Source organism: Choloepus didactylus, chromosome 14 (genome assembly GCF_015220235.1).
Source record: "Choloepus didactylus isolate mChoDid1 chromosome 14, mChoDid1.pri, whole genome shotgun sequence".
Taxonomy (NCBI): domain Eukaryota; kingdom Metazoa; phylum Chordata; class Mammalia; order Pilosa; family Megalonychidae; genus Choloepus; species Choloepus didactylus.
The window spans coordinates 58725772-58784501 of record NC_051320.1 but is presented as its reverse complement, the minus strand read 5'-3'; the positions used below and the strand labels follow the sequence as shown (position 1 = coordinate 58784501).

The 58730-nt window shown below is 41.7% G+C and overlaps 1 pseudogene; it reads right to left on the bottom strand.

Moving 5' to 3' along the window:
* Positions 1-23236: 23236 nt before the first annotated feature.
* Positions 23237-57742, bottom strand: LOC119508855 (annotated as a pseudogene).
* Between the last annotated feature and the right edge of the window lie 988 nt (positions 57743-58730).

The window sequence follows — 58730 nt, the reverse complement described above, 5'->3', positions numbered from 1 at the left end:
TGTCATAGTTGCCCTTTGAAAGTAAATGCATTTTATATTAATAAAATGCAAATAGAATGAATCGATGTAACAATGGTACAGATGTATTTAAGTTTATAAAAGTAAACTGATTTAAATAAAAATATTATGTAAATATTCTATATCTATGTACAGAAGGTATGTATCACAAACGGTGATGTGGGAATAGTTGGTGCACGGGGACATAATCCTGGGGAAGGAGGAGCAGGCAGCTACTGCAGCCCCAGGTTAAAGAGCAGAAAAAACCTGGGGAGCACAGAGAACCTTTCAAGGGAAGTAGGAGGAGGATGTGGAGGAAGAAAAGGGTTGGCAGAGCAGGGGTGAGAGGTGATAGTAACAGTCTCTTCTTTCCAACCCAATTGGAAGGCCAGCAAAATTTAACTCTTTAATTGTCCACAAAAAGTATTCAGCTGGTAGTTGCTGTTACAAAATAGAAAAGTATATAGTAAAGAAAAATATCTTTTAGTCGCTTTTCAAATCAGTAAAAGGAAAGTGATATATGTTCAAGGAAGAAACTATATTTGAATGTGGAATTAAAATTAAAACTTGTATTTTTATAATCAATAATTAAATATATAAGCTATCAATAGCTATTAATATTAACCAACATTTAAATAGCATTTGTCAGTTTACAAAAAGCTTTTAACATACATTCTCTAAGTTCACTCTCGTAATTGTGAGGTAGGAATAATTGTTAGAGGTTCTCTCTCTCTCTTTTTTTCCCCCCTCAATGTTACAGATTAAGCAAATGTGACTCTGAAAGCTTATGTTTATTTCCCAATATCAAACAGCTGCAGGTTGAATTCTGGTCTTCTGGTTCCAAACTCCATCATTTTGCTCTGCATGCAACACAACATCTACTACAGGACCCAAAGGTGAAATTTTAGAAGTGTTTTGAGAAGAGAAAGAGATGTGTTTTTATCATTTTTAACCATCAGCAAATATTTCTTGAATGCTTACTATGTTCCCATTGCTTTGAAGAATATACACAAAGAAGTATGATGCAGTCTCATAACTACAACAAAAATTAAAAAGCAATAGGGAGTTTACAGGGCCACCATGAGTGGTTGTCCAGGCTCTGCCCCCTATGTCATACAATGCAGAGTTGGCACACCATCCGCAGTAGCCCAGTGCTAGGAAGGAAAAGGGCATTCTCAGATGTGAACTATGCTGTCTTTTAGAAAACAATCTAGCAATTCTATTACAGTTTAAAATATATAGATCCTTTGGACATGAGGGGAGCTTCCAGAATGTTGAGAATGTTCTGTTTCTTGATTCAAGTATTTTTTACTCAGGGGTGTTCAGTTTGTAAAATTTCATCAAGCTGTACACTTAAGTATAATCTATTTTAAGGTGTATTATTTTTGTATGTGTATCATGTTTAAATAAAAGTTAAACAATAAATATATACCCTTTTACCCAGCAGTCCTCTTCCAAGGAATATATTCCATAGATATGGGATGTTTATTGCATTTTTCATAGTGACAAAAATTTGGCAACAATGTGAATGCCCATCAATACAGTAACTACGGTAACTTCATCAATACAAGGAATAGTATTCATGAATTAAAAAGAATGAATTATATTGACTTGGAGAGATTTCCATGTTTTATTTATTTATGTTTGTTAAGTGAAATCCAGAGAAGTTTATATAATTTCATTAAACAATAACATAGGCAATTCCCCAGCACAAATATATTAAATGTCTATATCAGATTTTATGGGCATTGAGAAATGAGTGACAGATACACCTAGGGCTAATATTGATTTATGGGGAAAGAGGGAGGGGAAGAAGTAATCAAGGAAAATCATGGAGAAAAAAGAAAAGAGCTTTTAATGAAAACAGTCTGTATAACATGATCCCACTATGTAAATTGTGTGTGTCTGTGTGTGTATTTGATTAGGAGAGATGAAAGAAGCAAGGGATCACTAGAATGTCAGTGGTGGTTATACCTTCTACGTGTATTTCGTGAAATTTTTATGTTCTTTATACTCTTCTGTATTGTTTGAATCATTTACAGTAAGCATTAATCATTTTTATAATTAAAAAAGGGCAAGTCCATGTTTGGGAGTTTTGAGAAGCCCTTGATAAATAGCATCCCTCTTCTCTGCCCAAGTTCTGAAAAATTTTAGAGAAAAAAAAAAAGAGTAGATATGGAGGTCAAATATTATCTCTTTTCTGATAGAGGCCAGGTCAGAAGGTGTGGCTTATATCTACCGGCAAGTGCGCCCACTAATACTGAACCCCAGAATCAGGCAGACTCACCCAGCTTGTCACCATCCATGCTGAATGGGGTGAGAAAACCTCCCCACATGGCATGGAGAGGGACAGGGTCAACTTGCTCTTTGCAGGGAGACAAAATCCAGAAAGGACAGGCAGAGGGAACATGGCCAGGTAATCTCCCCAAGCCTACCAATCAGATAGTTCACTCCACCTCCACCAGGGCCGAGGAAGGCGAGGGCAGAGAGAGACCAAAGAGTCACATCAGTGGAAGGAAGAGGAAGAAAGCGGTATAACATTATCATCTAAAAGGAAATGGCATATTAAATCAATAAAGCCTGCAGAGAAACAAGACACCCAGAAGATGTGGAGTAGCATGAGAAAGGTTCATGGAGTTGCTAGAACCTGAGATGGGGTATGATGTATGATTTAGCTGACCACTGAGAACAGAGAGAGCATGTCAGTTTGGGCAAATTAATAGGTAAAAGCACAGAGATGTGAAAGCAAAAAGTATTCAGGGCAGCATTTCTCAAATTTGTGTTAAACAACAATAAAAGTTGATTGTTGGGCTTAAATTATTTTTTATGATGCTACTGTATGATGCCGTAAAGCTAGGTATGAACTGCTTGACTGAAGCAAGGGATTTGGGTGGAGGGCAGGGGGAGGTAACACTGGTGATAAAGATGGATCCTCATATTAAAGAATCTCTTGAAGACCAGAGCAAGGGAAAACTGCTATATATTTCTGAGCTTGGGTGTATATTACGAGAGATCTTTAGGGAATTCCCCCATGAGGCCCTCTCCTCCCAGTGTCCAAAATCGAATGAGTTTTCCTTTTTAAGAGACACAAGTTATTAATAATGTGGTTATTGTTACTACTAAATCTATTTCCTCTTTCTTTGTAAGACTTCTGCAGTGACAGTGACTGAATAACATAAATTCCTTGTGGCAGATCCCTTGTATTAGAACTTTGTTTGTTTGAAATATGTCTCTCTCTAAATAAATTGGGGCAAACTTGATCTTTGTATTTAAAGTGAAGCAAGAGTCTTATGGAATTTTAACAACAGACTACTTTTTAGAATAGTTTTAAATTTACAGAAAAATTCAGCAGATGATACAGGGAGTTCCCATACCCCCTGCCCTCCTATACCCAGTTTCCCCTATTATTAACATCTCACATTAGTATGCTACATTTGTAAAATTAATGAACCAATATTGATATGTTATTATTAACTTAAGTCCATGGTTTGTTCAGACTTTCTTCATTTTACCTAATGTCCTTTCTCTGTTCCAGGATCCCATCCAGGATATTACACTGCATTTAGTTGTGTCTCCTTAGGCTCCTCTTGGCTGTGACAATTTCTCAGACTTTCCTCATTTTTGATGACCTTACCAGTGTGGCGGAGATATACTGGTCAGATTTATTGTAGGATGCCTTTCTATTAGAATTTGTCTGATGTTTCCTTGTGATTAGACTGTAGTTGTGGGTTTGAGGGAGGAAGATCACAGAGATAAACTACCATTTTCATCATATCATTCCAGGATAGACACCATCAACATGACTCATCACTGTTGATATTGAACTTGATCATCTTGCTGAGATCGTCAGTTTTCTCTGCTGTAAATTTTCTTTTCCCCCCTTTCCATCTGTACTCATTGGAAGGAAATCATTATGCAATTTACACTTAAGAAGTGAGGAGTTATGCTCCCCCTTCCTTAGGGCAAAGAATCTACATGGATTATCCTGAATTCTTCTGTACAGGAGATTTATAATGGACTTTCAAGTGTGGAGATAGTATCTGCATTAGGCAAAGTTTGTAATTAAATTTCTCAGGGGCCCAAACCTTTTGCTCCAGGGAAAGAAATAAAAGGGTCAAAATACCTCTTTCCCTTTATGAAGGATTAGCCAGAAATTTTGCTTCAGGGACTGCTGAGACCAGCCACTTAATGCAAATCACAAGGAAATAATGCCTGCTCAGAACCCAGGGCTGCTCGACTGTGGGAGTTTCCTACCTCCTGGCAGAGCACTGAGAACCATGCGGGCAAAATCTGAATGTGTTTTTTTTTTTTTTTTTTTTTTTTTTATCATCATTTTATTGAGATATATTCACATACCACGCAGTCATACAAAACAAATTGTACTTTCGATTGTTTACAGTACCATTACATAGTTGTACATTCATCACCTAAATCAATCCCTGACACCTTCATTAGCACACACACAAAAATAACAAGAATAATAATTAGAGTGAAAAAGAGCAATTGAAGTAAAAAAGAACACTGGGTACCTTTGTCTGTTTGTTTCCTTCCCCTACTTTTCTACACATCCATCCATAAACTAGACAAAGTGGTGTTTGGTCCTTATGGCTTTCCCAATCCCATTGTCACCCCTCATAAGCTACATTTTTATACAACTGTCTTCGAGATTCATGGGTTCTGGGTTATAGTTTGATAGTTTCAGGTATCCACCACCAGCTACCCCAATTCTTTAGAACCTAAAAGGGTTGTCTAAAGTGTGCATAAGAGTGCCCACCAGAGTGACCTCTCGGCTCCTTTTGGAATCTCTCTGCCACTGAAGCTTATTTCATTTCCTTTCACATCCCCCTTTTGGTCAAGAAGATGTTCTCCGTCCCACGGTGCCAGGTCTACATTCCTCCCTGGGAGTCATATTCCACGTTGCCAGGGAGATTCACTTCCCTGGGTGTCTGATCCCACGTAGGGGGGAGGGCAGTGATTTCACCTTTCAAGTTGGCTTAGCCAGAGAGAGAGGGCCACATCTGAGCAACAAAGAGGCATTCAGGAGGAGACTCTTAGGCACAAATACAGGGAGGCCTAGCCTCTCCTTTGCAGCAACCGTCTTCCCAAGGGTAAAACTTATGGTAGAGGGCTCAACCCATCAAACCACCAGTCCCCTATGTCTGTGGTCATGTTAGCAACCATGGAGGTGGGGTAGGCGAATACCCCTGCATTCTCCACAGGCTCCTCAAGGGGGCACTACATCTTTTTTTTTTTTTTTTTCCCTTGTTTGTCTTTTTTCTTTTTTTTTTTTTTTTTTTTTTTAACTTTCCCTTCTTTTTTCAAATCACCTGTATGAAAAAAAAAGTTAAAAAGAAAACAAACATACAATAAAAGAGCATTTCAAAGAGACCATAGCAAGGGAGTAAGAAAAAGACAACTAACCTAAGATAACTGCTTAACTTCCAACATGTTCCTACTTTACCCCAAGAAAGTTACATAATATAGCAACATTTCAGTGAACTTGTTCCTACTACAACCATCAGAAATTAACAGACCATAGTCATTTCTGGGCATCCCCAGAACGTTAAATAGCTTATCTGTTCTTCCTGGATTATTGTTCCCCCTTCCTTAATTGCTCTCTACTGCTAGTTCCCCTACATTCTACATTATAAACCATTTGTTTTACATTTTTCAAAGTTCACATTAGTGGTAGCATATAATATTTCTCTTTTTGTGCCTGGCTTATTTCGCTCAGCATTATGTCTTCAAGGTTCATCCATGTTGTCATATGTTTCACCAGATCGTTCCTTCTTACTGCCGCGTAGTATTCCATCGTGTGTATATACCACATTTTATTTATCCACTCATCTGTTGAAGGACATTTGGGTTGTTTCCATCTCTTGGCAATTGTGAATAATGCTGCTATGAACATTGGCGTGCAGATATCTGTTCGTGTCACTGCTTTCCGATCTTCCGGGTATATACCGAGGAGTGCAATCGCTGGATCGAATGGTAGCTCTATATCTAGTTTTCTAAGGAACTGCCAGACTGACTTCCAGAGTGGCTGAACCATTATACAGTCCCACCAACAATGAATAAGAGTTCCAATTTCTCCACATCCCCTCCAGCATTTGTAGTTTCCTGTTTGTTTAATGGCAGCCATTCTAACCGGTGTTAGATGGTATCTCATTGTGGTCTTAATTTGCATCTCTCTAATAGCTAGTGAAGCTGAACATTTTTTCATGTGTTTCTTGGCCATTTGTATTTCCTCTTCAGAGAACTGTCTTTTCATATCTTTTGCCCATTTTATAATTGGGCTGTCTGTACTACTGTCATTGAGTTGTAGGATTTCTTTGTATATGCAAGATATCAGTCTTTTGTCAGATACATGGTTTCCAAAAATTTTTTCCCATTGAGTTGGCTGCCTCTTTACCTTTTTGAGAAATTCCTTTGAGGTGCAGAAACTTCTAAGCTTGAGGAGTTCCCATTTATCTATTTTCTCTTTTGTTGCTTGAGCTTTGGGTGTAAAGTCTAGGAAGTGGCCTCCTAATACAAGGTCTTGAAGATGTTTTCCTACATTATCTTCTAGGAGTTTTATGGTACTTTCTTTTATATTGAGATCTTTGGTCCATTTTGAGTTAATTTTTGTGTAGGGGGTGAGGTAGGGGTCCTCTTTCATTCTTTTGGATATGGATATCCAACTCTCCCAGCCCCATTTGTTGAAAAGACCATTATGGCTCAGTTCGGTGACTTTGGGGGCCTTATCAAAGATCAGTCGGCCATAGATCTGAGGGTCTATCTCTGAATTCTCAATTCGATTCCATTGATCTATATGTCTATCTTTGTGCCAGTACCATGCTGTTTTGGCAACTGTGGCTTTATAATAAGCTTCAAAGTCAGGGAGTGTAAGTCCTCCCACTTCGTTTTTCTTTTTTAGAGTGTCTTTAGCAATTCGAGGCATCTTCCCTTTCCAAATAAATTTGATAACTAGCTTTTCCAAGTCTGCAAAGTAGGTTGTTGGAATTTTGATTGGGATTGCATTGAATCTGTAGATGAGTTTGGGTAGAATTGACATCTTAATGACATTTAGCCTTCCTATCCATGAACATGGAATATTTTTCCATCTTTTAAGGTCCCCTTCTATTTCTTTTAGTAGAGTTATGTAGTTTTCTTTGTATAGGTCTTTTACATCTTTGGTTAAGTTGATTCCTAGGTACTTGATTTTTTTAGTTGCTATTGAAAATGGTATCTTTTTCTTGAGTGTCTCTTCAGTTTCTTCATTTCTAGCATATAGAAACATTACTGACTTATGTGCATTAATCTTGTATCCCGCTACTTTGCTAAATTTGTGTATTAGCTCTAGTAGGTGTATCGTTGATTTCTCAGGGTTTTCTAGATATAAGATCATATCATCTGCAAACAATGACAGTTTTACTTCTTCTTTTCCAATTTGGATGCCTTTTATTTCTTTGTCTTGCCGGATTGCCCTGGCTAGCACTTCCAGCACAATGTTGAATAACAGTGGTGACAGCGGGCATCCTTGTCTTGTTCCTGATCTTAGAGGGAAGGCTTTCAGTCTCTCACCATTGAGTACTATGCTGGCTGTGGGTTTTTCATATATGCTCTTTATCATGTTGAGGAAGTTTCCTTCAATTCCTACCTTTTGAAGTGTTTTTATCAAAAAGGGATGTTGGATTTTGTCAAATGCTTTTTCAGCATCTATTGAGATGATCAATTGATTTTTCCCTTTCGAGTTTTTAATGTGTTGTAATACATTGATTGTTTTTCTGATGTTGAACCATCCTTGCATGCCTGGAATGAACCCCACTTGGTCATGGTGTATGATTTTTTTAATGTGTCTTTGGATTCGATTTGCAAGTATTTTGTTGAGGATTTTTGCATCTATATTCATTAGGGAGATTGGCCGGTAGTTTTCCTTTTTTGTAGCATCTTTGCCTGGTTTTGGTATTAGATTGATGTTAGCTTCATAAAATGAGTTAGGTAGTGTTCCATTTTTTTCAATGTTTTGAAAGAGTTTGAGTAAGATTGGTGTCAGTTCTTTCTGGAAAGTTTGGTAGAATTCCCCTGTGAAGCCATCTGGCCCTGGGCATTTATTTGTGGGAAGATTTTTGATGACTGATTGGATCTCTTTGCTTGTGATGGGTTGGTTGAGGTCTTCTATTTCTTCTCTGGTCAGTCTAGGTTGTTCATATGTTTCCAGGAAATTGTCCATTTCTTCTACATTATCCAGTTTGTTGCCATACAGTTGTTCATAATATCCTCTTATAATTTTTTTAATTTCTTCAGGATCTGCAGTTATGTCACCTTTTTCATTCATTATTTTGTTTATATGGGTCTTCTCTCTTTTTGATTTTGTCAGTCTAGCTAGGGGCTTGTCAATCTTGTTGATCTTCTCAAAGAACCAACTTTTGGTGATATTTATCCTTTCTATTGTTTTTTTGTTCTCTATGTCATTTATTTCTGCTTTAATCCTTGTTATTTCTTTTCTTCTACTTGGTTTAGGATTGGTTTGCTGTTCATTTTCTAGCTTCTTCAGTTGATCCATTAGTTCTTTGATTTTGGCTCTTTCTTCCTTTTTAATATATGCGTTTAGTGCTATAAATTTCCCCCTTAGCACTGCTTTTGCTGCATCCCATAGGTTTTGGTATGTTGTGTTCTCATTTTCATTCGTCTCTATATATTTAGCAATTTCTCTTGCTATTTCTTCTTTAACCCACTGATTGTTTAGGAGTGTGTTGTTTAACCTCCAGGTATTTGTGAATTTTCTAAGTCTCTGATGGTTATTGACTTCTAATTGTATTCCATTGTGGTCAGAGAATGTGCTTTGAATAATTTCAATCTTTTTAAATTTATTGAGGCTTGTTTTATGTCCCAGCATATGATCTATTCTGGAGAAAGTTCCGTGAGCACTAGAAAAGTATGTGTATCCTGGTGATTTGGGATGTAATGTCCTGTAGATGTCTGTTAAATCTAATTCATTTATCAGATTGTTTAGGTTTTCAATTTACTTATTGGTCTTCTGTCTGGTTGATCTATCTATAGGAGAGAGTGATGTGTTGAAGTCTCCCACAATTATTGTGGAAACATCAATTGCTTCCTTTAGTTTTGCCAATGTTTCTCTCATGTATTTTGTGGCACCTTGATTGGGTGCATAGACATTTATGATTGTTATTTCTTCTTGCTGAATTGCCCCTTTTATTAGTATGTAGTGGCCTTCTTTGTCTCTCAAAACATCCCTGCATTTGAAGTCTATTTTATCTGAGATTAATATTGCTACACCTGCTTTCTTTTGGCTGTAGCTTGCATGAAATATTTTTTTCCATCCTTTCACTTTCAATTTCTTTGTGTCCCTGTGTCTAAGATGAGTCTCTTGTATGCAACATATTGATGGTTCATTTTTTTTGATCCATTCTGCGAATCTATATCTTTTAATTGGGGAGTTTAATCCATTTACATTCAACGTTAAAACCGTGAAGGCATTTCTTGAATCGGCCATCTTATCCTTTGGATTATGTTTGCCATATTTTTCCCTCTCTCTATTAATATACTTTATTGTACCCATACCGAATCTCTTTAGTACTGAACCTTTCTCCAAGTCTCTCTGTCCTGTCTTTGTTTCTCTGTCTGTAGGGCTCCCTTTAGTATCTCCAGTAGGGCAGGTCTCTTGTTAGCAAATTCTCTCAGCATTTCTTTGTCTGTGAAAAATTTAAGCTCTCCCTCAAATTTGAAGGAGAGCTTTGCTGGATAAAGTATTCTTGGCTGGAAATTCCTCTCTCTCAGAATTTTAAATATATCGTGCCACTGCCTTCTCGCCTCCATGGTGGCTGCTGAGTAGTCACTACTTAGTCTTATGCTGTTTCCTTTGTATGTGGTGAATTGCTTTTCTCTTGCTGCTTTCAGAACTTGCTCCTTCTCTTCTATGTTTGACAGTGTGATCAGTATATGTCTCGGAGTGGGTTTTTTTGGATTTATTCTATTTGGAGTTCGCTGAGCATTTATGATTTGTGTATTTATGTTGTTTAGAAGATTGGGAAGTTTTCCCCAACAATTTCTTTGAATACTCTTCCTAGACCTTTACCCTTTTCTTCCCCTTCTGGGACACCAATGAGTCTTATATTTGGACGTTTCATATTATCTATCATATCCCTGAGGTCCATTTCGAGTTTTTCAATTTTTTTCCCCATTCTTTCTTTTATGCTTTCATTTTCCATTCTGTCATCTTCCAGGTCACTGATTCGTTGTTCAACTTCCTCTAATCTTGTACTATGAGTGTCCAGAATCTTTTTAATTTGGTCAACAGTTTCTTTAATTTCCATAAGATCATCCATTTTTTTATTTAGTCTTGCAATGTCTTCTTTATGCTCTTCTAGGGTCTTCTTGATTTCCTTCATATCCCGTACTAGGGTCTCATTGTTCATCTTTAGTTCTTTGAGTAGCTGCTCTAGGTGTGTCTCTTCTGGTCTTTTGATTTGGGTGCTTGGGCTTGGGTTATCCATATCGTCTGGTTTTTTCATATGCTTTATAATTTTCTGTTGTTTTTGGCCTCGTGGCATTTGCTGACCTTGATAGGGTTCTTTTAGGGTTTGTAGACCAGTTGAAGTCCTTATCTCTAATTTATCAGATCTACAGCTTCGTGGAGTACACTTTCTCTAACTAACCAGCAGGTGGCGTCCACGAGCCACCTGTTCTCCACAAGCCAGATCTCCCCTGCTTAGCCTTTTTGGTGAGTGGGGGAGTGAGTCTTGTGGGGCCCAATTGGTGTCCCAAGCTTGCGTGTGTAGTTGGTGTTGCCTGCCCTGTATGTGGGGCGTGTTTCTGGGCAGTCGGGGAGGGGGGGTGGCCCTAACAATCAAATCTCCCTGATGATCCTAGAGTTTTAAAGCTACTGCAATAGTCTAATCCTTCAGTTCAGTCCTGCCACAGTTTGTCTCTGCCACTGACCCACAAGTCTTTGGTATTGGCATATGGCTCCTGAGACTTGCAAGTGGGCCCCTCTTCCAGGCTGTGCACCCCGGGTCCTCTGTTGAGGGATGACTGTGCTATGTCACAGGTGAGTGCCGTCCCCCCAGGGCAGTTCTGGGCTGCTGGGCTGTGTTGGGAGGCTCCCAGTCTGCTCAAATGATGGCTGAATGGGGCTCTGTTAATTCACACTGCTCCCCCTTCCCGGCTCTGGGACATTCAGCTGAGGTTGCAGGGAAGGCTAATGTCCACGCCCAGTTTTGTGGTGTGTGCCTGTTATTTGAAGCACTTCCGTCACACTGGGTTGTCTGGGGCAGCTCTGGGCTATGGGGCTGGCGATGGGCAGGAGTGTTTCCTGTCCACCGGGATGGTGGCTGTGAGCGGACACCCCCCTTTTCTTGGGAAGTTGTGTTGTTTAGTGAATTTTCTCAGCCACTGGATTATTGCCTTTTGTCTCAGAGCTCTCTTAGTTCTGCTCTTGACTTGACGTGCCCAAATTTCAATTCTTTGAAGCTTTCTGTATTGAGCTTCTTAGAGTAATTGTTTTAGAAAAAGCAAAAAGGATTTTAAAAAAAAAAAAAAAAAAGAAAAAAAAAAAGGCCCTCCTCAGAGATCTAATGGGTTATTGAAATGCTAATAGACAAAGCAACCAGGGCCATTAAGGAAAGGTGCCCAGGGCAGAGAGATCAGCCTTGCTTCGGGATTTGCATATGCGCCTCAAGGCCTGATCTCCGCCCTTCCCCTTTCTGTGTTCACCAGAACTCCAAAAATCCTCTGCTTTTACTTTGGAGCTTCTCGTGTTGTTTTCCTTCTATGCCCGTCTCCTCTCTGCTGGGCTGGCTGCTCTCAGAGTCTCTGGTGTCTGGCCTCAGTCTATCTATGGTTGGAGTTTGAATCAGTAGAATGAGTTTCCGGTAAGAGCAGCCACTGCAATTCTCCCTTCTCCTTCCTGGAGCTGACAGCCCCTCCTCCCCCGGGACTGAGCCTGGCAGGGAGGGGCGCGGGTCCCCTGGCCGCAAAAACTTACAGATTTCGCTGATCTCAGCAGTTCCACGTTTTCATGAGTGTTGTATGAAGTATGCCCAAAGACAGATTGCTCTGTGGTGTCCAGTCCACGCAGTTCCTGGCTTTTTACCTACTTTCCTGGAGGAGTAACTAAAACATACAGCTCACCAGTCTGCCATCTTGCCCCGCCTCTCTCCCTGAATGTGTTTTATCTGTAACATTTAATAGGTTATAAGTCTTGTGTAACTTGGATTTGCATCTCTTTTTTTGATGATCTGATCAAAATGTAGGATGACCTGGAAAAGGAAGATAGCCCTAATTTGGCTATTTCCTAAAAGACTGTGACATAAACTGTGGGCCATTTTAGGATGATTTCTCCAACTGGATTGGAGGAGGAAGAGACCAGAGACAACTGGGGATAAGCATATGGGGATAAGGATCTGAGGGATTATTGTGGTCATGGAATTAAACAGAAAGGTAATCTCATGTCATAATTTATGATTAACTGCGATGGAAGGAAAAGAATATGAGGGTAAGGCGGAAGCAAGGGTATCTCCCTTCTGATGTTTTGTTGAACAGAAGAACATGATACTAGAAGAACACGATAGCCACAGGAACAGTAGAAAGGAGGGTGCCTTGGAGGGAGAGCTCTGAGTTTTAGCTATAAAGTTTAATAGCCCCATATCCACTTTTTATCAGACCATTGGAAAGGAGGGGTTGGCACTCATGAGCGAGGTCATCTCTAAGGGTACAGATTTTGAAGTTATCCAGAATAGGCTGAAGGAATGGATGGATTCCTCAAGGAGAGAATATATATTAAACAGAGAAGATCAGAAGATAAGAGTAAAAGCATTTGATGTTTGATGAAGAGCAAAACTGACCTACAGCCACTCAAAAAACAGAAAATAGGGGGTAAGGTGAAAAGAAGGTTTCCTAGTCTGGAAGCAGAGTACAAGCCTGGTTTTAATGGAAGATTAGGGCAAGAGGAAATAGAAAGCTGGGCAACTGATGGAGACCCTAGACATGCACGATTGGGAGCATTAGTTTGCATTGAGAAGAAGTGGGAGTGGCTTATGGTGTTCAGGTATCATAGTTGTGCTTTCAGTTTAGCCATTACAAGATCTGTATCAGAATTTTCTGTGGTAGAATCTAAATTGGGCAGGGTGGGGGATGAGGTCAGAAACTACGTGTGTTTATTCACTTCAGGTGGTACCCAACATGTCCTGTACATGAACACCCACTGCTGCTTGATATGCTGATACAGCTGGGCTTGAAAATTTTCTTAAGAACAGCAGAGAAACACAAGCAGGGTCTATTCGTTGGGAAAACATTCTGAATCCTCCTTTAATATATATGAAATTAAAACTAGACAGACAATTATACTTGCCGTTTAAATAGAGGATCTTGTTTTCTTATTTGATTTTGTAAAAAGAACTGCAACAATCTTTTAGGACTAGATGCCTGAACCCTTCATCTTAAAATTCAAGTAATATTAACCTTATCCTAGTCTTTCAGTCTGTTCATTTTGAAAACTGAAGTCCTCAACAGCCTACAAGGCCATCTTCAATTTCACAACACCGCCCTGCCCCCCCCCCATTACCTCTGTCACCTGATTGCCCTTACTCTCTTCTATTTGGCCACAATGGCCTCCTTGCTGTCCTTTGAGGATGGATGCCTGGCAGTCTCCCACCTGAGGGCCTTTATGCCTGCTGGTTCATCTACTGGGAAAGGTCTTTCCCAAGTTCTCTATGTGGCTGCTTCACCTTTTCAGGTGTTTGCTCAAATGCCATCTTCTCAGATCACCCTTCTCTGATTACACTATTTTAAATACCCCTAAGACATTCCATTCCCTTTCCCTCATTTATTTTCTCTATATCATTTATTACCATCAAATATACTAAATACACTGTGTATTTTACTTATGTTTAATATCTATCTCCATCTATACTAAAAATGTAAGCTCCAGGAGAATTTGGATTTTTTTTATTTTATTTTTGTGTGTTTTAATGCCTACAAGTGTTTGGGACATAATACACATCTGATAACAAGATGTTGAATGAATCAATTTGATTCCATGTATTGGGGGCAGATTTTTTCTGCTTCTTCCTACAAAGAAGTGCTTTTCTATAAGGAACCTTAATGTGTTTCAGGGTGACTACAGGCACACGAAAAACAAAGGCATGGGTGATTCTGATTAAGGTCAATTCAGTTCAGTTTAACTCAACAAACCCTTATTGAGTCCTACTATGTGCCAGGCTCTGCCTGTGCTAAGGTTGGTACTGCAGAGAATAATACATAGCCTCACCCTCACCCTTGTGAGTCTCCTTAGAGCTTGGAAGGGGAGTCTGACAGGCAAACAGATGAATTCGCTACCATGTAGTCAAGGCTATGATGGAGATAGACCTGGTGCTCAGGGAGCATAGAGATGCGGCCCTGGGCCAGGCTGGATGACACAGGGGAAGGACGATGGGAGAATCCAGAGATGGTAACATCTGCACTGTATCTTTAAGGGTGAATAGGTGTTAGTTAGGGGAAGCAGATAGGAGGTACAAAGGGGAGATAGAGCACTCAGTTGATAAAGGCAGAACTGGGATTTGATGCTAGGTCCATGTGTTTTCTGTGTCCTTGCTTTCTGTGCCACTCTGCCTCTCAGCATTATGTTTATTTCTGAAGCATAGTTTTGCTTTGCTTTTAATATCACACTTACTCTTAAATTTCTTGCGTATTTCCATCATCTTTTTGGAAGACAAATATTACCTTTCTAGTAGATAGTTCTATTAAATTTCATATAAATATACCAAGCAAAAATTTCACAAAGCTGTAGCACCCGCTCTATGTGCCATGCACTCTGATGTTTTTCTTCTATTCTTTTATTTAAAATAATAGTAAACCATGTGATGAGATTGATTTGCAGCCCACAATATGCTGAGAGTTATAATTTGAAGAATGCTGTCCTGCCAGGATGTCCAGCCTTATGTTCTAATTCCAAGCAATCAAACAACCTCTTGATAACTAATTCAGGAAGGGGACAGTCTGGGTAGAAGACTCTAGTTCATTCTAGGCATCTGAAAACTCAAATGCCTTTAGAGAACAGATATAACATAAACATATAAGATCATTGAGACAAAGCAAACAGGGAAGGCTTACCTCTCCAAAAATTTTTTGTTTGTTTGTTTGTCTGTTTGTTTTTATGGGAAGCCCCTCTATCTTTGGAGAGATACATTTGGTCTACAAACTGTGGTTTTATTATTTACCAAGAACTAGTTTCTACCATTCTGATCCTAAATAAGTTATCTTTTCTCCCCACCCTTTATTTCCTACTTCAGCCTCTTATTTGTTTCCTTCCTAGCACATGAAAACTTGCAATTATTTTGCCTGTTTATTTGGCTTTTGTCTCTCTCCTGCCAAAGAATTTAAGTTACATGAGGTACCAACCATGAGTCTCATGTTCCTATTCTATCCCCAGTATCCACACACTCCACCCCACAGAGAAGAGGCTCAAAAAATATTTGTTGAGTAGAAGGTTGGATGGATGCATGGATGATGAAAACAGGAATGGATGGATGGATGGATGGATGGATGGATGGATGTTTGGATGTTTGGACAGGTGGATAGAAGGGAGACAAAAATAAAATTTCTAAATCTGCAGAACTGAGGACCTACAAAGCCTAGTGACTCCGCCTTATGAGTCATGCTCCCAAACAGCCAGTGGCTCCTCTCCACCTCTGCTGTGAGCTTTGAAATACATTTGTTCATAAAATATGTCCCATATAGTAGACATTCATACCTCCTGTTGATAGCCTACAAAGCTAAGAACATTTCCTAAACACGGGCTGAGTATTGTCCATCCTAAGGAGGAGGGGTCTGCCTTCCCTTCCTTCTGTGGTCATGATAGCCATGTAAAGTAAATCCCACACAAGAAACTCACTTTTCTCTGCACTGGAAAGTCACAGTTGTGTTTGGGTAAAATACCTCTATAACTAGATTCATTACTGCTCTCAGGGTTTTCAGGGTTACTCACTGCTATTTGCAGCGCATATTGAGAAAATCAGGTGTTACGTATCAAGCATGATTTTCTCTCCCGTGTCTCATGGTCACATTCCTCGGGCCCAGTCCAAGAGGATTAACCCTGACCGTGATTCAGACATCTGAGAGGTGTTCTGGGACACATGACCAGTTCCTAATGTGTCCCTAGCACCCAGCCCTGATACACCCTTTATATATTTTAAGAGAATCCCCATTTGTGGAAGGCTAGATGGGAGACAGGACGCCTCCTGTCCCTACAGAAGCTGGAAGGTGGACACGGACCCAAATCACTCAATCGGACGCTCGCACCAGCACTCGCCACCTTGAAGGAATGGCGCAATAATGCAGTGACTGCTGGGAAGTTATTCAGCATGGCTGTGGCCGAGTCGGGTGCATTGACGAGTGAGAGTAGGTGGCCGGTGGTTGTGGGACCTGCAGCCGCAACTCGGCAGGCTGTTCTTGTGCTGTGACCTCACGTTGGCCTGCTGCGCAGCCTCCCTTCATTCGTGTCTCTTTTCTGAGCTGGTTCTCTCGCTTTCCCCATCCGCAGTAAAACGGCCTTCCAGTAAATTCCTTTACTCCGTGTTATCTAGAGCCTGCTTCTGATTAGACGCTGGGATGGGTCGTGCGAATTCCCCTTCAGGATTTATTCCCCCAGCTGTTGAGAGGGTTGCTGGCAGGCAGCCCTCAGCTGTCAGCCCTCTTCAGAATTGCCTCAGCTGAAGAAAGTCTCATCATCCAAGGTCATGCCCCTTTCCTGGGGCAGTGTGAATCCGAAGACTGGTGGACATGGAGTATAAAGATCTGGACCCCTCACCACAATTTAGGTAGGGTTGCCAGATAAAAAGCAGAATGCCCAGCTAAACTTGAATTTCAGATAAGCAATGAATTTTCTTTTTAGTACAAGTATATTCCAAATATTGCATGGGGCATACTTATATTTAAAAGTTTGTTTATCTGAAACTCAAATTTAATTGGGCATTGTCTATTTTTATTTGCTAAATATGGTGACTCAAAACTCAGGGTAACACTGAAGGGTCATCCAGTTTTACAGCTTCCCCTGGGTTGGGTCAAGGCCTACACTGAGACTGCCTTGCAGCCCATCCCCTCCCTCTGCCCCTGCCTGCTTCTTTTCCCTTCCTTAGTGGTAATTCCAAGACCACTCCCTGATATACCTGATGCAAGCTGATCTCCATCTCAGAGTCTGCTTCCCAGGCAACTCAACCTATGACAGTTTCTCTTCCTTGCAATAGGGTGCCCAACTGTCCCAGATTACCTGGAACTGAGGCGTTTCTTCAGACAATTTGCCCACTGAACCTTGCAACCAAACCCTCACAGGCATAACTCTCAATAGCTTGGGTATTCATAAAGTGTCACTATTCCTTGCCCTTTGAAGTGCCTAATGCAAACACTAGGCTAACTAGTTTTTGCCTTATTGTCTGTACCCAGTGCTTCTGTGCCCTGCCATGACCAAATCTTTGTCCTGAATCCCAGCCTATTCCACTGGGGCCTGAGATCCTGCCTTCTCCCCAGTGAGGTCAGATCCTGTGCTGCCTAGAACTCTGAAGCTGTTACTTCCTAACTTGAGCAATTGCCTGGTGGCTGGATAATCCTGTGCTAACTGCAGGATTGGTCTATCCATCCCCCAACCCCTACCCCTATCACTTGTCCCCAACTGCACTTGAGATTTCTGTTTATTAATAGCTCAGTTATCTTCTCCGGGACCTGTCTTTTTCCGGAGCTGACCTTTTCTCTTTCTCAGTATTCCACGTTCCTAAGGTCGTGTGCCTGAGCATCCCTCTGTTATGATTGGAAACCAGTAAGAAGAGTAAAGAAGTTTATAGACTCATACTGTTTCCAAAAACATTAACTGAACAACCCCTGTAAGCCACACACTATACTAGGAGCTTCATTCATTCCTCCAAAAAATTTATTGATTGCCAGCTATGTGGTAGGTACTATGCAAACAACGTTTGGAATATAACAGTGAACAAGAAAATAAAATGCCTGTCCTGGGGGAGCTTACATTCTAGTGTAGGAGGCTTGCATTAGCAAGTGTAGCCAGCTCTGTCCCTATCCTTGTTCCTGAGATCCCTTTTCCCGTGTCTGTGCTCCTCTCCCCTGGCTCCTATGTGCTTTTGCTGGGATGGCTGCACCTGCCCCTTTCCAGAGGTCTGCCCTGAAGCTGGAGAGAGTTGAAAGTGCTTGGAAGTTTACCCCACCCTACCCTCACCCCTCCACCCAGTGGCCCTTAACCAATGACTGACATGCAGGAATATAAACATGCAGCTCATTTACTTGAAGTTGGAATAAACTCAGAGGCAGAATTTAAACTCCAGAGGTCTCCTGTGGGGTCAGATTGAGGCTGGAACTCTACCTGAAATCCCACCTTTATTTGCCTTCTTCCCTTTCCCTGTCCCACTTCCCCTGCCCCCTTACTGGTCTCTTCTGGGAACATTTCCTTCCTTCCTTAATAATCCCCATCTCAGGGCTTATTCCTGGGGAGCCTAACCTAAGACAGCAAGTAAGAAAGGAAATACTTATAAGCTGTAATGAGTCTATGAGGAAAGGGACATCATGACAAAGAACGTGTGTTTGGGGAGAACTTACTTTAGATAGGGAAGACAGGAAAGGCCACCAAAGGAGGGATGTTTTAGTTTATATGAAAAACCAGGAGAAGAGTATTTCAGGCAGAGGGCAGAGAAGGGCAAAGTTCTTGAGGGATGAGAGAGGTTGGCATGTTCTAGGAATTGTCTAAAGACTAATATGGATGGGTGGCTGCTAGTGATGGGGAGATGGGCGCACAGAAGGCAGAGGCCAACTCACACAGAGCCTTGTGGACCATAAGGGGTTTGGAATTTACTATCAGTGAGATGGAACACCATTGGAAGGTTTTAAGCTGGGGCAAGATCTGATCAGATTAACATTTAAAAACCATCAGTCTGGCCACCATTTGGAGGTTGAGTGGAAGTAGGAAAAGCAGTTTTGGAAACTCTAGCAACTTTCTGATAGTCAGATGAGAGACAGTGTTTCCTGGGACTAAGGAAGCATAAGTGGAGGGCAAAAGATATATTTTGGAGGTAGAATTGACAGGACTTGCTGATGGGAATGGGGAGAAGGGAAAAGTTAAGAATGGCTCTCAGGTTTCTGGTTTTAATAACTGGGTAAATGTTGATGCCCCAAGATAGGGACAACTGGGAAAGAACCAGGATTTGGGGCCAGAGAAGCCCACATATTATATAATTTAATTCTTGTAGAAACCCTTTAACCAATGAGGAAACTGAGGCAGGGAGCAGTGAAATAGCTTGCTCCAGTTTACAGCTAGTGCACAACAGAAGGGGCATTGAAACCCTGATCTGGTTATGACGGGCTGTCATAGCAGGCCACCAGATCTGATTTTCCTGGGAGGTCTTATGTCCCCAGGGAGAAAGACCAAGAGAGGGGTCATAATAGATGTTGAGATTAGAAGAGAAGAGGGAGATGAAGCTACCCTAACCCCTCAGGAGACTGATCAAGGAAGGTAAGGAGCTCATTTTGAAAGTTTGGCTGAAAGAGCATCTCACAAAATCTCCTTACTGGGAAAGAGGAGTGGTGCATCTTCCCAGCTGCAGGGGAAGAGGTGGGGTAGCAGGGGTAGCAGAGTGGTCCTGGCCTGGACTCCAGCAGACCCTTCCCCCTCTTCCTCTTTAGCTTTAGCTTTACTGGACCCCTCCCCTACCTCACTCAGCCAAGTGAACTACCTGCTGTTTCCTGAACACAATAAGCTCTTTCACGCCTTTGTCAAAGGCACACACTGTTCCCTCCTGGGGGGGACAGGGAGCACGTTCCTTCCCAGCCCTTTAACTTCTGGCAACACCCCCTTAGCCTTTAGCTCTAAAATTAGCTCCTTTACTGAAGTCTTCCCCACTTTTCCAAGCTTAGTTAATCACCTCTCTGTATTCCCAGAATGTTCTGTTGAGACCTGTATTGTGGACTTACTCTCCTCATTCTGCAGCCAGGGAAAATCTGAAGGCCTCTTCACAACTGAATGGGGCTGGGGCTGGGCACTAGAAAATTCTGTGTCATATGAACTCGATGGCAAGAGAGTTTCCAGGCCTGGCTGGGCAAGGACAGGCCACCCAGGCATGATGGCCGTGAAGTTAGCATAAGGGAAGGCCCATTCGAGGGGCAATAACACAGGTCATTTTATTCTGCTTCTGCAACTTTTTCCTACTGAGGTTCAAAACTAGAAGATATTCCTTGATGTGTCTTTACTCTGGAACTTCTAAGCAGACTGTGGTGGTTAACACCTGACTCCATTTGTCTGCCTTACTCAAGAAGATCCTAAGCAGCTCTTCACCAGACTATCTGGAATTAGTCTTTCTGTCTGAACACAGCACTGCACAAAGCAAATTAAAGAGACTTAGCCCCTGCCCTCTAGCGGGTTGTAATCCACAACATAATTTTAACCACCAAACTGAGCAACTGGTTAGAAATGGAGGATGCAACTAGAGGTATAATTGTCAGGGATTATGCTACTTTTTAAAAAAATGTATTTTTTTCATTAGAGAGGTTGTAGGATTACATATAAATCATGGAGAAAATACAGAATTCCCATATACCACCCCCACCCTCCCCCCCAACACACATAGTTTTCTCTTAGTCACACTTTTGAATTAGTGTGGTATTTTTATTACAATTGATGAAAGAATATAACTGTACTATTAAGTATAGTCCATAGTTTACATTAGGTTCTCTGTGCTGTATAGTACTATAGTTTTGTTTTGTTTTTTAAACTTTTATTCTCGTAATATATATACAACCTAAAATTTCCCCCTTTACTTTCAAATATACAATTCAGTGATGTTGATCACATTCACAGTGTTGTGTTTCCATCACCACCATCCATTACCAAAGCTTTTTCATTACCTCAAAGAGAAACTCTGTTCCAATTAGACACCCCAGCCCATGGTAATTTGTATTCTAGTTTCTGACTGTGAATTTGCTTATTCTAATTATTTCATATCAGTGAGATCATACAGTATTTGTCCTTTTGTGTATGGCTTATTTCACTCCACGTGATGGCTTCAAGTTTCATGAGTCAGAACTGCATTCCTTTTCATGGCTGAATAATATTCCATTGCATGTAAGAACCACATTTTAAAAATCCATTCATCAGTTGATGGCACTTGGGTTGCTTCCAGCTTTTGGCAATTGTGAATAATGCCACTGTGAACAGTGGTGTGCAAATATCTGTTCAAGTCCTGTGTTCAATTGTTTTGGGTATATACCTAGAAGTGGCATTGCCTGGTCATGTGGTAGTTCTATACATAGCTTTCTGAGGAACCACCAAACTGTTTTCCATATAGGATGCACAATTTTACATTCTCACCAATAATGAACGAGTGTTCCTGTTTTCCACATCTTCTCCAACACTTGTTATTTTTCATTTTTTGAATAGTAGCATTCTAGTGGGTGTGAAACGGTATCTCATTGTGGTTTTGTTTTGCATGTCCCTAATGGCTAATGATGTATGATTCTTTAGTATGCTATTTTATATGGATTTTTTTTCTTGATTTCCTCTTCAGATTGTTCATTACTTGTGTAGAAACACTACTGATTTTTGCTTGTTGATCTTGTACCCTGCCACTTCGCTGAATTCATTTATTAGTTCTAGGAGCTTTGTTGTGGATTTTCCAAGATTTTCTATATAGAGAATCATGTCATCTGCAAATAGGGAAGGTTTTACTTCTTCCATTACAATGTGGACGCTTTTATTTCTTTTTCTTGCCTAATTTCTCTAGCTAGAACTTGCAATACAATTTTGAATAACAGTGGTGACAGTGGGCATCCTTGTCTTGTTCCTGATCTTAAAGGGAAAGTTTTCAGTCTTTCACTATTGCCTCTGATGGTAGATGTGGGCTTTACATATATGCCCTTTATCATGTTGAGGAAGTTTCCTTCTATTCCTAGGGTTTTAAGTGTTTTTATTAATAAGAGGTGCTGGATTTTGTGAAATGCCTTTTCTGTGTCAAGTGAGATGATCATGTGGATTTTTCTAATTTGTACTATTAATGTGGTGTATTACATTCATTGATTTTCTTATGTCAAACCACCCTTGCCTACCTGGGATAAACCCACTTGATTATGTTGTATAATTATTTTAATGTGCTGCTGGATTCTGTTTGCTAGTTTTTTTTGTTTGTTTTTGGTTTACTTTTCTAAAAAAATTTATTAGAGTTGTGGGTTTACAGAAAAATTATGCATAAAATGGAGTTTCCATACACCCATCCCATACACTCAGTTTCCCTATTACTAACACTTTGCATTAATGTGGTACTATTGTTACAGTATTATTATACTCATACTATTAACAGTAGTCCATAGTTTACATTGGAATCCACTGCTTGTGTTATACAGTTCTATGATTTTTAAAATTTTTGTTCTGGTAACATATACAACCTAAAATTTTCCATTTTAACATCTTTCAAATATATAATTCATACCCCAATATTTTCCTCATCTCAAACAGAAACTCTGTACAAATTAAGCACTAACTCCCCATTCTCTACACCCACCCCTGCCCTTGGTAACCTATATTCTAATTTCTAAAAATAGACCGTATTTTTCAGAGCACTTTTAGGTTTATGGAGAAAGTACAGTTTCTTCTCATATCCCTCTCTATAACCTCTTCACACAGTTCTCTTTTTATTAATGTTTTGCGTTAGTGTGGTACATTTTTTATAGATGAATCAATATTGAAGCATTTTTATCATTTAAAATCCATAGTTTACATTTAGAGTTTATTCTTTGTGGTGTATAGTTCTGTGGGTTTTGACAAATGCCTCAGTTCATGTATCCATTATAGTATCTTACCAGAATAGTTTCAGTCATCTAAAAATGCCAAGTGCTCCACCAATTCATCCTTCCCTCCTTCCTCCTGCAACTGTGGCAACCACTGAACTTTTTACTGATTCTGTACTATTGCTCCTTCCAGAATGTCATATAATTGGAATTAGACAGCATGTAGGCTTTTGTAGACTGACTTTTTCAATTAGTAATATGCATTTAATGATTCTCCATGCCTTGTCATGTCTTGATAGCTCATATCTTTTGAACACTGTTTTTATAAGCAAATGCTTTCAACAAACATTGAGAAAAAAAGTACACTTTGGAAAGCATGCAGAAAAAGGTAGTGAACGTTGAGCCATTTATAAAACAGAACCTCAGGGAGTCTAACAAAAATGCACCTCCAGTGGACATTTGCTTTTTAAAGATCCTTGTCTGACTTCTTGTCCCAGTGCACATGGAAATGACAACTGCTGAGGTGTAGGTTTGGAGGAAGACTCTGCGAGGGACAATCAAAGGCTTTGGGGTTCTACTCTGGAAGTTTTTGCATCTTCTTCATGGTTTTGCTTTCATCTCTCACTATAACCAAGGACTGTGAGTAGCCTATGGCAGCCTGCTATGTGAAAATGCTGTCCAGTTTCATCCACTCTTGGGCCATGGTGGCAGACTTGGGCTTATGATCTCCTAGTCCAGCTCCCTGAAGGTTGGAGAGGGTCCAGCTGATTGTGCTCTCATATGTAGGCTCAATGCTGCTCTTCCCACAGCCAGGCTTTGGATTTTTCAGCACAGAGCTCCTGCCCTGTATTCAGGAACATGGTTGACTCACAAGAGGTATTGATGGACACCCAGGAAAATGGACACCCCACTTCACTGACTGCAAAAGAGCAGATGTAGCCAGCGTAGATCTGGGTTGCCACAGGACCGGCAAAGTCAAACAGCTACCCCATGCCCAGGACAATCTCATCCTTCTGCTCTTTATGGCCCAGCTGTCCATAGCCACCAAACACCCAGGAAAGGTGCACTTCTGAGGATCCAGGGTTAGTGTGTGATTGGCGCCACAGGCCACATCTTGCACAACCATATTTGAGACTGGCAAAATCTGACCGTCTTTCATCTTCTCAATAAAGATGGCTACTCACCAGGAACCATCGCAGTCCTACGCTATCTGCTGCATCAATGTGATGCCCTTTCCGTCAGATTTATGTCCCAACTGACCATATTCAGGTCCTCCAAAGAAATAGAGGTTTTCTTTCCAGTCCATCATCATACTGTATTTAGCCCCACAGGCCATTTTGGTAATTGGGTGACCATTGTACATTATCTGTTCAGGTTTAGGACCGCATCCCTCTGATTGCTGAGACCCAGCTACCCCATCTTGTTCTCTCCAAATGCAAATGCAGAGCCCTTTCTGTCAAGGCCAGGATGTGGTTCCAGAATCACTTCATGACTGAGATCCTCTATGAGTTCAGGGGCTTCATCTCTCCTAGTGTCACCTTGATCCAGGTGTGTGATTTCATTTCAACCCCAGCTCCACAGCTTCCCTTCAGAGGGGATGATTGTGGGCAGCACACAAATCCAAAACCACCATCCTCACCTGGATCCCCAATAGGCAGCCATATCTATGCAGCCCCCACAAATTCTGATCAAGATTGCGATAAGCAGCTTATTGATCCAGCACTTCTTTTGGACCAGTCAAGTCCTGGTTGGTTGCTCCAAATATCAAAAGCTGTCCCTTACACTTAAACCCTTCAAGTATGATATGCTCCTTGATGTCCTCAGGCTCACTGATGACCACGACTCAGTTGCCCACCCTGTCCACACCAGGGGCCCCATCGAGCTCCAGGCTGTCTCCATCACCTCTGCTGTTACTTCTGCTCCTGCAGCGCTCAGGCTGCTCATGCTTCCGGGGCTCAGCATGGGCCACACCTTTGCCTTAGCTCGGCTCCTCCTAGGCTGCTGCCACCAGCTTCTTCCTGGGCATTGTCATGGCTGGTTGAAGTGAAAAAGGAAGAGAAACAACTAAAAGAGGAACTGTAGACTATTTTTTTCTGGCCCTTCATCACTATTTAACACTTCATTGTAAGATGTACCACAGATTGTTTATCCATGCACTTACTGAGGGGGCATATCTGTCACTTCCAATATGGGGCAATTATGAATATGCACAAATGTTTTTGTGCAGGTTTTTATATGGACTTAAGATTTCAACTCGTTTGCATAAAAATTTAAGAGTGCAAGTGTTGGCTACTGTGGTAAGCCTATGTTTAGCAAGACAGTCTTTCAAAGTGGCTGTACCATTTTTTATTCCCATCAGCAATGAATGAGAGTTCCTGTTGCTCCACATCCTTGTCAGCATTTGGATTTGAAAACTTTTGGTATTTCCATTCAAATAAGTGTTTACTGGTATCTCATTTTTTAAAAAACTGCATTTCCCTAATGACGTATGTGAATTTTTTACATATGACTTCTTTGTTACCTGAGTATCATCTTGCATGAAGTGTCTGTTTAGAGCTTCAGCTGATTTTTTAACTGGGTTTTTTGTTTTCTTGTTGTTGAGTTTTAAGTGTTCCTTGGATATTAAGGATACAAATCCTTTGTCAGATAAATGTTTTCCATATATTTCCTCACAGTCTGTGATTTATCTTTTCGTTTTTCTTTACAGTGCCTTTTGCAAAAGAGAGGGTTTTTTAAAAAATTATTTTAATGAAGGCCAACTTATTTTTTCTTTCACAAATCATGTGAAATTCATGTGTTTGGTGTTGTATATAAAATTTCATTACTCTACTTCCTGAAAACTGGGTGAGGGGATTTTTCCTTTATTTATCATCAGGCCACCATGTTTCCTTCTCTTTTTCAGCAGCCAGAAGTCATAGCCTTCCTCCATTTTGGAGACTCTCAAATGCAATTTGTATCATATTTGTGGGACAGCCTTCTTTAAAAATATCCAGCTTGGGTCTTCCTCCAGTGAGATTTTGATCTTTGGCAACTGATACCAGAAGTTGCCACCACCTGCAGAGACAACATTTCTCAGGGAATAGTGAGCAGAACTGGCCCGTTTAGACTAAGAACTCACTCCTGGGATTCTTGGCCTTTTCATGATGGGAAGAAGGAGACTCACATATGGGCATAAGATTTTATTGAGATATATTCACATACCATATAATCTATCCAAAGTATATACAATCAATGTCTCACAGTGTCATCATCTAGTTGTGCAGCCATCATCACATTAATTTTAAATCATTTTCATTGCTCCAAAAATAAAAACAACAGATAGACATAAAAAAAGAAAACCCCAAACACCGCATACCCCTTATCCACCCCCCCAATACTGACCCCTAGTATTGGTGTGGTACATTTGTTACTGTTGATGAAGGGGTATTAGATATTTCTGTTATCTATGGTCCATAGCCTGCAATAGGTTTTTTTTCCCATATATTAATCTATTATTAACTCTTTGTACAAATGTCATACATTTGTACTAATTCATGAAAGAACTTATTTATATTTGTAGTGTTAATCTTAAACAACATCCACCTCAAGGTTCACTGTGTTTACAATCCCATATTTAAACCTCTAGCTTTCCTTCTTGTGACATACATGGCTCTAAACAACCCCTTTTAAACAAATTCACCCACAATTCAGCCCTATTAATTATAATCCAAATAATGAGCTATCCTCACCTCTATCCCTTTCCAAACATTTAACTTCAATCTCAGTAAAAATTCTGTAGATAATAGGCAACTGCTCCGCTTTCTCTACCTTCTTTCTATCTCTTGGTAATCTATATTCTACATTTTATGACTATGAGTTTACATATTCTGGTTAGTTCATATTAGGGAAATCATAAAATATTTGTCCCTTTGTGTCTGACTTATTTCACTCAGCATTATGTCCTCAAGGTTCATCCATGTTGTCTTGTACTTTAGGACTTCATTCCTCCTTATTGCTGAGTAATATTCCATCATATGTATATATCAGATTGTATTTATTCATTTATTGGTTGATGGAGTTTGCTAGTATTTTGTTGAGGATTTTTACATATATATATATATTCATAAGGGATATTTGTCTGTAATTTTTCTTTTCTGTCTTTGGTATTAGGGTGATGTTGGCCTCATGGAATGAGTTAGATAGCATTCCCTCCTCTTCAATTTTTTGGAAGACTTTTAGCAGAATAGGTATTAATTCTCCTTGGATTGTTTTGTAAAATTCACTTGTGAAACCATCTAGTCCTGGGCTTTTCTTTTATTAGGAAGTTTTTGATGACTGATTCAATCTGTTTACTTGTTCTTGGTCTGTTGAGATCTTCCTTTTCTTTTTGAGTCAGCATAGGTAGTTTGTGTTTAGGAACTTGCCATTTCATCTGGGTTGTCTAATTTGTAGGTGTACAGTTGATTATAGTATCCTCTTAGAATCCTTTTTATGTCTGGGACATTGGTAGTGATGTCCCCCTTTCATTTTAGTTATATGCATCTTCTTTCCTTTTTTTCTTTGTCAGCCTAGATAAAGATTTGTCAATTTTATTGCTGTTTCCAAAGAATCAACTTTTGGGTTCTTTTATTTTTTTTTTTAATTCTCTATTTCATTTATATCTGCTCTAATATTTATTTCCTTCCTTCTACTCCCTTTGTGTTTCTTTACTCTTCTTTTTCTAGATCCACCAGTTATGAGGGTAGATCTACTGTTTGGAGTTTGTTGAGCATCTTGGATGTGTATCTTCATGTCTGTCATTAAATTTGGGAAGTTTTCATCCATTATTTCTTTGAGTATTCTCTCTGTCACTTTCTCTCTTTCTTCATCATCTGTGACTCCCGTGATGCATATATTAGTATGCTTGATGGTGTCTAACATGTTCCTCAGGCTGTATTCATTTTTCTTCTTTCTTTCTTCTTTATGCTTGTCAGACTGAATGATTTCAATTGTCTTATATTCAAGTTCACCGATTCTTTCTTCTGCCAGCTCCAATCTGCTGTTGGACCCCACTAGGAAATTTTTTTATTTCTGTTACTTTGGTCTTCACGTCTTTTTAGTTCCTTTTCATAATTTCCATCTCTATTGATATTCTCTTTGTATTCACCTATTGTTTTCCTGATTTCCTTTAGTTCTTTGTCCATGTTTTCCTTTAGCTCTTTGAGCATATTTAGGATCATTTTTAAAAAGTACTTGTCTGGAATATCATATGTTTGATCCTTCTCATTGATGGTTTCAAATGTTTTAATCTCCTTTGTCTGGGCCATCACTTCCTGTTTCTTTGTATGTTTTGCAATTTGTTGAAACCTGGATATTTTGATGTTTCAGTGTGTTATAACTGGAATTTAGACTGAGTTGTCTATTCCTTAAGCTTGTATATAGCTAGCATTCTATAGGAGAGCTCCAAGCCACATTCTACACACAGGGCAGTTCTGGGACAGTGAGTCCCTCAGGCCACTGCCAAACAGATTGGGCCATACATAGAAGCTCCCAGTATGTTTATGGGAGTTATTCAGTTGTCTCCAGAACTGGGACCTAGGATCCTCATTGGGGATGAGGGCTGGCTTCAGGCTGAGCTGGTAAGAGTTGGGGAAGGGGCCAGTAGGGTACCACAAAATTCTACTGCATTTAGGTAGCCTTTTTCTTGATTTGGTGTTCATCCTGTTACTGAAATCCTTTAACTGTTTTCTGGAGCTTTGAGAAATATATTTCAGCCAGTTCTTGCTGGGTGTTCAAAGCTGCTGTGGGAGAATGGAGCCCTGAAGGCTTTTACTCTGCCATTTGATCAAGGTCTATCTGAGCTGACTTTTCAGAATTTTTATCACTAATTGTTTCTATTCTGATATATTTAAATCTGTCACTGGGTTCCTACTAAAGTTTGCATTGATAAGTGTGATGGTTAGGTTCATGTGTCAACTTGGCCAGGTGATGGTGCCCAGTTATCTGGTTAAGCAAGCACTGGCCTAACCGTTACTGCAAGGACATATCATGGTTGGTTACTAACTCTGGTTTCTTAAATCATCAGTCAATTGATTGCATCTATGGCTGATTCATCCAGAATCAAATAAGGGAGTATCTTCTGAATGGGAGAATTAGATCAGCTGGATTTAATCCAATCAGTTGAAGACTTTTAAGGGAGAAGAGAGAGAACTTTCATGTCTTCTTCAGCCAGGCAGCTTCTCCTGGGAAGTTCACCAAAGACCTTCATTGGACTTGCTAGCTTAAGGCCTGCCGTACAGAATTTGGATTCATGCATCCTGCCCTACAGAATTTGGACTTATACATCTCCACAGTTGCGTGAGACATTTTTATAAAATCTCCTATTTACGATATTTCCTGTTGGTTCTGTTTCCCTAGAGAACACTGACTAATACAATAACATATCCCATTTATCCAGCACTTTACAATTTACAAATTACCATATTGTTTCACTTTAATTTTCACACAAAATTGGGGTGACACTACTGTAAACCCATGTAACAGGTGACAAAATTGAGGCTTAGTGACTACTAGCCTGACAGGTATCCTGACAGGAAGTAGCAGAGCCAGGCCTGGAACACAGGTACCCAAATTTCAGGTCCAGTCCCCACCTAAAGAACTACCATGAGATGCTCCCCTGAAGGGAAGAATCCTATTCTTTTAAAAGCCTGATAAATTTCTAATTGCTTGACCTTCAGAATTCAGGAAAACCTTTTTGACTGTGGTTTGTGTATTGGCCAAAAAAAAAGGATTATTACAGGGATTTACAATTACAGAGACAGTTTGCCACATGCCCTAACCCAACCAGGAAGAGCTACTTCTTCATAGGTAGATGATCTTGTGTCCTTAAAGGAGATATGATTTCAAAGAAAATAAACATTACACAAATTGCTCCTTGTAGTAGGGAACGTTTCTGTGTGGGGACAAAATAACAAACATTTTGTGAGGAAGAAAGAGAATGGTGATGGGGGATAGGAATAAAAGGTATTGTGAAAAAGAATTGAGAAGAAATATAGAAAGAGCAATAATCAGGATGGGACCACTGGCAAAAAGAAAAAGAAGAATGTGGTCCAAGAGAAAGGCCCTGAAATGTCGTGGTTGTCGTCATCGTTATCATCATCATCATCATCATCATCATAAAAATTTATTTAAAAATTCCAGAGTAAAAAGGAAAGAAATTTGAGATTCTGGATTGGATTAATATGCATTGAATCTCATGGGAGATGTCAATGACAAGAGAATAAAGAGCCTATAATAACTGTACTTATTGAGTTCTTGCAATGTGCCAGGTGCTGTCCTCTGACTTTAAAGATACAATCTCATTTAATGCTCATAATAGCCCCTTTATCATTGTGCAAATTGTACATATGAGAAGCTAAGGCACAATTTAACTACCTTCTCAAGGTCACTTAGCTAGTTGGTGATGAAGGTAGGATTTGAACTCAAACTTGGGCCCATGCTGTTAAACCTTATGCGCTATCACCTCATGTAGGGTGGCCTGCCTTGACAACCTAAAGTTTACAGTGTTAGTATTCAGATTAATATTTAAATCCTATGAATTCTACAAAGTGTTGCTAGCAAATGCATATGTAGGAGGATTCTCTGGAAGTGAGAGAACACAACTTAAACTAGGCTAAGCTAAAATGAAGGCTTTTGGTAACAGACTGAGGTGGCTTCCAGAATGAAGGATGAATCTGACAGCTGCACCTTGGAAGGTCTGGAAACACAGCATCTCTGGGATTGTAGTTCCAGGAACCAGAGACTAAAAGTTCTCAGAACTCTCCCACCTCTCACCCTTTTCTTGGCTCAGGTTGATTTCATATTTTCCTATTGCAGGAGGGTCCCTACACAGGGTTGGGGATGGTCTCTGGCAGCTCTGGGTTTCCAGCCTAGCAAGCAACTCCATAAGCACAGAGGAAAACAAAAGCCCTCTTTTTTTTCACCATAAGGTAAATAAATTTCCAAAGAAAAACTGTGATTGGTCCAGCTTTGGTCATGCGCTCAACTGTGGGCCAATCACTGCAGCCCTGGGAGCAGGTTCTGTGATGGCCAGCCCCCACCCACTAAGATCACATGGTTTAAAGAAGCCTTCCCAGAAGAAAGGAGCTGCTGTCCTGGACAGCCAAAACAATAAATATCCTTGAAAAATAGGACTACTGGAAAAAGAAGTTATAAGAAGAAGCAAAAACAACCAAGATTATTAGAACAGTTTGAAAGCAGGGATAAAATACTCAATAAACTTTGGAAATACTACATAATGAAAACAGGATTTAGGCATGAGAAGAGATTTATCTAACAAAGTTGAGGGTTTAAAAAGCAATTTAACAGATGAATTAGAATGCCAGCTCTGAAACCTTTAAGTAGTTCTATTATTAAGGCAGATGCATTCTGGGAAGGTTGACTAATGTAGGGTCATGCTCCTAGTCTGTGTCCCTAAATATTAAATCATTTTGATGACAAGTTTTATTAGAAATTAATGCTTGCAGCACTTACATATTTATAACCTATATTTTTAGCAGAATAATTTGCATATGCAAAGTTCTGCATAAATGCAACCAATAATTTATTATAGAGTAATTGGGCTTATATTTTCATGTACGCATTTATTCAGTCATCTGCTCTCTATTAATTGTGTTCTTTATTCCAAGCAACTCTGTGGATACCACTGTGTCTGCCCTCAAGAGTGGGTCTCCTGGGGAGAAGGTGGACTATTTTGCAGAGCGGACCAGGAGCTATAAATAAATTGTGACTGTATAACTGTATAGTGGACGTTGTGCTGTCTTGCGCAGATTTTCCTTCAAGACTGAGTCACACTTTCCCCCAACCATGGGGAGTCTTGCTTGTTCAAAGCTCACAGATGAGTCATCCCCAGGAATTGCCTTGCCTGAAGGCAACTGCCTTCCCCAAGTTACAACTCCTGGGGGCAGGGGCAGTTACAGTGACTGGTTAGTTGTAACCAATGACTGGTCAATGACTGGTCAATGACTGGTCACTTGGTGTATAAAGGCCCAGCCTCTTTGCTTCAATTAGACCCAACTCTGAAGGGTCATCCCAGCTCAGGACCTCCTTGTGGGATCAGCTAACTCCTCTGCTGCAATTGCATTACAGTTCAATTCCTTCCTTTGCCCAGTCCGGCTTCCCTCATTCCCTTATAGGTGTTCTGAGAACATTCTCCAAAGGCTGTCTGCATGCATATCTACATCTCTAAGTTGATTTTACAGGGAACCCTGTCTAAGACGAGATGCAACTTAAATTCTTATCAGGAAAAACTGTCATTTTCCCAAGTTTCCAGAGCTGGTTCCCTTGGAGCATGATTTTGTTTGGAGAAGAATCACCTGGATAACCCTTCCACATTGCGTACATGTAGGACAAGAAGGCATCCAAAGCCCTGGAGAAAGAGGAGAAGAATTTTTTTGTAGTGTAAGAAAGCCTGCCCCTCTGTATTGTCTCAGTGTACAGAGCTGGGCTGCTGAGAAGGTGGGCTATTTTGCTCAGGGGACCAGGAACTTCCTGGGAGGAAAGGAATGAAGACCTGAAACCCTCTCCTCTTTGAGGTTCAATGTTATAACCCTTCTGATCAATGGGATCGTCCCAACTGTTCCAAAGAGGAACTCACCAGGAGCAAAGTGGGAGTCCCTGGGAAGCCCCTCATGTCCCAGCCACCATGGTATGAAGGGTGGTTTTTGGGAGAAAGGATGAGTATAAGAGTGGAAGTTAAAGAGCAAAAGAGGGAAACATTTTTAACTAACTACACCAGTGAAGGAAATGGAGTCATCGTCTTGGATAGTGAGGACTATTAACATGTAAGACCATCATTTCAGTAGACAAACATGTATCGGGCTTTCAATAGCAACACCATACAGCAGTAACAGTGCCATCCACAGGAGAAAACAGGGGCCTACTAGGGGGCTGATGAGATTTTCCAGTTCTCCTTCTGGGATGTGTTTGGAAGCAGAACTAGCATAAGGACTGAGTGAATCTCTGGGGTTCTTAAAAAAAATTCAATGGGGTAGGTAAGGGAGAACACAAAAGCAAAATACTAGAGTTCCCGCTAGTTGGTGATGAGAGGTGTTAGCAATTTATTTTACACTCAGAAGATGCATGATTTTAATGGTACTTTGATCTAGTGAAGAGGGTCATACAGGTTACAGAATAATTACAAAACAATGTGAGCAGTACATTAAGAAGACTAATGATTATACTGCCAGAGAGGAAGGCTTCCTAGAGGAGGTGAGCCACGTTAAATCCTGTAAGCTGAGTAGGAGTCCTCAGGGGGGTGATGAGGGATGGCGGTTTCTTGAAAGGGTTCCTGGAGTGCCCTGGACAAAAGCACGGAGGTGGGAAGGAATATAGAACACTGTAAACCATCTGTATGAATCTGGAGTCCAGGATACACTAAAGGAGTAAATGTAGTCAGGATGAGATAATGGGAGTTTCACGATAAGACATTTAAACTTAGTGAAGAGGGCCTGGCCAAGCGGTGGAGCCTGCGCCCATCTAAAGGAAGTAATTACTCCTTGGTTCCGGCCAGCTGTGGCCGTGATACAGTCCGAGGGTGACCCAATCTGCAGATTTCTCAAGAAAGGCCGGAATTCCTGATTTTTATAAAATAGATCCAGATTTTTTAAGTTGGCAATTATTCCAAAGTTTAAAAAAAAAACATTGTGAGAGCCAAATAAAACCTCTTTAGACCTGGCCATAGGCCTCCAGTCACAACCTCTCCTGGACTGAAGCAAGTGCTGGAGCAGAGCAGTAGAAAGATCAGATGTGCACATTGAAAATTCACTCCTGTAGCAGTGTGCTTAGAGAAAATAAGAGACTAGAGACAGGAAGACCCGCTAACAACAACACATATTTTTGTGACTTCTGTGTAGCAGGCACTGTGATGAGAGCTGGACACAACAGTCAGCCACACAGACAAGGTCTGGAGGAACCCACAGCCCGGTGAGGGAGACAGATTTAACTAATGATCACATAAACGTGTAATTACAAACTGTGAGTATACTGGGGAAGAAAAGAGGAGGGCTTAAGTTATGGGGAAATTTGGGAAAGTACAGATTAAAGAGATATTCAGGAGTTTTTGTAAAAATTTAAACTGGAGAGAAAAGAGAGAGGGAGTTCTAAGATCTTCCTGGATAAGTGGATAGATGTTGTAGAAAGACACGTTAGCAATGATCACGGAGATCTTCACCGCTATTGAATTACACAATCAGAGGGAGCCTGGTTTATAGACGGCGCAAAAAACTGAGAGCTAAGACCTACACTTTAATTTTTGTTCTGTTACCGAGGCTTCCAGTCACATACGTATTTGCTTCCTCTTTCCTAACATAATGCCTGCCCTGCCTAGCTCCCGGGATGTTTTGAGTATAAAATGAAATAACTGATTTGAAACCACCTTAGACTGTTTAAGTATACAATTATAATGTGATATGTAGAGAAAAATTCATTGATGTCTATAATGGCTATGTCGGATGTTCTCTGTTTGCCCCTCAAGGTCCACTCTGTCCCCTCCTCGGTGCCCTGGGGGCTGGTCTTCAGTGGCTGCAGCACCTGGACAACCTTCCCCTGGCTTCCGGGTGGGAGGCACAGCAGGAGACTGAGGGTTGGAGAGAGAGGGGCCAGTGGGGGTATGTATTTCCCGGAGCCCTCCTGCTGTGGCAGTGGCTGTGTTCCTCTCCTTAAGGTTAGCTCCTGTGGTGGCCCCTCTGCCTTGACTGTAGCTACCACCCCTGCTCCTTCAGGCCTTGGTGTGCTAAAAGCTTCCCTCTGTGTCCCTGCGTGCTTCACCATCCTTTGCTGGGTTTTTCACCCTGCCAACCAGCAGGAAAGTGGGATATCTGGTATCTAGTAGCTGTATTGATAATATTAACATTAAATTCATATCTTAGCTCTCAGAGGAAATTCTTGTCAATTCTATCCCTAATCTTAAATCTGTATATTTCTTGCCATGTCCACTGCCAGCCAAGTTTGCATCCTCATCTTCTCTATCCTGGGTTACTGCAGTGGCCTCCTAACGGGACTCAGTATTCTCTCTGTGCAGGTTATTTATCTATGTTCTCCAAGATGCCCTTCCATGGACTTGTCTGTATGTAATACTGGAGATAGAACTGTGCAAACTAAAGCTCCCCACCACTCTGCCAGCTGATTTCCTGTTAGGTTCTGCCTGTGAGGCATTAGGAGGTTGGAAGGTGGAATGAAGGGAGAAAGGGCTCTTTCCTGTTTTTCACTTTCTGTTTTTCAGTGTTGCTCCAGTAGCAGCAGACAATTGGCTTTAGCTTCCCAGGAGTCTGCCCATGCACCAACCTTGCTGCGCTTCCTCCTCCCCCGGTGACTCCCTCCCCAACTCGGTCCCCCCCATCCCCCACCCTAGGTGCCAGCAGCAGCCAGGCCACAGTCCCTCACCTGCTGGGCTGCACACCCTGGGAGGTCTGAGCACCCACAGAGCCACACCAGTGTCCAAGCACCAGCCAGCCAGAAATCCCTCCTCAGAGGTCTGAGTGGGACACAGCCTCTCCCCCAGAGAGCCAAGCACAGCCCCATGTGGCCCCTTCTCCAAGCTCCTAGGTTCTGGGGACACTACCTGTCCCCTCTCGTTCCCCAGCCTTGGGGGTTAAGAGCTGCTTCTTGTAGTTATTAAACCCTGGGTTATTGCAGCATCTTCCTTTTTCCTTTTACTCTTCCTTTTAGTTTTCTAGCCTTTTAACATCTGTGGCTAATTCTTTGTATTAAAACCCCTCTATTTGATAAACCTAGTGTGGTTTCTGTTTCTGACTGGCCCCTGGGTGATATGCCTTAAAAGTTATCCACATAGCATTTCTTTTAAAACTGTGAATCAGATCGCATCATTTCCCTGCTTTACTATTCAAGGTGCTTGGTTTCAGACATCAGAAAATGGCATTAGTTAACGTAAATGGAATAGGAACTTATTGAAAGGTGATTGGGGAACTCAGAGAATCAACAGAAGACTGGATGACAAGGTGCCTAGGAAGGCTTGCACAGCTAACTCCCAGAATGGTTTGCTTAGGATGCTGCCCCCGATACCATCTCATAGGATACTATGGGCAGTGTGTGCCGGTGGACGTTGGTTTCCCTGTCCTGGACCCTGCTACCCCTGCACACCCCTCCCTGTGCCTCGCTGACTCCACCTCAGCCACCCTAATGGGTTCTAACTGCCCTTGCATCTTTGAGGAAGATCCTTGGGCTTCAGAGTCCCAGGTGGGAGCCTCTGATTGGCCTTGTTGTAACTGCCTCTCTTCCCTCTTAAGCCTTAGCTTCCATAGTGGGGACTGGGGCCCTGTCTCCTCCTAATTTTGTGATTTCCCAAAATAAGAAGGAATTTTGAATGCTGAGCAGTTGGAGTGACAAATGTGCACTACATTGCTTAAAACCCTCCAATAGCTCCCCTCTCAGAGTGAAATCCCCAAACCTGGCCTTTACTGTTGGCACAATCTGGCCCCACCTAACTATCAGCCACTCCCCTGTGTTCATTTTCCGGTAAACACGCCACACTCGTTCTGACCCCAGGGAATCATTGTCCCCTCAGCCTGGAAGACCCTTCCCTGCTCTTCTCAAGGAACTGCCTCATTTTTAAAATTTCAGCTTAATTGTCTCCTCCTTGGTGGAATGGTGGAACGTTCCTGAAGGAGCCCCCAGCACCAGCTTCTTTCCTTTGTGGTACTGTTTGCACCTGATATTTTCTTATTAGTTTATTTGTTAATTATCTGTCTGCTCTCTCCAGAGTGTGAATTCCAAGAGGCCTTTGCCAAGTCTGCCTTGTCCATTGCTGCAGTATCCCAGCACGTGGGAGAGTGTCCGACAGAGCAGGTGCCTACTATTTGTTAAATGAATGAATGAATGAATGGCTCAACTGTTTACTGATAAAAGCAGAGACAATTTTTATAATGGAAACAATGGCAAATGCACTTCTATTAATGCCTCTCAAAGTAATTAATGTTTTGGAATGCATTTATGACATTTTGGGGAATGTTTTATTAAGGAGTTAAGACTAAGGTGGAGCCTAAATGAGCCCATTTCAATCTTCTAGAGAAACCATGGATTTCCTTCGTATGCCCCCGGATAGTGTTCCCTCCATTTCGTGAAATAAAGCAGAAGCTAAAGTTTAGGTAAGGAAACCCACAGAGCACTCTACACTCATATGAGTACGTAAGAGGCCATAATGGTCGCAAGTTGCATAATGGATTTGGGTGTCAGACCCGAGTTTTACTTCCTTATCTTATTCTTAGCTGTGTGTTTCTGGCTTGCTACTTCTAGCTGTGTGAACTTAGGTAAGTCACTTAACCTCTCTGTGCTTCAATTTGCTCATCTGCAAAATGGTAACAATAACAGCACCTACATATGGGATTGTTGTGAGAATTAAATGAGTTAATATGTAGAAACCACTTAGAGCAGTGTATGACATATAATTAGCACTGAAAAGCACAATGTAAGTATAAACTACTTTTATCAGTTAGAATCAGGTTTGTCTGTTGATAAGAGAAACTTCAACAAGACAGAAACTTGTTTTGTTTTGTTTTTATCCCTCAAGTAAAAGAAATCAGAGACAGCCAGGGCTGATGAAGCAATTCCACAGTTATTGAGAACCGAGGTTTCTGCTGTCTTTCTCAATCAGTATCTAATCCATGGTTTATATCCTCAGAAAGTTCGAGATGAGATGGCCAGCAAAGCTCCTGTCACCACGTCTGCATTTTAGGCATCAGGAAGGAGTGGGAAGGGCAAATAGGGATACACTTCACATCAGAGTCAACACTCTTTAAGGAACCATCCCAGAAAGCCCATATACAGCTTAGATTTACATCTTATTGGTTAAAACTTAGTCGCCTGGCTATACCTGCAAGGGACACTGGGAAAAGTGGTCTTTGCACTCGGTTCATTGCCACCCCCAATAAAATTTGCATTTATTGTTACTCAGAAGAAAGGGAAAGTGGATATTGCACCTTGTCAAGTTATATAAGTTTTCCAAACTTCAGTAGTTTTCATTTGTAAAATGGGAACCACATTACATACTTCATATAACTGTCCTGAAGGTTACATGAAATACAGCCAAAAAAATGCTAGCAGGGGGCTTGATACACACTCAGTAAACATTAAGCTGCTATCATAAGAAGGGAAAAAAAAGATCTCTGAATGCTTTTAGAAATAAGGTACACAAAATCAAATGGAACAAAATAAATTTAAAATATCCTTTCAAAAACTACTGATGAACTTCAGAAAGAAACCTACTTTATCTGCAAGTTTCTTCTAAACTTTCATTGCTTTGGTCCTCTTTATCTCAACTGATTCTCAGCTGACAAAGTTCCAGTTTTAAATATCACATCACCCGTGCTTTGCTACTTACAAAGGGCCAGTGTGTCCGAATGCACTGTTCTGGATCTTTCCACTCTCACCCACCATCCAACTCTGTCCAACTGTGTCCAGTGTTCTAAACCAGTGGTTTGTAACCTGACTGATTCTAAGACTTTCTCACTTGGAGAGCACTGTAAAAATGCAGATGCCCAGGCCCCACCCCTGGACTCAACCTGAACAAACTTCTATATCTACCTCAGTTTTGTCAAATCTTGGACTAAATAACTCAGTGACTTGACTGTTTAGAAAGTACAGATGCATTTTGAAACACAAACGTGTATTGAATATTACTAGAAGCCAGACACTGTTCTAAGCATTTTACATATACTAAATCATTTGGATATTATTATTCTCCTTTATGCAGATCAGGAAACTGAGGCATAAAGAGGAAAAGCAACTTGTGCAAGGTCACAGAGCTAGTAAATGGGGAGCTGGGATTCAAGCCCATGCAGTCTGGCTTCCGAGCCTGCACGTTTAAATTCTATCCTGTACCACCTGCCCATCTATACTGAGCAGTTAGCCCACTGCACTACAAATTACAAAATAAATGGGAACAGACTGTCTCCCTGTGTCTGTTAAATAAACCGCAGGATATTCTTATTTATGGTCATCTATTTTCCTAAGAACATTGTGGCACAGATATGTCTGTTATAAAATTATTTCAAGGCAGCTATCAAATATGGCATTGAAACTATATTTTTTCTATGCCTATGTATAGTATGATTCTATTTTTGTAAAGAAATATATCTGCACACATATATATGTAGATACCCTGTATATGGTACACAAAATCTGGAAGAAGATACAGCAAAGTGTAGTAGTTCATTCTGGCTGGTTAGATCATGGAGGACATTTACTTTCCTTTTCTAAAATGTATCTGCAAAGAACAATTTGAATTTTGTCTAATAAAAAAATTCTTAAGTTTAAAAAACAAGGTATTTTATTATCTAGAGGAAAAAACACTGTAAAACAATAAATATTTCTTGTCTGTTTTCTCAGAGAGCCATGCAAGCCCTTCATTTAAAATTCCTCTTATAGCACCTTTTAAAAAGAGATCTGACAGCTTACAGGTGTGATTGCATGGTGGCAAAAGCTATTGGTTTCGGAGTCTAACCACCTGAGTTTAACATCTGGCTGCAAAACCTCCCTGCTGAGAGGTATCAGACACATCCCTGAACTGCCCAGCCTCACTCCCCTGCCTGTGTAAATGCTCAGGGGCCCATGCACTTAGCAGGGCTGAACACATGTGTCCAGGTGCTGGATATTAGACAACAATTACTGTGAGCAAGAGTCTGCCATCCTCAGAATATAATGCAAAGTTGTTAAATACCAACCACAAAACCAGCACTTTTTAAAAAATGCTAATAATAAATATTGTAAATAATTTACTAATTAGAGTTAAGCATCCACTCTTGTGAAGAAATTTGAGGAATGGAAAAAACCTACCCCCAAGGATCCTGGGGAAGTTGGTTTAAGGTGTTGTTTCCAGATGATTCCAGGTCAATGCATACAGACTGCCTGGGAGAGGCAATCGTCCTAACCCTGGTCTATGATCTTCTGAACTTTTTGTTTTCCAAAGCCCTGATTTCTCTGCAGTTGTCCCTGGCCTGATGTCCCTTTCTGCTGTGGCTGAGGTCCTGCTGTCTCCATCCTACCCACAGCCACCCCCATCTCGTGCCCATAATGGTGGCTCCTCTCAAGCCCGTGTTCTCCTTACTCCACCTTGATTAGTCATCCACTTTCTCCTTGTCTCCAATCTCCTGTCACCTTGAAAAATAATTTTAAAAACCTAATAATCTTGGTCTCATATACCTCTCTAGCAACTGCCACATTTCTGGAATCCAAACTTCTTACTGTTCAGGAGTTTAGATTCTGGAAACTTCAGATCCCAGTTCTGGCACTTCCGTGTCACCTTCGGCATCTCTTAACCTCTCTGTGCCCCAGTTTCCTCATCTATGAGGCCATAGATAGTATCTACCTCTTAGGTGGTTGTGAGAATTAAATTCATAGAAGGTGGTCAACATATGTTAATTATTACCTGAGTCTGCTTCCGCACCTTCCTTTTAATCCTCAATATACCAGAACCTGGCTCAGTCCCCACAGCTGCTGAGAAACTGCTTAGTAAAGGTCACCAATGACATCCTACTTGATATTTTCAGCCCTGCATCTCTGACCCTTTGTCGCATTTGACATTATACATTACTTCCTCCTTCCTGAGACTCTCTATCCCCGTATCAACTGCCACTTCCTGCTGCACATGCTATACCCTAGTTAAACAGAATGAACACACACACACACACACACCTAGGAGTTTTCCTCACCTATAAGCCTTTGCTCTTGCTGAAATGGCACTGCCCCGTCACCACAGAAGGCCTCGCTCTAGTCCTCCTAGTTCCCAGCTCACCCTTCAGCTCCTCCCTTCCGCACCACCTTCCCTGGCTGGCTTCCACTTCCCCTTTAAGACCCAGCTCAGGCCTCACTTCCCCAGGAATCCCTCCTTAACGTCTGTCTCCCACCAAAGCTAGGTTAGGTGCCCCTTCCGTGTGCTAACATTGCTTCCTTGGTATCTACCACACTGTAGTATAATTCTGTCTCTGGTTCCCCAAAATGACTTTGGGTGCTTCCAGGTCAGTGTCATTTCTTATTCTTGAGTTTCTAGCACTTGATATGGTACCAAATACATAGTAGGTACCCAGCAAATGTTATAGGATAATTAATTAATTATATCCACACCCATTTACAACCTCTGGGTCTTAGGTAGTAAGCTGTGGAGCAACCAGAGTTTCTGGGGGTTAGGGAGTTAGAAAGAAATCAGAAGCAAGAAAAACAAAATCCTGCATAAGGTTTGACGATGTTTGGTGTGGAAGTTGGAGAAGACTGGCAGAGGTTGTCGGGGTAGAGAGGGAGGCTGTTGTGCAGAGAAACTCAGAATGGAAAGACGAGGCCTGTCCAAAGGCAAATTCCAGGTTCCCCTCAGCTCACAAGATCGCCAGCTAAATGGAATGCAGAAAAAAATGTAAAGAAAATGTATACTCACACTCCCTCTTGCTTCTTTCAAAGTAAAAAGGAGTTATAACCATATTGCTTGAAAATGTTCTTCCAAATACATGCTCACTATGTATTTTGATGCAAGAAAAAATGGGAAAGAACAAAAATTTTGTTTTCAAAGACTTGGAGAAATTCAGAAGGTTTTCTGCAGGCTGATACCCATTATCTACTTGTGGGCATCTCTTTTGCAAGCCACCATATTACACTGTCATGCAACAACCCAAAGAATGTCTAGATTTTTAGTACTTTTGTTATTATTTTTACCTCTGATATTAGTAATTGCAAAGAGAAATTCACCATTCACCATTCCTAGAACGAATCACTGCCTAACATGTATGCAGCGTTGAGCAGGAGTACTAACAATTAAGCTTTAACAAATCAGAATCTTCAGCTCTTTTTTTTTTTAACAGATAATACACTCACATGGTCCGAAATTCATGATATAAACAAGTGTACAACAAAAAGCTTTTCTTCTACTCTGCCCTTTCAGAGATGTTCTGGTTATACCAAAAAACAAACAAACAAACAAAAAAACACAAAAAAACAAAAAAGCATTTATACACACCCATTTTAATTTTTTTCTATTGTCCACTTTTTTTTTCTATATCCAACTACAATTCTGCACCTTGCTTTTTCACTTAACGATTTATTTTTGGATTTTCTATTCTCACTTAATCTATTTCTGGTAAGTGTTCCATATGAGTACATAAAGGGATTGTGGTGGGTTGAATAATGTACCCCAACAAGCACCTTCTTTATCTTAACCTACATTCCTATAGGTGTGAACCCATTGTAAATAGGACCTTTTGAAACTGTTATTTTTAGTTAAGATGTGGCCAGCAGAACCAGGACGAGCCTCAATCCGATTACTGGAGGCCTTATAAAGAGGATCTGGAAAGTCACAGAAGCTGAAAAGGAGAGGACATTGCCATGTGACTGGAGGCAGAGATAGAAGCCAAGGAACTCCAAGGACTGCCTGCAGCCAGCACCAGAAAGCTACAATTTTTGGGGAGAAAACAAATCTTGCTGACGTCTTGATTTTGGACTTCTAGCTTCTGAAACCGTGAGTCAATCGATTCCTACTGTTTAAGCCAACCCATTGTGTGATATTTGTCATAGCAGCCTGGCAAACAAGACAGGAAATTTCTCATTTTATTTTTTACATCGTATAGCTATACCATGATTTATTTATTAACTAGTTCTCTATTCATGGACTTTTATTTCCAATATCATGCTACTCAAACACTAATGTAATGAATAACCTTTACATGCATCATTTTGCACATGTGCCAGAGTATTTGTATCATAAATCCCGAGAAGTGGATTAACTGAGCCAAAAGGTATGTCATTCGTAATTTTGTTAATTATTGCCAAAGTTCTCTCCATATACCAATTTACCCTCCCCACCAGCTTCCCTGTATCTCCACCAACAGCAGCAGCAGACTTTCCTGGATTTGTCAATTTGGAAGGTGAAGAGTGCCATCTCAGCATAGTTCTAGCTTGCATTTTTCTTATTATGAGTTGGTTGGGTGTTTTGTTTTTGTTTTTGTTTTTTGAGTTCTTAGGGCCATCCATGCTTTTCCCTCTCTCAGAATAAAACAATAACATAACAACAATGACAGATAACATTTATAGGGTGGTTTACCCTTTTCCAGGTACTTTATAGGCATCCCATTTAAGCCCCTCAACATGGGGAAACTGAGACTTAGAGAATTTAAGTACCTTGCCCAAGGTCTCACAGCAGTAAATGACAAAGATAGGGCTTGAACCCAGGTTTCTTCATCCACAAAGTCTATGTTCTTAAAAACTAGGCAGCTTCATCTAAACAACAACAAGGATAGAGGCCTCAGGTATCAGCTCTCAGATTCCCTCCCTGAAATTCCAGGAAAGTAGCTTGTTAATGTTTTTTTCACAATCTTGCCTCTTTTTGGGATGGCTCTAAGGGGACCCAGTGAAATGAGACTCACGCCAACCGGAGGCTCCAGAAACGCAGCCACATAGAGGATTAGGTGGGCATTTGAGTGGGCACTAGTACACGAATGTTCCTTCCTAGCAGCAATTCAGACCTACAAGCAAGGGAGACAACTTAGCAAACAAGCAAGGACGTTCATCCATTCAGCAAATATTTGTTGAGTACTTACTAGGTACCAGGCACTGTTCCAGGCATTGGGGATGCAGCAGCAGACAAGATGGGCCAGGGTGCTGCTCTCATAAAATTTACCTGCAAGTGGACAATGAATAAAACAGAAGATAAGAAAATATTTGATTGAAAATATTTGATAGCAATAAGTGCTAGGCGGAGCACGTTGGTGAAGAATGGCTACTTTAGATTAGTTTGTGGGTGGCATCTCTAAGGAGGTTCCAGTTACAATGAGAAGTAAAATGATGTGAGGGAACCAGCTACTGAAGTTCAGGGGAAGAGCCTTCCAGGTAGAGGGAAAAGCCTGTGCAAAGGTCTTGAGCTGGGAACAGGTTGGTGCCTCTGCAAAAGGGAGAGAGAAGCTCACAGATGGACGAAGGAAGGTTCTGGCAGAAGCTGGAGTAGTAGGTAGGTATCACCAGCTTCCCAGGGGCTCTGAGGACCAGGAAGGAGAACATAGGTTGTATTATGTCCCATGGAAATCCATGGGAGGTTTTAAACTGGGGGTGACATAGTCTGATTAATGTTTTTAAAACATAAATCCCTCCAGGAGGAGAACAGATTATAGAGCGACAAGAGAGTAAACAGGGAGACCCAATGGAGGCTATTGAAGTGACTTGCACCAGAGATCATGAAAGCTTGGACCAAACTTGAACCATGTTTGCTTCTCAAACTTGAGAGGGTGTCAGAATCCCCTGGTGGAACTGTTAAAACACATACTGCTGGGTCTCATCCCCAGAGTTTCAGATCGTGTTGGTCTGGGGTGGATCTGGGATGATGCTGTTTTTTGACGCTGCTGGTCTGCAAACCACACTTGGAGTAGCTTTGGAGTAGACTGGAGATGGAAGAAGTGGACAGATTTCAATATATTTTGGAGGTAAGGTCAACAGGATTTATTAAAGGATTGCATCTGGGGACAAGGGAAAGAGAAGAATCAAGAATGACCTTGAGTTTTTGGTTAAGCAACTGAGGGAATGATTACTGACATATACCGAGAGAGGAAAACAGAAGGACAGGCAGATTGAAAGGAAGAAAATCAAGAGTTCTGTTTTGGACACGTTGAGTTTGAGATGCCCGTAGGGCCTCCAAGTGGAAATTTGCTAGTCATGCGGTGGGGATTTCAGGGGTTTCAAAGAGAGAGTTCAGGACTGGGAGATCTCAACATAAAGATGATATTTATCTGGGTAAGATGAAATTTGTGGGACTGGGTAAGAGTGTACTTGGGGAAGAGAAGGAGCCTGAGACAGAGCACTGGGCATCCAACATCTAGAGGTCTGGAGGGGGTTAGAGGAGTAGGAAGGCAACCAGGAGAAACTGATGTCACTGACAAGGGGTGGAGAAAGACTTTCAAGAAGGAGAGAATGGTCAGCACTGCAGCTGGACGCAAGGTGCAATCTGAGAGATGCAGAGAGCAAGGGGGAAGGGCAGCCAGCAAAAGTGACTGAAGAGTCTATACACTGTGGATGACTGTAGGGTGTGTGAATATATCTCAATTAAACTGTATTAGAAAAAAGTAAGTGAACAATGGGGGGAGGAGGGGAATGGGATGTTTTGGATATTCTTTTTTATTTTAATTTTATTTTTGGAGTAATGAAAATGTTCAAAGTTTGTGGTGATGAAAGCACAGCTATTTGACGATACTGTGAACAACTGATTGTACACTTTGAATGATTGTTATGTGATTATATCTCAATAAAATTGCATTTAAAAAACTGAAGACCTTTGTGAGGATCCATAAATCTTTTCACCTCAGCTGGTTTCTTCATCCGTTGTGATGAGCCATCAACTCAGAACAGAAAGGACTCCCTGGAAGGAGGAGGAAACCTCAGCTATGACATCTCATCCCCCGGCCGGTCTTGGGTCCTGGAGTGGCAGCAGTGTTTGAGGAGAGAAAGAGAGGAAACCCACAAATCCAGGGATTTGTGCCTGAAAAAGGAGAATAAAGGTAGGATGTTATCTTAGGATTCAGAAATGACCCTGGATGATCTCTGTAGGCCTGTAACGTTCTGGAAACTTCTTTGCTTTTGTCTCAAAGAAACAAGCATCCTGACTTCTATCCAAGAGCAGTTCCTCACCCAGGGTTTGCGAGCCCCAGGCCGCCTGCCGAGGCTGAGCCTGGCTCCAGCGTCCGTCTCCTCCCTTTTCTGTATTTTTGAAGGCTTCCTCCAGCCTGGCTCCTTCCCCTCAGACTACAATAATGCCCCTCCAACCTAAAATAAAACTCTGTTCCTCCACCCTTCCTCCCCTGCAGCTACTGCTTTCATTGCTTTTACCCCAAACTTCCTACACCGATGCTCATGCTTCCTCACTTTCTTTCTTGTTGGCACCCACTGGAATTTGGCTTCTGCCCCTGCTGCTGTCTCAAAAGCCACGACCATCTCCTAATTATCAAACACAGGGCATCTCTCAGCTCTTTTCATGTAGTGGTGCTCCCTCCTTCTGGAAACCCCTCCCTCCTCTCAGGGCCCTCCCCATCTCACACAAATAGGGTGCCCAACTCTCTCTCAGTGTGGCCTCATGGGTCCCTGATCCCCCAAGTTCCATAGCTGGCCTCTGGGCTCCCTCTTTGACCCTTCCTGTGTGCCCCATGATCACCTGGTCATGAACTGATGACTTCCAAATTATACTGGCATTTTCAACTGCATAAGTGGCACTTAGGTGCTCTGCAGGCCTGACAACATGTCCAGAACCCACCTAAGCCCCACGGTTCGCCCTCAATGAATGTATATTAAGTACATATTTGTTGAATGAACTGTTTTCTCTTGCCCACTCCTGCTTCCTACATATATGTAATTTTAAAAGCATTAAACAATAAAACACGAACACCTCCTCCCCTTCTGTTAGTTAGTGGGGTCACCTCACACCCTTCTATCTCACTACTTCTAACTGATCACCCAGTCTTGTTGATTCATCTCCCAAATGATTCTAGACTCTTTCTCCTTTTCTGCTTTCTGTTCCTATGCTCCTGCTAGTATCTTCTCTCCAGCTGACTAACAAAATAACCTAACTCAGTGATTCTCAAAGCTATCTACACATTAGAATCACCTGGAAGGTTTTTAAATCCTGATGCCCAGGCTCCACCCCAGACTAAATCAGAATCTCTGGAGGTGAGGCTAAATCACAGGTATTTTTAAAAACCTCTACAGATGATTATAATGTACAGCCCAATTTGAGAACTACAGATGGTTTCCTTCTCCAGTATTCAGTGTTTTCTCCTAAAAAAAAAAAAAAAAGAAAGAAAATAGAAAATCAAATCAAATCTAAGCTTCACGCTTTCCTGCTTTAAAACTTGAGACGATTCCCTATATGTTTCAGCAACTTGGAATCCAGTTTCAGGGGATCTGTGAGCCCCATTAAATTATACATAAACTGTTGTGTATAAAGAGAGGAACTGGATTCAAAAAAAAGAGATACTGATGCAGGGGGGGAAAAAAGGTAAAGAAATATTAGCTGGTTAATACTTAATAGTTACTCCACACACCGTGTGCTAGGCATTGTGCTAAGCACTTTACATACACTAGCTTATTAACTCTCAAAACTAACCAATAAGTATGATTATTACCTCCACTTTGCAGATGATGACTGAATAACTTCCCCAAGTCAGCTGGAATCTGGACTCGCACTCAACTGATTGCCTCTTTACAACCTCCCTGGTTTGCAGGATTAAGCCAAGTCCTTGAGCACAGGAACCAAGGCCTCCATCATCTGCCTAATCTAAAGTCCTTCTCCCCATCCCATGCTAGCCACTGCAGCTTCTCGGCAGGCTCCTCACCCCCATCTCCCCACCCCGTACATGCTGCAGCCTCCCCCTGGAATGTCCTGCTTTCACTACTCTGCCAGGCAGACTCCTACTTCCATTTCAGGACTCAGCACAAGTGTCCACTTCAACTGTCTGAAGGCACCCCACCCCCCATACACACACTTTCCCAGCAGACACCATTTAGCATCTTTTTATAGTGATGCTGTTCACGGCTCTCCCCTGACAGAGTTCCCTGAGGGAAGGGACTGTGTCCTATTCATCTAGGATCCTCAACACCTTGCAGTACCCTGGCCCATAGGAGGGGCTCAATGAACATTTGTTGAAAATAGTATGTGCTTTCTACATATTAGGGAGTCCCCAAGTCCTAAACTTGTCTCATGATAATGATGTTTAGGACATTCTTATATTGCCAGGATGTTCCTACTGATCTCATAGGGTTATTGTTACGATTAAATGAAATAAAAATTTAAAAGCACTTGCATTGTTCCAGGGACTATGAAAGAGAAGGCCTGATTATTAAGTAACTCTCAGCTCACGTCCAGTGGCTAACGGACCATTATGAATTTCAGGAAATGCAGATTTAACAGTCACCAGCTACATGCTTATAAAAAGGCTGTCATCAGATTGGCATCTCCTGCTCTGAAACAAACAATTTCCTCATTGCTGTGGCATTCTGCACAGCTGAAAGAGCCACCCAGGAATGCTCTATTGAATTTATACTTACTTAAAATTAGTTTTATAAAAAATGTCTCAAGTGTCTTGAGAGGTTTAAACAATTTTGCTTTTACAGCGATGAGAGAAGAGAGAGATAAGTGCAGTTACACACATGGCCATTATGAAAAGTCCCCATTTTGAGAGGATCCTACTAAGCTAACCTTAAAATTAGCTGTTGGGAATGAATTAGATAAAATCTGCTTCTTTATGAAAATTATCAAGTTGTAGCAAATTCATGATGTTTGAGGTATTCTAATTTTAAATGTTCTCATACTTGCTAAGTATTCTTAAAGATTACCCTAGCTTGCTCCATTTGCTAAGGAAAGATTGGGAGTTTTCATTTGTGGGGAGTTATTTCTAAGTCCAACCCTACAGTCTGGTGGCAGAAGAAAATCATTAATCTGATGATGGCACATATCTCAGGCATGATAAAGTGTGAGGCAGTTGGCAACTCACGAGAGGGGGGGAGGGGAGAACTAAAAATTGAAAGTCTATAAGAAGATGAGAGGGAACATAACTATACTAAAAACTTTCTCACTAGGAGAGTTATGAGCTATCTCGTGTCTATGTTTATGGGCATGTAAGCAAAGCAAAACAGTAAAAGAAAGCCTCAAACTGTAGGGAAGGATCAGAAAGACCCCCACCAACCCCCAACTTCATTTAATTCTTTTTAGACAATAGCGTAATGAGTATAATGGGTAGGAGTTCTGGCTCTGAAGTCAAATGCTGGGTTTGGCTCCAGAGATTGCTATTTGTTCCCCAGTATTCATTCTCCTCTTCCCTGAATTTTAGCCAGGCATGTGGACTGCTAGAATGAAGACACATTTCCTAGCCTCCTTTGCAACTAGGAACTGCCATATGACCACATTTTCCCCACAGTTGGAATGCAGAGGTTTCTCCATTGTTTGATGAGGGAGAATGGGGCTGCCCCTAGGTGGGCAGAGCAATTAGAAAGGAGGAGCTTGGGCTGCTAACAAGTGGAGCTGATTTATCTGCCCTGGACTGCTCATGAATGCAACTGTTGCATGAGAGAGAATTAAACTCCTATCTTGTTTAAGCCATTGTTAGTTTGTGCCTTGTTAGTAACCAAATTAAATCCTAACAGAGTAAATGTGATTAAAAGCAAGTTACCTAATCTCCATGGGCCTCAGATTTCTTGTTTGTAAAATGTGGATAATAAAAATACCTTCCTCATAGTGAAAAAGCATGTAAAATGATTAGAGTAGCTTCTGCCACACGGTGAGTACTCATAAATGTTAGCTATTATTATTACTAAAGTAAAATTATTGAAGCCTGATGGTATGCACAGCTTGATAGTAGCCTCTGGTGGTTCTAAGTTCATTCTTTGTACAGCCATCTTCTTCTCTTTGGCATTTGAATATCTTTGCTCGATTACCAAACACTATTATGTTTCTACTTGGTGGGTACTAAGTTGTATCCCCTGAGCATCATATGGTGTATTTTTTTTTTCAATTTTATTGAGATATGTTCACATACCACACAAACCATCCAAAGTATACTGGTGCACAAGATCATCAAATAATTATGCATAAATCCTCATGATCAACTTTAGAACATTTTCATTACTCCAGAACAGAAATAAGAATAAAAAATAAAATCCAAATCCTCCTATATCCCTTATCCTCCCCCTATTATTGACTCATAGTATTGGTATAGTAAATTTGTTACTGTTGTTGATATTAAAATATTACTATTAACTATAGTCCATAGTTTGCAATAACTATGTTTTTTCCCATATACTCTATTATTTTTTAAATTTGTAGTTGTTTATGCAAGAACTTATTTTTATTTGTAATGTTAATTGATGACATACATGACTTTAAAACAACCACTTTCAATCAAATTCAACTACAAGATGGCACTATTACTTATAATCATATGGTGTATTTTTTTTAAACAGCTATCCTATATAAAGTTCAAGATTTGACTAAGAAAGTTAAGAAAATCCAGAAGCTTAAAGTTAATCGTGAAAGGTAGTATAGACTTGAAGGGATTCAATGATAGCTTTGAAATTCCATTAAAATCAGGATTTATGTTTACAATAGGAAGCTGAGTGGTCACAAAGATGAACTCAACTTGTCCAGAACTGAAGTTGTCTCCCAGGTCCTCCCCAATCTCAGTCCTCCTCTATTGTCACTATCCACTTCACCCACTGAAAAGAACTCGACCCCAACCACATGAAACCAAAACCTCCCTGTGTCTCCCAGACCTTGGGGCTGAAGTGCTCTGGAATATGAAGTGAGGCAGTGCTTCTCCCCAAAGCACCGATGTTTGCAACCTGCAAGAACTTTCTGGAAGGAAACAATGACACCTAGAACCTCTCCTGTTAATTTCAAAGTTACAGACCGAAGTAGCTTGGGCTGAGGTAGGTTGTCAGGAAAGAACAGCGGGGCCCTGAGGATGGCCAGGGTCAGGGCAGGTTCTGTTCTGGAGAGGAGGCTAAACTGGAAGTTGTGTGTAGCTGGTGCCCTGTGGTCCAGCCACCTGACCCCATGGGTGGTCCCAGGGAAAATGGCTGGTTGTGAACAGAAAATTTGGTCACTATGAATGTAGGCCCTGTTGGGTGGGGGGCAGCCATAGCTGAACTCCAGGGCCTTTGTCTCCTCGTCCTGAGACTGGAGGGCCTCAGTGGTGCCTATGCTTTCCACCGTGTTCAGGGCCTCGCCTCAACTGTCTGGGGCAGCCTGTCTTGTTTGTCTCAGTTACTGCATGAGGTCCCAAGGAAGGACAGGGCATTGGCCATTTTGTGGCCTCCTGAGGAGACATGCTTTCTGTTTGGGGCAGACAGAACAGGAACCACTCTTGAGGACTGAATGAGCTCCCCTGGGGGTTCCTGAGGTCAGTCTAAGAAGACTCCCAAGAAGTAAAGAAGAATGTTTAATCACATTCACCTGAGTAGACATTTAAAAAATCTCTGAAAGGATACATAAGAAACTAGTAACAGTGATAACCTGTTGCTGGTTGGGATGGGAATTGGAAGGATGGAGCGAGGGGAACTCGTCGCTAAACATCTTCTTACACTTTCTTGATTTTTGAATTATCTGTGAACCTGAGAGGAAAAATAAAATTAATTGAATTTAAATTATAGTAATATAAAAGACCATATCTTTAGATAATTTGGGATGTCTGGAGAAGAGGAAGGAGGGAGGAAGCAGCTAAAGACCACGTTCCCATGGCTAGGTTGGCTCTTTATCACGAGAAGGGGACACAGGAGTAATCAGCTCTGTAGGTTCCACCTCACTGTAATTCAAAGATGAAAAGAAATGTGACCCCATTTGGGGCCTTGATCTAGTAAAATAGTTGAAATGATTATCTTGTCTCTGCTGCCTCTGAAATATCTCTTAAATCTGGGCTTTCTTCATCTCTCACTTTGATTTCTCTGACAAGCTTCCAACTGGCCTCCTTGCCCCAAGCTTCTAGTCCCTCAGATCTATCCACCAAACTTTAAATTTCCTTTCTGAAATGAAAATCTGATGGTGCTCCTCCTGGCTCCCTCCATGCTTAAAATCCTTCACCAGTTGCCCATTGAGCACATGCCAAGTCCAAATTCCTTCTATGTTCTTCCAGGATTTTGCCACTCTCTTACTCACCTTTGCTCAACCCACACATGGCTGCGTGTGGTTTCCTGGATTACCCATCCCATACGCTTCACTGCTTTGCAGATGCCATTCCTCCCACCTGAAGTTCCCTTTCATGTTTTGTCACTTCGGCAAACATTCTTCCTTCAGGATTTGGCCCAAATGCCATCTCATCTCTGTGATTCATTGTGGCCCCTCTTCTTGCCCCCAACCCTGACCCCAGTCACCCCCACGACATTTTGAACACATGCCTATTAGCACTTAGTTAGTCCTTTAGCATTATTTCCACATTTTATTAGTCTCTCAGCCTCCAGAGAGCAGGAGTTATATCTTATTCATCTTTATATTTCCAGAGTAACAGAAGAAACTCACGTTATAAATAGATAAATGATTTGCTCAGAATTAAATTCTCAGGATCAGCCACACAGAGTAACTGCCAAGGTATCCTGAGGTTAAGCTTGCCTTCTAGAATTGCATAAACTTGGCTCTATCCCTGTCTAAATAATGATGACATTTAAACACTACAATTAGCTCTGTTCCTGTCTAAGTAATGATTGAAGTTTAAATTCTTGCCAGATAAATCCTTAGCTCACTTTTTAGATGTGTATTTGAAGCAGATGTGGCCTTTTACCAAGGAGCCCAAGAGTAATTTTATGTGCTATGTGAATGCTTTGAATGTCAGGACATGCCACATTCCTCAGTAACGGCACTCAGATGCTGTAGCAACAGGTAGGGTTCAATAGCAGCTATGTGCGGATGGATTCACTTTGGGGAATCTCCAAGGAGTGGGGCAGTGACTATTTTAGTTCCGGGTTGGAGAGCCAAGGCTGGCTTTCATGGGGTATTCCTCTCGGTGGGGTGGTTGTGGTAAATGTGAATGGAATTATAAACTGCTGAAAGTAGAAACCCCACAGAATTTTTAAACTTCACCCAAAAGAAAGTAATAATGTTATCATTAATAGCCATCAAAGTGCTGTTGGCCAGCCTTTCAAATACCAAAACTAAACCCATGTTGCCAGCTGGGGGACCCAGCTTCCTTCCTGCTGGCACCTCAATGTAGAACATTGGTGGTAGAAAAGCAGCTGGTAGCAGCAGGTGGCAACGACGAATGCCCAGAGGGTCAGTGCGGAGGGGAAGGGCGGACAGAGCTGCAGCCTTGTTTCCAGAACTCGGAGGGTCAAGGGAAAGATGTTGGATTTGCTGCCTTCTCTCTTCTTCTCTCCTGCCTCCCTTCAACCCCTCTGATGGATGTTGACTGAGAAAGCCTGTTCTTCCTCCCAGCATCCAATCAGAAACATCAGTTATTGAGTTTATAATCTAAAAAGATTCCGCCCTCACCCTCTCCCCTCCTACCCCTGTGCCCAAGTCCAGATCCATGCATTTGGCAACAGAATGGCTAAAAGTTCCCATCTTTCCAAAATAGAGCCGTGGTTAGGGACATGGGCTCAGTTGTCAGCATGGCAAGATGTTTGAGCTCTGTCTTTGAAGTTGTCTGGCCGAATTAGAATCCTGGATCCCTGTTTATAAGCCCTGTGCTCTTGGGAAATCATGCCACCTCTCCAGGCCTCACTTTTTTCATCTGCCAAAGAGGGATAATAATAGGACCTACATCAGAGGGTTGCCATACAGATTAAATAAATGAGATGGTCCCTGGTATGTGCTTAGACCAGGACTGGCACATCATGAGGGCTTCATAAGCAGCAGCTATTATTATCCTAGCTCCCTCTAATATTCCTCTTAAGCCCTGGAATTGGTATGTTCCTCTTAGTGGCCCCAAACACGGCCCCTCCTATAGTGTCCTATTCTGTGCCTTTCCCAGAATGCTGACTAAACATTCTGTGAGGGGGCAGGGATGCTGCCAAAGCTGTATGCAGTAAGATTAGAAACTGAGTCACAGTGTCCAGACACCAAGAATGAGAAGAAGGCGTCCTAGAGGCAGGGGACTCACCCAGAGCCATCCTTCCTGCAGAGGGCATCCACAGCTCTGTGTGGTCTTTCTCTTGACTACCTAAAGCATCCTGCTCACCTGGGAACTTGAATCCATTGCAGCATTGCAGCCAAAAAGCCAGTAGGGCCGCAGCAACCCAACCATTGGTAGGGCTGGCATGCCCAGGAAGAGATGTTTGAGCTAACACATCAACTCAGGCTGGAATTCCTACAGAAGGGCAGCTAAGAGCACAGCCCCAAGTCAAGTGTTGTCCTTCCCTACCCGGACTCTGCTACTCAGCTGTGGAACATGGGAAAGTAGCTTGACCTCTCTGCACCTCATTGCTTCATGCTGTTTTATGAGGATAATAGGAGTCATCACATGTACAGCACTTGGAACAGAGTCTGGCACATAATAGAGTAAGCACTCAAAATGTAACTATTATCTTTAACAAATGTATGTCATCCTCTGGATTTGTCAGCCACCAAACACTCACCAATGATGAGAAATGGTAACTATCAAGGAGAGGCAGACGGAGGGCAACCCCAGGCTCAGTAAGCAGTGTGCCCAGCTGTGTGGCGGAGGGAGGTGATGGCTGGGTGCCATGCCTTGGGGTTGGTGAGTACCCAGCGTATTTGCCTTCATTATCACACAGACACACCTGCTGCAGCAGCCGGAAGTGACAGGAGAACAGATAAGGAGGTTCCTTGGGGCCACACGGGGGGGGGGGGGGGGGGGGGGCAGTGCTTCAAGCTACGTGGGGGCTGGGGAGCATTCAAGCTACGTGGGGGCTGGGGAGCATTCATCTCATTCAAAACCTCCTAGGAAAAGACCAGTTTAAATTTGCATATTACTTAAACATCAGCTTCATTAGACAGGAGATTACAGCGTGAAAATAAATTCTGAGATAAACTTGTCAGCAACCATCTACACCTCGGCAATTTGCAAACCGGATTAGTGTCAGGCAGTGGCCAAGGGTGCTGGCCTTTGGTGCTTCAGACAGGCATGTGGGGCACACCGTTACCCACTCGGAGTCCCACCAACACCGCCACTCCGCCCCAGGGTTTCGCGGAGGCCAACTGCCAGTTCTCGGGTTTCAAACCCCTTTTGGTTTGGTTTTCTGGCAGTGGCCCCCTTCCTGGCTCAACTGGCATTTCCTGGCACCCACTCCTGTTTAATTCATCAACTTGAAACAGCAGAACAGCGTGATGACTAAAAGTGCAGGGCTTTAGAATCAGAATTCAAACCCGTTTTCAGCACTTTCCGGCTGTGCGAGTTTAGGCAAATTACTCCCTCTCTTAGAGTCTTCCTTTCCCCGTCATCAAAATGGCAATCACCTGCACTTTTCAGGGTGGTTCTGAGAATTACATGAGATAAAGGAGAAATGCTGAGCACACACCTGGCAGAGCGAGGGCTAGATGGAGCTGTTATGAATTAGCAGCCATAGGATAACGCGACTGGAGTTTGGAATCCCCACCCTTACTTCCTCCTTCCTCCCAGCCACCAGATTTTAGGAGAATAATAATTGCTAATGTGTTGAAATCTGGGTGGTGCCTAGAGTATATTTAAAACTACCGACTACTGTGTGACAAACTATTTTAGCCATGCAGAATGGAAGGCTCCACTTGCCCCAGGCAGTGAAATACTGTGGTTTCGTGATGTAAGGAGGCGGGGTGGGGAGGAGCAACCCTGAGTGGGGACTCCGCAGCAGCAGCAGGATACCAGGGGCCTGGGGCGATGAGCTGACCTGGGGGAGAACTCTGGAGGAACTCACAGGACGGGAGGAAGTCAGTCCCTCTTTGTTCTGCATGAGCCTACTGGCCTATTTGCTAGGGCCAGGGACAACTGAGCCAGAAGCAGGAGATACTAGGATTTGTTTTGGGCACCAGGGAAACCAGACACTAAACTGATGATGATACTGGCTCTTGGAAAAAAAGTAACATGGTGTCTCTGGCCGGTATTAAGCAGTATGTTTTTCTCTGAAGTGACTTCTCAGAAACAGTTACTACAACAAGGAGTGCAGGGTATTTGGTGACCTTTTACAGGATTCACAGCTCTGATTGTCTTCCAGGAGAAAGGAAACAGAGATCTTCGGGTCCTCTAGCTCGAAGGAAAATATAGTCTCTTTGAGGTCAGCCTCCTTCCTTCTTTGTTTAGATAAGTTAACATCAAATTAAGGACCCAAAGGGGTGAAAAAATGTCCATGCTTATGTTAGCCCAATCCAGAGCTTTTTTTGATGAATGCAAGCTTTTAGAACTGGCCACTCTCCACCAGTTCCAGATAAATCAGACTATTCTCCCTGGAGTTGCCTAGGGCTGCCATCGTGGGGCCCAAGAGTTCCAGAAGGTTCTTCCCATCAAGAAGCCTTAAGTTCCATCCTCCTGGCTTCGTGAATGTTGATACAATATGGCCGTACAAATGGCATCATGCTTCCTGTCTTGCACGTGTTGAATCCAAACCTGAGTTTTCCATTTAATGGGAGCAGAGCAGAACTCAAAGGGAGATTTGAGAACTAAAATAAAGGAAATTCCCTTTGCATTTCTTAATGGGGCTGTGATTATACACACACAGATGTATAATCTATTCTAAAAATAAAACTTGTGATTTTTTTTTTTCATTTAAATCAACCTCTGAAAATTTTCTTAATTAGTTTCTTTGCTACTGGTTTACCTTTCTTCTTTCATGCAAACTCCACCACAGCTTCAAATCTCCCAGGGTATTCTTCCCAGCAGCTAATGCTGAACAGAGGGTTCTAGGAACTTCAAGAAAGTGCTTGAGCCATGGCTCCTGGGCTGTTTTCATTGGTCTTTTGTCCTCAAGCCTACGGAGGCATGACCTTACCAAAGGGAGGGAGGTGGGGTCTGTGGATCAGATGGGCTCCTGTGTCCAGACACTCACGCAGCCTCCTAGGTCTCCAGAGGCCTCTTGACCCAGCCGTCTCTGCTCTGTTCCTCCCACTGTGGTCTGGTAGCCTGTTTTGTAGCCCTGAAGTTCAAGACTAGGCAGTTAAAACACTTTGGGCCTGCAGCAACCTGATAACAAGACAACACGCAGCTGAGCCAAGTAGGTCTGGAAAAGGAAGAGAAAAGGAATCCCAGACCACTTCACACTCACTAGGATGTCTATTACTTAAAAACAAAAACAAAAACAAAAACAAAAACCAGAAAATAACAAGTGTTAACAAGGATGCAGAGAAATGGGAACCCTAGTATATCATTGATGGGAATGTAAAATAGTGCAGCCACTGTGGGAAATAGTTTGGCAGTTCTTCAGGAAGTTAAACATAGAATTACCTGGCAATTCCACTTTTAGGTATATAACTGAAAGAAATGAAAGCAGGGACACAAACAGATATTTGTATACCAATGTTCATGGCAGCATTAATCACAATAGCCAAAAGATGAAAGCAACCCAAATGTCCATCAACAGATGAATGGATAAAATAAAAATGGGAATGGAATGTACAATGCAGTATTATTCAACTGTAAAAGGGAATGCAGTTCTAATACATAGTACAACATGGATGAACCTTGAAGACATCATATTGAGTGCAATAAGCCAGACACAAAAAGACATAGTGCATGATCTCACTTATATGAAATAACTAGAATAAGCAAATTCAGAGAGACAGAAAATAAATTACAGATTACCTGATACTGGAGGGATATGAGGAGTCATTGCTTAACAGGTATAGAGTTTCTGTTTGGGGTGATGAAAAAGTTTTTGTAATGGATGGTGGTGATAGTAGCACAATATTGTGAATGTAATGAGCATCGCTGAATTGTACACATGTAAGTGGTTAAATAGGGAAATTTTGTGTTGTATAGATATTGCCACAAAAAAAGAAAAAAAAAAAAAAAGGAACCCCAGAGCCTTCCCATCCAAAAACCTCTAGGAGGGAAATCCCCCATGTACTTTCTCTGTGAGGCGGGCAAGTTTGAACTTCTCCCCACGGAGAGGCTGGGTTCCCCACCTTGAGGGGATGCTTGAGAATCTCCATGGTGCTCAGGGAAGTGAGACTTGGTGTTTTCCTTGGCTCCTCTTAGATGACCCAGTTTTGTATCAGCTTTGGAATTGGAGGGGAGGTACCAGGATGGTAGAATCATCACTCCCCGCCCCTCCCACACACACCTGTTCCTTCCCTTATGCTATCTTATATGTGGGAGCCTTGGAAGTAGACATGGTTTTAGTTTGTCTGTTTTCTTTGTTTCCTGTGTGTGGCATGGGAGCCACAAAAAAGGAACAAAACCAGGAGGGTTCGCTTCTGTTATTGCTATAAAGATGCTGATTTTGTGGTTAAACAAAGGCCTGGAAGAACTTACCTAAACCTTTTGTGCAGAGGATCAAACTCGAACGTCAGTGCTTGCAGGACTCCTGGAGTACTGTTTAGGTGAGTGGAGAATTTTCTTCTAATCTCCTTCATGTCCCCTCTCTCTCTCACTGGGTTTTTGTTCTTCACTGCCCACACCCCTCCACACACTTCAGTTAGACAATGTGTCCTAATCCAAGAAGCTGAAAATGGCGTGAAGTTCAATCAGAAAATTGTCCAAAGGAGGCTGATAAGAAACAAAGAGTAGCGAGGCTGCCAAGGGACACTTAGTAACACCGAAAGCAGCTAACACTGTTTAGGGTGCAGGCACTGTGCCCTTGCTGTAAATGGATTATCCCATTTAGATATCCCAACACCCTGGGAAGGGGGTACTACATTTATCCCTGTTTTACAATTCATGAAACAGATGTAGTGTAGGATAACAGTCAAATTCAGTTTCTAGAGTCAGATAGCCAGGCTCAATCCTGGCTCCATCACTAGCTGGCAATGTGACAGTGGGCAAATGACTTAACTAACCCATGCTTCAGTTTCCTGATCTGTAAATTGGGAATAATAATAGTACTTAGAGTTGCTGTGAAGAGTAAGACACAAAGCACTTAGGGCAGTGCCAGACACACAGTCAGTGTTACCAGAAAGTGATGGTCTTTATGACCTTATTCACCCAACTGGGAGGCACTAGAGTCAGGATTAGACCCAAGTCATCTGGCCACCAAGGCACCATCTGGCTTCAGGTCCTGCAGCTAGATTCTCAGAAGCAAGGGGCCACTGACAAAGTCCTGGGGTGTGGCCTTGCTTCTCTGACTTCAGGTGTCTCCTAGTCATGCAGGTCCAGGTTTCCCTCTCACATGAAGACCGAGCAGCCACAGCTCAGAAACTTTCTGACTCACCCATCAGCAATGACCTGCAAACAGACAAAATCTGTGATTCTGACCTGTCTCTGGAGCAGCCAGTTTGTGACGCAAGGCCCTGCTCCAAGACCTGATTCTGGGAGGCATGTGCTGTACGTTTGGGCCCTGGTGTCCTGCCAAGCCCTGTGCTTGAAGCAGCCTCATTCTCAAGCCCTGGCCTCTCGGGCACCACA